This window comes from Mytilus trossulus, unplaced genomic scaffold, assembly GCF_036588685.1.
Source record: "Mytilus trossulus isolate FHL-02 unplaced genomic scaffold, PNRI_Mtr1.1.1.hap1 h1tg000062l___fragment_2___debris__unscaffolded, whole genome shotgun sequence".
Lineage (NCBI taxonomy): Eukaryota > Metazoa > Mollusca > Bivalvia > Mytilida > Mytilidae > Mytilus > Mytilus trossulus.
Genome location: NW_026963293.1, coordinates 185,001 through 249,108, shown reverse-complemented (window position 1 = coordinate 249,108; position 64,108 = coordinate 185,001). Strand labels below are relative to the sequence as shown.

Below are 64,108 nucleotides of genomic sequence, written 5' to 3'. Positions count from 1 at the left end.
AAACATTGCATTGGAAAGATATGATAAAAAAATGATAGTGTATTTCTATTGTCAAATGCCGATACGAACCTTTTTGATAGTGATAACATTTAAATGTTCCAAATATATACTCTACAGATATCACCGGTATGACAATTAAAGTCCAGTGACTTTGACTAATAGCTTACTTCTTATAGCATTCTAAGGCATGTGTGCAAAATATTTAATGGCAATGGGAATGTGCCTACTATTTGGAGTGTCTTGAAACTATAAACCAGTTGTGTTGTACAAAACGTGCGTACCAATTACCTTTAACAATACTTCCAAAAGGTCATTATTTATTCTAAAGTTGGAAAATAGAAGATATTGTATAATTGCAAATGAGACAGCTCTCACACAATCACGTAGAATTTACTAATTGATGACCAATTTGTACCCTTCAATAATGAACAAACCCCATAACACATAAAAACCTTTCAAAAGACAAAACCAAAACAATTCAAATGATTGTATGATTAATGTGCAAAATGATAACCGACATATTTTTACCTAGTATGATAAACAGTAACAAACCACTGCATAACAGACTTCTGACAATGAACATACACGCATACTGTGGCAGAGTTCCCGATACTAAGTATTTTTTGGCGTGAAACCCTTTCCTAACCTGGGACAGGGTTAAAAGTTATGTTACAGTGAGCAAAACATGAAAGAAATACCTGTAAAAGTCAGTTGAAATGGGGTAAACTTGTCAGATCGATACACAAAAAAAAAGAACAATAATACAGACTGTTTCATGCATCATAATATAACCTAGCCTCTTTTGTTTTTGCTTCGTAGAAAAACAAACAAGAAGGCGCTAGGACAACCATTTAACAATACAAATGATAATTCTTTAGTTTTTCAAAGATATTGGACAGTAGAACAGACCTCACCAGTCGTTAATCCGCAACAACTAATAACACGTGGTTAAGAAAGCCGTTAAAAAAAACTTGATACAAACAGACTTTTTCGATATCAGCTTCTTTTTCAAGTTAAGGTTTAAATTTTGTACAGCTCATTTAGATCGAACCATCTGAAAACCTTGAGTTTGATTTTGTTTGATCAAACGATATATAAGTGTTTTACAAATGATAACCAGTGTTTTAACAAGTTCCTTAAGTACTATCAAATAACTTGTCAATTTTGGTGGAAAAAAGGATTGTAAAAAAAGTGAAATAAACTATTTCTTTAGTGTATGTATTTTTGTGTGTGAATGTGCGTATACTTCAATGGACAGTTTTAACTTCTAAGCACTTCCACTTCCACACAATCGTTTCAAGAATGTTTTCCTTTTTATTTAAATATTTATTTTCAGTGGTTGCCATCTCTTTATGTTGTTCATAAGTGTTTTTCATTTTTCGTTTTTATATAGATTAGACCGTTGGTTTTGCCGTTTGAATGGTTTTACACTAGTAATTTTTGGGTCCTTCTAAGCTTGCTCTTCGGTGTGATCCAAAGCTTGAAGGCCGTACGTTGACCTTTAATGCATCGGTTTTATTCATAAAAATCCTTCTTCATAATTGAAAAAAGGTGAAAATATGCTAGGTATCCTTCCTGGAAAACTGATTGGATGATTAAAACAAACATTCTAGCAAAATATAACAAGGAATAATCAATCTCATTAGTCATGAAGGAGCTTACAATATATAGCAGGAAAAAAACCTTAATTATCAGCATACAAACGTAGCACGCAAAACTAATACTGAGCAACACGAAACCCATAAAAAACATTATTGATCTGAGGGGCTCCGGCAGATAAGCAGATTAAAGCTGGTAATTTTGTCCTTGTCCTTATTTACTAACAATTCGGCAAAACATATCGACGATTATAGATATTCATATGGGCATCAATTGCACCCCATTAATACCAGAATCGCTTTTTTGAATCACAGTTTAAGACTAAATTTAGTCAATTTATATAGACCCATCTAATGTTTTTGATTTTAAAAATATATTGGAAAAAGAACTTTTTTGGGTTATGTGTATTTCAATTTGTATTCATCTGATGAGAAAAGCATTTTTCAACTGATTTTTATAGTTCGTTCTAACTTTGTACTTTAATACACCACTGTCCAATGTAAGAAGGAGGGTTGAGATCACGCTGACATGGTTAACCCCGTCACTATCTGTATGTATGTGGCTGTCTCAAGTCAGGAGCTTGTAGTTCAGTTGTTATTTTTCGTTCATTTTTTGTAAATTAATTGGGCCGTTAATTTTCTTGTTTGAATATTTATACATTTGTGATTTTGGGGCCTTTTATAACTGACTATGCAGTATAAGCTTTGTTTCCCCGTGTGTGACTTACCGACTTAGACTCATCATGGGTGTGTACTTACCTAGGCAACACGACTGGTGCCACAGGTTTGGCAAAACCCTTCCGGATATAACTTACAAAATGCATTGACTCCAACATGAAAAATAAAATGACAAAATTACCAAACTCCGAGAAAAATTCAAAACGTAAAGTTCCTAAACAAATGGAAAAATGAAAAGTTCAAACACATCAAACGAATTGACAATCCTTGTATATTCATTACAGGCATTTTCCTATATAGAAACTAGCATGACAGTTGCATATTTTTTTTTAATATTGGCCCAAGAATATGATATTTATAGTCATAGTTCGTATGTATCATGCATAAACCAAGAAAAAAATGTTTATTTGAAAAAAAATATTATTATGAATTATTTTCTGAAGATTTATAGATATGATAGAAGTCAAACGGACTATACGACCTTATGTTGTTTATATAACACAGCTCGCTTTTGCCGTGTCGTTTGTGACATTTTAGTGTTTTTATAAACTGTATGTATTGCTGGCAATTTATAAAAATCATTAAGTCAAGGATACTGTTATAACAAAACACTTAAAACCTTTACTTTTTTATATTTACAAAATAATATTGATTTTGTACCTTTAGAAAACTTATTAAAAATCGTAAATGCCATCATCATTCTACGTGATGTTGTTTACCGATTCCGTTTATTGACGATAGACGTGGACTGATTGATATTTTAGTCTTAGATACTTGATATTTTTATTAGTTTATTTTATTTTGACTTTGAACGAAATTACTGCAACTGCGAGTACCTTCCGATCTGTATTTTTTTGTGTACTGTTGCTTTGTTATATATCGATATGTTCAGTTAGGCTCTATTCAATCTTGTTTATGCAGTATTTTTATGTTGTGTTATACTTGTTTCTCAGGATAAGGGAAGGTGTGGCGCCCGCCAACATGTCAGACCGCAACACCTTCTGTTTGTGCCTGTTTTAAGTCAGAAGCCATTTAATTCTGTAATCAGTGGTTGTTGTTAGACGCTATTTATCATGTTTTTCGTTTATTGATTTTTTTACATGAATGAGGTTATATTTAGTTTATCGTTTGTCACTTAAGGAGCTTTTGTAGCTTACTTTCCGTTAGGGGTTTTGCAAATAGTTGAAAGCCGTACGTCGACATATTGTTTTTAACCTTTTAATTTATTTCGTTTCTGATAGAGATTTGTCCCATTGGCAGTATAATACCACATCTTTTCATTTCATAAGATATTGTAAATACAGATTTTTATACTTTTCTAACAACTTGCAAATGAGAAATTTCTTCAGAGGTAACAAAAAAATATTCTAATTGAATGTTGCCTTACTAAATTAGATATTACACATAATAGCTTTAATACATATCTAAATGTATGTAACTACTTTTTTTTCATTCAAAATTTGCCTTAGAAAAATTTGGTTATTTTTATGCCCTGTTTGGTCATATTGTTCTTCAACTGTTTTAGGTATTGGCTTTCAAATATTTAGCTTTGAGCGTTCCGGATGAAGATAAATAAAAAAGGGTTTCTGACAAATGCCATTCATTACAAAATGAAAAAAAGATAAGTATCTTTTAAAACATTTTTTTTTATATATTACGCATTGCCAAATTAATATGTTTTTTTTATAATTATCTATATAATATAAGATATTGCGTAGATATTTTTTTTATAATCATAATGTTGTATGTCCTTTATATGTTAATATTATTTATCAAAATACAAAATGTTATTAAGTTCTTGCAGGTGGATTTATTCTTTCGTTAGATTTAATAAACTTTTGTATTTCACACAAATCTATTTACGATTACAGAAAAACCGTTATGTGTAGAATTATATGACACACTATGGAAATAGAATTCCACCAGCAGGCTACTAAACTATGAATTGAAATAAAGGATGGACACATAACAAATTGTCCTGGATAAAAACAAATTGCCCCACCTATTAATTAATTTTAAACTGGCAACTCCGTTGGTTGATGTCATCAAACATTAAACATTAAACAAGTTAATTTAGTATGAAATGAAATGAAATCCTGTATATAGAAATCTCCCGCGAAACAACATAATGTTAATCTAATGTAAAAAGATCAGGTCAGTTTCACTTGTATTAGTATATTTCATTGAGACACAAGTAAAAAACTACCGGATTCAAAATATATTATTAAAGTGTTCTTTAAAGTAATTCATCCGAAAAGATAAGTACACATTTAACATGTGACTGTGTAAAATTTTGCAACGAAGGACATTAAGGATTTGGCATACAAATACCTTGTTATGTCTAACATATGTTCCTTTTATTCAATATTTTGATTGAAAATGCCCCTTTTATATCTGGTTTGATAAAATGCTCTTAATTTAGCCCAAATTGTACTACTTCTTAAAGTAAATCAAGAATAGCGCATCGGACGCATTGATCCTATAACGTTTTGTATTCATTGCGTTTGGTCGATATAACTGCTGGTGAACTATAAGTTCCGGACGGTATTACTAGCAGGTCAGTAGTCTGTACTTCAGTACTGAAATGAATAATAACGGATCATTCTTAGATTGTCCATTAATGAATGTTTGATTTGTTGGGAAACTAGCATAGGGTTTCAACTCCTCCCTCGGGTGTAGCTGACTCTTATGCCAGATACATATTTTAATTAATTTTGTACATCCTTGTCTTTCAAATCATTTTAGTCGTCACTGACGGAGGAAAATACAGATAAGAGCTTTTAATTAATCTGTAGTTAGCACTTCTAAGTTGTCCTGACATATCATTGATATGGTCATAATTATAAATAAGCTGTTTACAAAATTTGGAATTTTTAAAATACTAAGACTTTTCTAACTCAGGGATTGATTACCTCATCTATATTTGGAAAAACTTTAATGAATTTGTGTCGACTATTCTCTGCAACTTCGCACTTTGTTAAGCCTTTAACTTTTTGATTCGAGCGTCACTGATGAGTCTTTTGTAGACAAAACGCGCGTCTGGCACATATACAAAATTTCGATCCTGGTCACTATGGTGAGTTTATCCGGACGCATGACATTTGTGTATATTATTTTCGTTTGTTTACCTGCAATAATCAGAATGAGAATTTTGTATAACTATAATGAGTTTATTAAAACACATATTGTATTCACCACTAAAATGTAATCGAAAAAGCAAAAATTGATTCTTTTGACCTATAAAAAGTATACAGATTTTCACAAATAATAGTCTTAATCTTGTAACATCAAACCGAATAATTGATGTAATTCAACATGCAATAATTATATACTAATAGTCTCTCTTTAAGTTTTTCCTGGCGCTGCTTATGATGTGTAGTTCAGAGAGATGATTTTACAGTAGACATGAAATACTGTAAGATAAGGTTATAATACAAAATATTCTAAAAAGTTTGCGGCCATTAAACGTTTACTCAATTGTAGCATTGATGTACGCGCAATGTTAACCTAATGAAAACGAGTATACAAAATGTTTTACTCAACTTTGAGAAATATGCATTGAACGAACTTTAATACGGTTGTTTGATGTTATCACATCGATATAGAGTAATCATCAAACTTTCTGCCAGGTTCCCACGTAAAATCCTATGTAAACAAACACAAAGCGATTTGTCTAACGGTCTGGTATTTAAAAAGAAATTCAGCTTTTCCCCTATATAGTACTGCTAGAGGACATAATGACATGATACACATTTTATACAATTAACCTTTTTCATATATTTAAATAAGCGCGTTTAATAGATATAAGAAGAGGTGGTATGAGTGCCAATAAGACAGTTCTCCATCCAAGTCACAATTTGTGTAAATAAAACATGTATAGGTCAAAGTACAGTTTAAACATTTTTAAGCACAACAATTTGACTAAACTTCGTTCCTTATTATAATATAGCGTGTCGATTAAAATTTTATAACTCTGTTATTTGGTCCTCAATGCTCTTCAACTATGTACTCGTTGGGCTTTATAACTATTTTGATCTGAGCGTCACTGGTGAGTCTTATGTAGACGAAACGCGAGTCTGTCGTATTAAATTATAATCCTGGTACCTTTGATAACTATTTAAACCTGCCTTTGTTGTATCTATGCATTGGAGAACCCTATATGATGCGGTCGATCTATTGATTCAACTGAATAAAGATGATTCTCTGTCCAAATTCAAATCCGTTAAGCAATCATCGAAATGATTTTTTTCTCACATTGTATTCATTTGTCTTATTACATAGTAAAGCTCAAACCGAAAACACGCATGGTAAGTGTCATTTTTTAGAATAGACCAAATATTGGTTCAATGTTTCTGAAATAATTTAGTTGAATGTCAAATGTAATTAAAACAAATATCTAAGATGCAAATACCTCGTCATGTAGAGATTATCGCTTTCAGTTCATAAATCCCTTTAAAATAAGTATTTAAAAAAACTATTGTAATAAAAAGCGCTTAGACAAAAACAATTCTTAATGTAATAAAGTATGGACGAACAGTTGTTTCGTATCAATTTTCGTTGTCATTGAATATGTGATAGGATAAATTTCTTTAATAAAAAGCAACTATTGAATATTAAACTACTGTTTACAATATTGATGCGTACTTTTTTACTACAACATATCGATAATTTGTGGGAAATTCCCAACAGTCGCTATCAGTCAATACCTCGTTGATTGATCAGAAACTTTTCATAATCCCGACCTGTTACATTGGATGAACAAGTTTACTTGCATATTTTGTTAAATGGGGCATTGAAGAATTTATAAGTGTTAAAATTCTATATTTTGGATTAAAAAACACAATGGCAGAAAAGTTAAAAGAGAGCTCCAAGGGTAAAAAAGTAGTTATTGGAATAGACGGAAGTGATAATTCTATGTTTGCAATTGAATGTAAGTTAAGATATTTATTAATAGACACATGTAGACAAAGTTTAAAGATAGTTTTAACGATTGTAGAAATTAGTTCAACTCATAGTAAAATTCCAACTTTTATGTGTTACAAGAAGTGTTCATCATATACATGCATAATCTTTACTTCTTATATGAATCTCGTTCATTCCTAAAGGAGTTTCATTATTCATGTTATTCATTCATTTAAATTAGTCCAAATACGTAATATAATTGATGCAAATAGGCTTGCAACGTAAACTATACTTAAACAAGTGTAGTATCAGCATCAACAAATTATTAGAATAAATAAGCGTTGTTATACATACTTTTTTGTATTGATGGAATATTTATAATAATTGATTTTCTGTTTTTTCTTGTTTATACATGTTCAGTGTTATATGGATCAAATAATGACATATTTATGTTTTTACATATCAGATTGATTCAATCATTTCAATACAGATCAATGACACATTACCATTCTGTACAAACTAACTTGTTTACTTTGTTAAAGCGGAAATAGCGAACGTATTTCAAACAAAAATATAACAGGACAGATAAAAGTTTAAAACTTGGGGATATTTTTTCTTAGGATAAAAGAAAACAAAACTCTTTTGAGTGGACTACATAATAGATCATAGAAGGTAAATTTCATAACTGATCGATGAAATGTTGTCATTCTGTTAAAACCTTTAGAATTGCTATGTTCAAACAAAAAACTCGTCAGATAAATATATAGTAAGACTGATAAATAAAATAAAGCGCGGGAAAAGTGTACAAAGGAAACACACGTCTTAACATAAGATAATCATCGTTCAAACCAATTTGTGTATCGGAATAAGTCAAAGTTAATATCTCGAATTTATCTCTCGAAGTTGAGTTAAAAATCAAGTCAATTTTCTATTTTGAGACTGTTTGGTTGCAGTCTCATCGACGTTGAAAATGTCTTATTGTTGGCGCGAAAAAATTAAATAAAAATGTAATCAAGACAGAATACCATTGTTCAAGAGGCAGCTGACATATCGATACACATCCATAAAGTTTATAAAGAAAATAAAAAAAATCGTATTTTGTTACGTAATTATGAACAATGAACCCTGTAGAAAGAAATGAACGAATTGAAGTCAAAAGTTGCGAGAAGGAATCGTTCCTAACACAATATTTTGTTGAGCAACAATGAGTGAATTTTACAATCAAAAATATAATATGTACATGTACAATAAATATGCTACGAATTTGAGATCGTTAATCGTTAGACTATTGAAATTGTAAATAAGAAGAGATAAAAGAAAATGAGACAAATATCCACTACAGAACAAATGACAAGTATGAAAACCAATATATATCTATCTATCTATAATATATATATATATATATAAGTATAAAATAAGTCGATGTGATATGATTGTCATTGAGACAATCCTCCATTAGCTTTTTTTAGAGACTCGGATGTTTTATGCATATCTCACTACTCATAAAAGTATAAAAGGAGGGACGATGATAATTTCTTCTTCATCACAAAATTATTAGGCTTACAGATTTGTGAAATTTACAATAATAAAACTATATTTAGTTTAATGATGACATCTTTATACAAATAATGATTTGTGTTAGGATTACAAATGAAGCAATTATCAACCAAAGATCAAAAGAGGAGAATACTAAATGGCGCTGTGCGGAAATCTTGGATGGTTTGAACAAAAACTTTAAACTGTAAATTAATCAATATTAGCAACCTTACTTATTGTTTATAATTTTTGAAAAGTCCTTTACGAATTTAACCTGGTGTGTACTAAATTATAATCCTGGTCCCTTTGATAAGTATTTACACCACTGGGTCGATGCCACTGCTGGTGGACGTTTCGTCCCCGAGGGTATCACCAGCCCAGTAGTCAACATTTCGGTGTTGACATGAATATCAATAATGTGGTCACTTTTAATGAATTTCCTGTTAACAAAACTTTGAATTTTCGAAAAACTAAGGATTTTCTTATCCCAGACATAGATTACCTTAGCCGTATTTGGCACAACTTTTTTGAATTTTGGATCCTCGATGCTCTTCAACTTTGTACTTGTTTGGCTTTATACATATTTTGATATGAGCGTCACTGTTGAGTCTTATGTAGACGAAACGCGCGTCTGGCGTACTAAATTATAATCCAGGTACCTTTGATAACTATTGAAGATCAGATTTTAGTACAAATCAAGATCGTTTAAATATTTAATTTACGTTTGGTTCACTTGTTTATGCCTCAGGCACTATGAATAGAAAACTGATATGATATTACGTCAACGATACAGCAACCTAACAACACATAAACATAAAACCAAACAATGCAACATGTAGAGGTCATCAATATTAATCGACACACTGGTTTTGATAGTTCCTGTATTAATTAGTTCAGAACATCAAAAATCAAGGAAATTTGGACTTTTCAAAAGTCTATATGTCACAATTAAGCGTGTTGACAAATATGCGTGTATTGTAATGAAGCTTTTAATGTTCCATCTATTAGTTCAACCAATTGAAACTCATTTTATATTGTATTGCAATGCAATCACCAGTTTGCGTAAAGAAAATCAATTGCAGTTATTTACAGTGTTTAAAATAGAGCCAATGAAATTTGAAAGTACTTCCAAAAATACTTCGACATCAAAGATTAAATAGATAAAGTTGAGATGTTAGGGTTAATCATCAACACAATGAACATTATGAACCAAATGGTGTTATACTTACAAGAATGTAGACACATGTACTATTATTTACATGCATGATTCTAAAAAATGATCAATCAAAATCAAGAGATTAAGGCTCACTAGAGCCTATTCAATATGGCTATCGGACCTGCCCTTTTTTATAAAACTTTTTTTATACTCAGCATAAAAACGTTTTTAAAATATTAGTCTGTATTCAGTGTTAACGCAATTATATGTATATGTAAAATGCCTCTTTTTGCCACTTAATGTCAATTCTGTAATCCCAATTCATACCCTCATGTATCACAAATTGTTATATAGATAATTTCATACTCTATAAAGAATGTTATTTTATGAAACAATACCGTTGTCTTATATGCATAACAACGCCCTTTTAATATAACGTTTTATCATATCTTTGCTTTATTCAGTAGTGTTATTTCTGACTGTTTTACGTATTCAAAACACAGTCAAAATGGTCTAATAGTGATACATCAACATTACGCTCGATCACTATTTCATTATGTGTCAATGATGCTTCAAAACCAAATTTGAAGAAACCAATTTTGTAATCCTGTTAATAACTTATCTATTTGTACAATCACTGAAAGATTGGAACAGGCCAAAAATCTATTTGATTCAGATTTCCCTTACGCTCTATTCATGATCAAATCAAAACAGCTATGGCTTCTGCAGCTATATTTTGTACTTCGAAATTTGTGACTCTGATATTGATTATCATTTAACTATTAAACTTAATATTTCAGTAAATAGAATTTAATCTGACATGCTATAGCTCAGCACGAAAAAGGGATTCAGTAAAAAACAAACATTGCTAATAATGTGGGAATAATTGAAATAAAAAAAAACAAATATTTGAATCGATACATAAGAATTGTCGTCCCCCAAGTTATTTTTAAATTTGATGTGTTTTTAAATTTTAAGATGGAATCGTTTCTGCTACAAGAGCTTGTTTGCAAATGATTGTTTTATAACAAAAGCTATACATGTACATGTGCAAAACAACAAATTGCAGATTTTAAAACATTTGTAACTATATCAAGATAAAAAAGGAAGAGAAATGTGTTATGATTGGCAATGATACAACAACCTATCAGAGACCAACAGATATGTTTGTTTATACTAGTAACTAAAGATAAGATTTACTTTTGAAAACTTTGATTTTGAAATGTAGCTTATATATATATATATCTTTGTAGTGATAAAAAGTAAAATGACGATAATTATCGCTTCTTCATCACGAAATATTTCGGAAGCGATTATAATGAGTAATAAGTATTATACAGTCACATATTTAGTTGTATGATTGCAATATATTGAAACAAATGAGGATCTGTGGTATAATTTCCAATGAGAAAGACATGCATCGGTATCCGAAGGACGCGGATGTATTGTCTTATAATGTAATTGTACGGAGACGAGGAATGGTTTGTACTTTTGAAGTGTGAATAAATTTCAAACATGACAACCAACTTTGCCGAAATTGTTTTTAATTTTGGAAAGACCTTCGAAATATTGTATATTAAAGATCAAGTTTTAGTAGAATTAAAGATCGCGTTTTTTATTGATTTTTATGTTATCTCCTAACTAAATTTGCATTAAAAGATATATGCGAACGATACTAAAGTGACATTCAATTTCAAAGGTCAAGGATAAACTGAAAACGTCACGGCAAATAAAGAAAAAGACAACAGCGTACAAAACACAACATTGAAAACTGAACACAGAGCAACACGAATCACACCTACAACCGGGGCATACCTCAGATCTCGTTCAACGTCGCTGCGAGGGAAACCCGCAAAGTTTTAAAAAAAGACATTTACATCATTGGCATTGCTTTAAAAGTATAATATAACAAGAATTAAGGCGATACAAGCGATACGTTTGCTTTGCGATGAATGTGTTATTTCCACGTTCATTCGGTTCCACATGTAGTAATAGTAGATCAGCGGAAAATAACGACTAATTTATTCGTATTACCGTTTTCTGATATCTTGTTGTAAATATGTATATATATGAGTCAAAGCTGTACCTTTTAAATTTTCTGCCTTAAGATGTATTTTATAAAGGTGTTAATGTTGTGTTAAATATTGTTTTTATTTCGCCCTTATGTTTATCTTTTTTTCGTCATATACTAAGTGTTAAATGGCCATTTATTTTTATATTTATTACATTATTGTAACAATACACGAGACCTTTCTGCACTTAATTGATCATCTTAACCTGTCCATTGCTAGACAAAATTAAGATTAATGAAAAAGGATTAAGGCCGTACGGTGACCTATAGTTGTGAATGTTTGTGTTATTTTGGTCTTTTGTGGATAGTTGTCTCATTGGCAATCATACCACATCTTCTTTTTTATATTATTTACTTATATTTAAGGGCCAGATAATAATTTTTTTCATACAAATGAATGTACATCCGCTTCTGTCGTTATATCTGAAGTTACGTGCGTTATGGTCGTATGTGTTGGCATTCAAATATCTTTCAATATGTTTGTAACAGGGCAAGTGTGTGCATTGATAAATCAAGAAAATATTTGTCAAATTAACTTATATATACTAGGCAAAAAAATAAACGTTACATGCTTTTAAGATTATTTTTTTTTATAACAAAATATTGATAACAATAAGTAAATGGAATAGTTAGCTAACATAATTTTGAAGAGAATAATGACTAGTTTTCTCTATTGAAAACAATATTGCACGTTTTCGGACATTTTTAACAGGACGTGTACAGAATTCAGATTAGCATGTCAATACCTTGAATGACCACCTCTTGCATTTATGACCGCCTGACACCTCCGTCGCATGGAATCAACAAGACGTCGAATAAAGTCTTGAGGGATGTTGTTCCATTCCATGAAAAGTGCTGTTCGGAGCTGGGCGAGCGTTTCCGGTGGATTTTGGCTATTTCTGATACGTCGGCCAAGTTCGTCCCAAATATGTTCAAATGGCGATAAATCTGGAGACATTGCTGGCCAAGGCAATACACGAATATGGTTATTCTCCAAAAAGGTCATCGAAATGTGTGCCACGTGACAACGGGTGTTTTCCTGCTGAAAAACGTGGTTAAAACGATGTCTTCGGGGAACGGGAGAACAACTGGAGCAAGAATTTCGTCCCTAAACCTTGTTGCATTAAGGTTACCAACGATGATTTTCAGCTCGGTGCGTTCCTGGTAGGTTATTCCGCTCCTAACTATGATTCCGCCGCCACCAAACCGATCTGTTTCCTGCCCGCAGAAAATCAGAAAATCGTGTATTGCGCTTCCGGTACACCCTGGCTCTGCCGTCGCTAAATTGCAAGTTGAATTTAGATTCACCGGTAAAAAGAACCTGTCTCCATGTTTGCCTATTCCATCGAATCCGTACCCGAGTCCATGGAAGTCGCACCATCTTGTGACGCTGCGTAAGGATAGGTCCCTTCAATGGACGACGAGCTCTTAGACCAACTTGACGCAATCGGTTACGAACTGTTTGAGCAGATATTCTGTTGTTATGTCTCCCGTGGGTTTGTCGTGCAGTTTGTGACGCGTTTAAAAATCGAATCCGGAGATGAATGATGCGGATGTGCCTGTCTTGACGTAACGTCGTTTTACGTGGCCTGCCACTACGGGGGCGATCATTTGTTGTGCTAGTATCTCGAAGGCGAGTCTTAAGTCTTGCAATAGTCATTCTAGAGACATTAAAATGATTTGCAACCTGCACTTGAGTCATTCCTGCTGCCAACATCCCAATAGCTCTTTCTCTCTCATTTTGACGTAGACGGGGCACTGACTTACGTTTAACGTTACGTGTAACGTTTTCAATTTTTTAATACGACCTTTTGTGAACAATCGTGTTCGACACAAATAATGACCAAAAGTACAACTCGATTCTATCTCTATACAGGTAAATTTTTGAAAACATGGTTATTTGTTTGAAATCAGAAAATGACGTCACGTCATTTCCGATATTTTTATTAATTAGTAAATTTGATAGATAAATCATTCAGGTAATACTAGTTTTAATCATGAAAATATTTGAAATTAATATATGTGATATTTTCAAATTAAAACCAATATAACGTTTCTTTTTTTGACTAGTATATGATTATTTCAAAATCAAAAACACGTTCTTGTAAAGTCAACATCACCAAACAACAGTTTGATATGGAATACCGTACAATTATTCAAACGGGTAAATAAAATGAACCGCGTAGAAAAAAAGGATATAAGCATTATTTGAAATTCTTAAAATCATACAATGTTTATGGGGGCAATAGACAATCTTGAAAACTCTCATTTATTTGTACGATCAATTTTGAGTAAGCTACTATCTTTGGTCTACTCTCCAATTTCATCTAGATCTGTTCCACAATTGAACTTGTTGACAAATATGCATATAGTGTAATAGAGATTTGAGTTCTTTATCTGTTATTTCATCCAATTGAAATTACACTTTTATTGTATTGAGCTGCAATTACTAGTTTGCTTTAAAAAAAAATCAATTACAGTCAAATACAATGTTTATGTAGGAGTCAATGAAATTCTAAAGTAATTTCAAAAATTCTTTGTTATCAAGAATCAAGTAAATAAAAAAGAAATGCTAGGGTTGGTCATTAACACCTTGTCTATAGTGAACCCAATAATTGTATCCTTCAAATTGTTGACACATATCCTTGAATTCACACTATTCATTCATTAATATTAATAAGTGATGCCCCATTCGAGTCTTAACGGATCTTCCCTATTTACAAACATATCCCCTACTTTGCGTTTAAAAACAAAGGTCATATAGCATGTATAGAGTAAACAGGAATGTATTTCTTTTTCAGTCCTGTTATATGATGAGTTAATGTATTATGAATTGACCGAGGGCTTATTTCATTCGACATGGACATTAATTAAACTAAATAGAATTAATTTGATTATAATTTGAAGGTTTTATTTGAGACCACATTTTATTTATTAATACTGTATTTATTTTTCCTTTATCTGAACACAAAAAACACAATTAGAGAACGAAGCCGACCAAAACACAATTATACACAATTTTAAAAAGCGGTTTGTTTTAAATGCTTTGTATTGAGTCAGCTCTGGTATTTGGTAAATATTTCATAATACTTTGAATACAATCAACATAACTTCACAAAGAATGCAGTTTTTATGCATAAGGTTAGTATTTACTTGCGTATTTATAAATAAGTAAATTTGATAGATAAATCATTCAGGTTACTAGTTTTAATCATGAAAATATTTGAAATTAATATATGTGATATTTTCAAATCAAAAACAATATAACGTTTCTTTTTTTGACTAGTATATGATTAGTTCAAAATCAAAAACACGTCCTTGCAAAGTCAACATCACCAAACCACAGTTTGATTTGGAATACCGTACAATTATTCAAACGGGTAAATAAAATAAATCGCGTAGAAAAATAGGATATAAGCATTATTTGAAATCCTTAAAATCATACAATGTGTATGGGGGCAATAGACAATCTTTAAAACTCTCATTTATTCGTACGATCAATTTTGAGTTAGCTACTATCTTTGGTCTACTCTCCAATTTCATCTAGATCTGTTCCACAATTGAACTTGTTGACAAATATGCATATAGTGTAATAGAGACTTTAGTTCTTTATCTGTTATTTCATCCAATTGAAATGTCAGTTTTATTGTATTGAGCTGCAATTACTAGTTTGCTTTTAAAAAAAATCAATTACAGTCAATTACAATGTTTATGTAGGAGTCAATGAAATTCTAAAGTAATTTCAAAAATACTTTGCTATCAAGAAGCAAGTAAATAAAGAAGAAATGCTAGGGTTGGTCATTAACACCTTGTCTATAGTGAACCCAATAATTGTATCCTTCAAATTGTTGACACATATCCTTGAATTCACACTATTAATTCATTAATATCAATAAGTGATGCCCCATTCGAGTCTAAACGGATCTTCCATATTTACAAACATATCCCCTACTTTGCGTTTAAAAACAAAGGTCATATAGCATGTATAGTGTAAACAGGAATGTATTTCTTTTTCTGTCCTGTTATATGATGAGTTTATGTATCATGAATTCACCGAGGGCTTATTTCATACGACATGGACATTAATTAAACTAAATAGAATTAATTTGATTATAATTTGAAGGTTTTATTTGAGACCACATTTTATTTATCAATACTGTATTATTTTTCATTTATCTGAACACAAAAAAACACAATTAGAGAACGAAGCCGACCAATACACAAGTATACACAATTTTAAAAAGCGGTTTTTATTAAATGCTTTGTATTGAGTCAGCTCTGGTATTTGGTAAAACGTTTCATAATATTTTGAATGCAATCAACATTACTTCACAAAGAATGTAGTTTTTATGCATAAGGTTAGTATTTACTTGCGTTTTTGTAAATCAGTAAATTTGAAAGATAAATCATTCAGGTTACTAGTTTTAATCATGAAAATATTTGAACTTAAAATATGTGATATTTTCAAATCAAAAACAATATAACGTTTCTTTTTTTGACTAGTATATGAATATTTCAAAATCAAAAACACGTCCTTGCAAAGTCAACATCACCAAACCACAGTTTGATTTAGAATACCGTACAATTATTCAAACGGGTAAATAAAATAAACCGCGTAGAAAAAATAGGATATAAGCATTTTTTGAAATCCTTAAAATCATACAATGTGTATGAGGGCAATAGACAATCTTTAAAACTCTCATTTATTTGTCAATTTTGAGTTAGCTACTATCTTTGGTCTACTCTCCAATTTCATCTAGATCTGTTCCACAATTGAACTTGTTGACAAATATGCATATAGTGTAATAGAGATTTTAGTTCTTTATCTGTTATTTCATCCAATTGAAATTTCAGTGTTATTGCATTGAGCAGCAATTACTAGTTTGCTTTTAAAAAAATCAATTACAATCAATTACAATGTTTATGTCAATGAAATTCTTAAGTAATTTCAAAAATACTTTGTTATCAAGAATCAAGTTAATAAAGAAGAAATAATAGGATTGGTCATTCACACCTTGTCTATAGTGAACCCAATAATTGTATTCGTACACAATTGTTGACACATATCCTTGAATCCACACTATTAATTCATTAATATCAATAAGTGATGCCACATTTGAGTCTTGACGGATCTTCCCTATTTACAAACATATCCCCTGCTTTGCGTTTAAAACCAAAGGTCATATAGTGTAAACAGGAATGTATTTCTTTTTCAGTCCTGTTATATGATGAGTTTATTTATCATGAATTCACACATTTCAACTTTTCGTCTTCATAAAATAAAATACAGACTTAAAAAAAAAGGCAACAGTAGTATACCATGTATACCGCTGTTCGAAACTAATAAATCGATTGAGAAATATACAAATCCGGGTTACAAACTAAATACTGAGGGGAGCGCATCAAATACAAGAGGAGAACAACGACACCCACAAAAACGAACTATAATATAACAATGGCCATTTTTCCTGACTTGGTACAGGACATTTTAAGAAAAAAAATGGTGGGTTGAACCTGGTTTTGTGGCATGCCAAACCTCCTGCTCTTATGGTAATATTAAATATAACATTAAAATGACAACATTACATGACAGGACTACAATACAAATAAATGGGAGAACATATAGGACAGAGAAACACACGAATAATAGCTAACAAAAGGTAACAGGTTTACAATTTAATACGCCAGACGTGCGCTTCGTCCACACAAGACTTACCAGCGACGCTCAGATGAAAAAAGTTGGAAAGCCAAAACAAGTACAAAGTTGAATAACACCGAAGACAAGACCAACAGTTCATAAAAGGTTGTGCCCAATACGGCTAGGTTTTTTTTACCTGGGATGATAACATCCTTATTATTTAGAATAATTCATACTTTTTGCAAACAGTAAATTTTTTTAAATGACTATATTATAGATATACATGATAAAACCGAAGTGGTGACTAACTACGGAATATAAACGGATACATTACATAAAACAACCTAATCCAACACAAAAAAATACACAGCCGAGTTAGCCAAAGCCTCTACGCACAAAGTGACGTCACATTTGAAATTCGAAAAAAACCCACACAAAGTGACGTTACATTTGAATTTCTAAAAATATTCCCCCAAAAAAAGATAGAATTAGGATATCCAGAGGAGGGACGACACTTTGCACACGACACGCAAATTTGATTTATATTATCACACGGTCGCGGTCCGTGGGTGGAACATCACCTGTACATTAAATATTTGTGGACTGAGCTTTCAATTACCATCAGTGATATACAGAAGTAATTGTTATACAATATATATCCATGTACACAAATAAACGAATTTGTAATTGTCATTTTTTTGTCTGGAATATATTTACATGTCATACCCGTTGTAAACTGCTTATCTCCTACGGCTTATTTCATACCGCATGGACATTAATTAAACTAAATAGAATTAATTTGATTAATTTGAAGGTTTTATTTTAGACCAGTATTTGACAAATATATCTAAACATTTTGTTTAAAGGCAGCCGACCAATACACAAAGTATACACATTTTTTAAAAGCTTTTTATTACGTGGTTTTTATTAGGTGATATATTTTCATTATATCTTGAATATTATCAAAATGCACCAAAAATGTAGTTTTATGCAAACGGTTAATATTAACTCACGTATTTGACAAATATATTTAGAAATTTTATTTGAAGGTTCTCAACCATTAAATAAAGTAATTGGAAATAATAATCAGGAATAACACGATGTTTTGATTTATATCAATAATATAAATCAAAATATAAAGGTTATTCCTGATTAATTTTTCGAATTATTTTACTATTAAAGGCGTAACGAACCTTTGATGACCCCACGGTTTAAATTCTATAATAAGTAAGTAGTGAGCAATTTTTGTTACAGACAAATGTTCACCTAATCTGTCCCAGTCAATGGGATAATTTAGGTCGTCAGTCAATGGCCACAGCCACATTGTTTTGAAAATGATTCTATCATGTTTATCTTTTCCTTCAGCAGTCTTCTTCAAAATATTCTATTACCGATATTAAAAAAAATACCATGATGTCATTATTTGAAAATGATCCTTGAAGATTTCCAGATTCCTTTTTTCTTTTAAAACAAAGTAATTGATATACAGAAATATATTGTCACATATTAACATTCATAATTGAAGAAACCAATTTAGTAGTCCTCTTCTCAACTTCTTTTGGTGATACTACCAAGAAAAATTGAAAATACGAACGATTTATTTGGATCAGATACAAAACATATATCACTTATGCACTTGTCATTGTGAATTATATCCTAATTAAATATTTATGTCTTGAGCAGTTAAATTGTTTTATTATGATTTGACTTATATTAGTCATTTTATATAAAGTAAACTTGATATTTCAGAAAAAAAATGGAATGGCATCTTACTTAAAAGTCTTTGTTGTCAATACACATATTTTTGTCATATGCAAGCTTCTACGTTCTTTTTGTAAAAATAAACACGAGTTTTAACGAAAAGATGCTGTACATTTTGCATTATTCATACTAAAGAATTAAAAACAACACGTTTAATAATTTCTTGCGTCCGAATCGCTTTTCTGGATTTACCTTCATCAGGAACGCTCAAAGACAAACATTTGAAAGATAGATAAGTACAGAAAATCGTTGAAGAGCTATATGTCAAAAATACCTAAAATAAATAGCCAAATTCATTTAAAGCCAACTTTGCCCGAGAAAGTTGAAACCTTAGGTCATAATCATGATAATAATTTCAAAAAATGAACAAATTTCCATTACAAATCTATAGAGGCTAAGTGTGAAACTAGTTTAATTCAGGCTTAATCCAAGATGTATCATAATACGCAAGTTTATCTTTTCAGTTTTATAATCGGGACCCTGTATCTTTACTGAAACTGTAAAATCTTTTTGCACATCTAAATATTAAGCTCATACAAAAACATGTGTTTTCCGCCTTATAATGTTCGAGTATTATCAGCAGGATTAAAACAATAGATGAACGTTTTTCTTTCTTTAGGGTTCTATGTTGATCTTTGGTCATAGGTGCCGAATAAACATCCAAATCCAAATTCACAATGCCAAGCTATTCATTAGAAATTCATTGCAAATAAAGGCCATTCTAGTTATCTTAGCAGCCATTCTAATTTTCGTACAAATATCTTAAACATTGCAAGTATCTTCAAACGCAGGTTCCTTCAAAACCAGGTTTGCTCATATTGACAAAATCTGTGCTGCTGAATAGGTTGTATATAAAATCTGAAATGTGTACTGAAAAAGAGATGAAAATACCTCTTACGATACTCGAGTCTTGTGTCATTTTAGTTCATACTTCGAAGTTTTGTTCTTCCTAGACCCACAAAGTATGGTTAGCCATATTTACAAAGATTGTTATCAATTTAAAATTGGATTCAAGTAGAATTGTTAATCCCTTATAAATGTTCAGATTATTTTAATTTCTAGAATCAAACTAGATAAATTGTGTTAAGTAAAAGAAAACATAAATTTTATGATATTTTAATCAAAATGGAGTGCAGTATTGTTGTAGTTAATTGAATAACAAAACTGGTCCATTTTTATGCAGGAAAAAAAAAACACTTACTGTTTTTTGTTTATTCACACTTTCATTCAAGATGAGTGTTATATATTCATGTACTATTAATGAAAAAGTGTTGAATGAATGTGTTGAATTAAAGTGTTAAATAATGGTAAGATAGTATCTTGATTAAGTTTTGTTTATTTTTGAATATTTGCGCAAGTTACTGTACTAAGTGCACATTATACATACATTTGTATGAATCAATATTCTTTAAATTGTGTTACAATTTGTAAGCGTTAAATTAAATTTCATTCAACTACATTGATTTAAAGTAGATCAATTTCAGCTGTGCTTTAAGACCAAAACATAGCAGCATGCATCTAGCAAAATACAAAACCCACTTATATCATTGTGTTTGGTTTATAATCGTATAATCATATCTGATAGTAAAGCATAAAGATAATTGTCGTCAGAGACAAGTGCCTTTGTTACATGTACCAGGCCATCATACAAATATCAATTTACAAATAGTAATTGTCAAAATCTTCCAAGGAGCTAAACTGAACAAAATCAAATGATTGATCAATGCTGATACCACATGTCATTGACCCGAGCCATACCAACCCAAATTGATGACGAATGATGATTACTGTCCAATTGCTCAAATCAGATTGTGCATGTGTAGCTGACCAATAAGTGACTGTGAAATGTTTCTAAAGATATATCATTTATTGAATGCTCTAAAAAGTATATGCTTGTACGATACAACTGTGCTGCACCAGTTAGAATGCTTTATACAACTACCTTCAACACCATGTGTTCATGGTGAAGATGTAACATAAAAAACCCAATAAATAAGCAAACATTTAATCCTCACTTTTATCATGATGACCCCAAATGACCTACTTTCACTTGGACGTGTTTGTCTGAATACCGCTTTAGAATTGTAAAAAACACATTCACCAACTTTTTATTCCATTGTACACACCATTTTGGAGTTACATGGTTCTTGTTTGTTTTTGTTTTAAGGCGGATATACTATGCTTGGGATTTATCATTCATTGAACCGTACTTTCTGGAGGCTTGAATTCGTCATTGTAAAGTAATTGTTTTGAAAGTTTAAGGAACGCCACCAGGACTTCGGTTACCATTAGGAAATATCTCTGTCACAAATCCCAACACTTAAAAATTGCCAGAAAAAAAGAGAATAACAACAATATAAGAAATGGAGGAAAATTCAAAGAGCAAAACCTAAAGCTTACACACAACAAACGAATGGATATCAGATTTTATAATCGTCAATTGGCTGAGTCAATTTTTTATGTGACAAATGGGGAATTAATCCTGGTTTTATTGCTATTTAAACCTTTCACTTGGACGCCAGTCGCATTAAACCTATTCTCCTTTTCTCGTTTACGACTTTTCATTGACAGTGAACTGTACTTGACGTGAACAACATGACTGGTGGCATAAATGGATTAAGAACTGTTTATCCATTCCAAGTTTCATAACCATGGTATACCGTTAGCCTCAGTTTTGTGCGAGTCACGCATTGTTTGGGTGTATGTGTTTGTAAGTGTTTTGTGAACTGCTATTTGTATTATCCTCCTGTATCCTGTGTAAATTGATATAAACATTAAAAATAGTTTACTTAATTAATATTTGAAAATATGATGAATGTTTCGATGCACGTTGTAATGTAAATTATTATCAAATATTTAACTAAACTCGAGATGAAGGTAAACCTAGACATGTAATCTTTTTCATAGTGTTTCAGCCTTCCATTCGTCTTCGTTTCAGTGACATTAAAAAACGAAATACGCATCTGGCGTTTTATAATGATAGACTTTGAATGTTTATAGGTTTTCGAAACAAGTGAAGGGTTGAATAGCAATATTGTAACTATGAAGAGGGGGCCCTATGAACATGGCTACACAAAAAATATTCATCTATTGAATTGGATTGGAATTAAACTATGTGATGATTTTGTTTTATATAAAATGTCAGTTTCTTGATGTTTTCTTTAGACTTATATAGAGGTATTTTAAGATTCTATTACTAGGATTAGAGAATAGAGGGAATGATTATCAGTCATGTATAAACAACGATTTATCGGTAGTCACAAATGAAGTATGTTGACTTGTTTTCATTATTTCAAAGTGATCCAGCAGTATTTACTAATAAACTGAGTTCAAATACTTGTAGTGTTCATTTTGAAATCCAAAATTATAATGCTCGTTATGTTTCTTGATAAGGCACAGTGTACTGTAGTAATTCGGAAAAAAATGACTTGTTAGTCGCAACATTCGCCCGTTATTTTTCTTTTTCGTTAACATTTCCTTTTATTGAATGAATATTCAAATAATAAATAGAATAGAAATATTCTGATATTTCAAGATTAACGGAGGTTAACATTGCTGAACTAAAACCTACCTGAAGTGACTCATACCAAATTAACCTGAAATACTAGTGCCATTGCTGTTTATTACATCATATATTAGAACGTCTTAGTTCTTAGGCTTGCTGCCCGTATTAATCATTTCCAGGAGCGCAATATTTTTATAATCCTGTCACTATTTGATTTTTTGGTTTTTAGTGAAACTCCTGTCTGTTTAGAGTTAGATTGGGGGGGGGGGGGGGCGCTCTTAGATTACAGGGTTTTTCAGTTAAGTTTAGTTAATTGAATAAATGGGAAAACGAAACTGATTTCCTTGTTCATTTGCCAAAATATTATCTCAAAAGCAACTTATTTAACATTGTTTAATCAGATACAGTTTGTGTATCTGTTTCTGCTGTTTGTCTTGTATTACAAATTGCGACATTGTTTCTACTTAGTAACAGCAATATAAAGTTATGATGTGTTTGCTTTCAATGAAACTTTTTTTGTATGAAAGAATTGAAAACGAATTTACATCTTGACTGAAACTGATATTCGAATTCAGTATGAATTGTTTTTGTTGGGTATCCTTCTAGCATGTTCAACTAGCGATGTATTATTGGTGGTCATGTGAGATTCTTTTGGGCGTACTGATTATCATTAGCTGATTGTTGAGTTTTTGTAATACTACTATGCGGGCCTTAAAGGTAAAATTAACCAAAACGTAATATAATCTAAATCGACAATGATTGTAATAAATATGAGATTTTCTGTATTTCAAATCAAGAACAATGTACAAAATCAATTGCGGAATAAAGAAAACAAATGATTAATATCAGCTGTTTTTGTACTCAGCTTGAAACAAGAGTAAAAGCCCATAGTTTCTTAGCCTCGTACACATACAGCTGATATTAAAAGACACTTAACAGGTATTGTCTATATAAGAGTTAAATTTAATTTACAAGAAAATATTTCAAAATGTGAAAAACGTGCAATTTAAAATTGTACGTTGCTTTGCTATAATTTTCATTAACATATTTTACTTCGGCAATATCTGCTGAAGGTCAATATGAAAAAGCCCTTCAGGCGTGTTCAGGACTGTGTTCATTAGACGTTCGCGGTACCGCTATGTATGTATTGTAACGTCATGCTACTTATGACGTTGAGATTTATGTGCAAATGAAGTTTAGAATCAATACAAGTAAAACCAGCTAGTATTTCTTATTTGTGCCTAAAAAGTCTGATTATACCACTCTAAGATATTGGTGCCGTAGGACCAAGATGAGTTCCAAACTACGTTCTATACGTGCAGGACACAGAAGTTATTTCCCGACTTTTGAAGAAATTTGAGGACATCCGAGACGACGGAGACGAGCCCGTGAACACTGAAGAGTTAACTAAAATTGTGAACAATCTGTTGAAGAAACAAGAGACACTACAAAAACTTAATGAGGACATTCTAGAAAATCTTGATGAAGGAGAAGTAGAAGCCGAGATCGTCGATTCAGATGAGTATGCTTACACATTAGATGGAAAAATAACGCAAATACAAAAGCTCATTCTTGTCAATACATCCACACTCAGTACAAATGCAAAATATTTTGTCAGTTATAGCGACCCTTCACATTCCGCCTCTGCTCAACCCGCCTCTGCTCAGCCCGCTCATGCTCAACCCGCTCATGATCAACCAAGTTATGCTCAACCTGCTCATGATCAACAAAGTTATGCTCAACCCGAGATATACAATAAACAGAATACATGTAATTCAAACTTCCGTGTACCGGAAACTCAGTTTTCACGTAGTAACACTAGATTAAATGAGTACAACAAGTTGCCCAAATTGAATCTTCTTACCTTTGATGGTAATATTATGCAGTGGCAGTCATTTTGGGATTCATACGAGACATCCATTCACGAAAACACTACTCTTGGAAACGTTCAGAAATTTAATTATTTGAAGTCACTACTCCATAATGAAGCATTGAAAACCGTCACAGGGTTTGCGCTTACACATGCAATTTATGAGAAAGCTATTTCTTTACTGCAAGAAAGATATGGACAATCGCATGTAATAAGACAGAAGTATATGCAAGCACTAGTTGATATACCAGCCCCTAAATACACGATATTTAGCATGAAAAACTTCTACGATGAAATTGAGATACACATTAGAGGATTGGAGTCATTAGGTCAAAGTGAAGACACATATGGAGCGTTTTTAGTGCCCATTATTATGAACAAACTACCCGGTGAAATCCGCAGAAATCTTGCCAGACAATATAGATCTACAGATTTACAACTGAATGAATTACGCCGTGAAATTTTCGATGAATTTTATATTATGGATGCAGGCAAAACTTCAGAACAGTTAGAACACCCTACAGCTACCGCCGCCTTTCTGACAAATACAAATTATAGTAATCGAAATAGAGGTAACAAGAATACAAACGCAACTATCACTAAACCCAAGCCACTCTGTGCGTACTGTAAGGAGCCACACTCGTCTGTTAATTGCACTAAAGTATCTGATTACAATGGCCGGATGTCAATCGTGAAAAAAGATCGTTTATGCTTTAACTGTCTAGGACACCATAGCTTGTCCGCATGTAAATCTACAAAAACTTGCAACAAGTGTCACAAACGTCATCACACCAGCATTTGCAAAGATAATGTTAAAACAAATGAAGACAACAAACCAACAGGGGATATAACCGTAGGCACAATTCAACACAACGCGGAGGAACCAGACACTGTTTTACACTCGCAATCGACAGATCGTGTACTTTTGAAGACAGCAATTAACCCAGTAAGTGCAGAACATGAAATACTTGATGCAAAAATATTGTTTGACGAAGGCGCACAGCGCTCATTTATCACAGAGGAATTAGCCGAAAAATTGAAACTCAAACCTACTGGAACTGAAAGCGTTAACCTATCCGGATTTGGAGACAATTTGAGTACAGGATTGGTATATCTCATAACTACAGAGGGTAAACTTCCGATTCGAGTCTTGATCGTTCCAGAGATCGCAGTACCGATGAGAACCTATGTACGCCAAGCAGCAAAACTTACATATTTGTCAGGAATCAAATTAGCTCACCCAGTAACAGCAGATGAAAACTTTGAAATTTCTATTCTAATTGGAGCTGATTACTTCTGGTCAATTGTTCAGAATGATATTATCCGAGGCGAATGACCGACAGCTGTTCAATCAAAAATCGGATACCTGTTGTCTGAAACGCTACATTCACACAACTCTGACATAGATGGATACAAGAGAGCTTCAATGATGACCGTGATGATCGCAACAAAAACCGATGAGTACGACTTGGAGAAATTTTGGAAAATAGAGTCACTGGCTACCGAGATAATTGACACTACAAAGTTAGAAGAACAGATGGATATTCAAAAGACTTATGAAGAGAAACAAATTCGTTACCATGACTGACAACAGATATTTTGTAACGTTACCATGGAAAGAGGATCACCCTACGTTACCGACAAATAAAGCCATTGCACAACGAAGGACGGAAAGTGTAGTAAGAAGACTTAGCAAGGAACCCAAACTACTGGAAAAATATGGAGAAATAATGGCTGAGCAGGAGAAAAGCGGCTTCATAGAGAAAGTGGATACTACTAATGAGGCCGATGAAAAGAGCAAAATACACTATATTCCGCATCATGCTGTGAGAAAAGATTCAACAACAACACCAATCAGGGTCGTATTCGACTGCAGTTGTAAAGCAACACCAGAATCGTCTAGTCTTAATGATTGTTTGATGACCACTCCACCCAATTTAAATGACTTCGTCGGCATACTTTTAAGATTTCGTTTTTTTTTGTTTTTTTTTACACCAATTTGCCGTTACTACTGATATAGAGAAGGCGTTCTTGAACGTGGGACTAGAGACACAGGATAGAGATGTCACACGTTTCTTTTGGTTCGATACACCAACAGACCCATCAACTCCACTATCAACTTACCGATTTAAGTCTGTATTATTTGGAGCCACTTCATCGCCATTCATACTGAATTCCGTTCTGCAAAAACACTTGAGAGAGAACCGTTGTGAATATACTGACACTTTAAAGAACGATTTGTATGTTGATAATATACTGTCGAGTTTTCCTACAGAGAGTGCATTACTGAAATATTTTGATACATCAAGAGACTTATTCACTAGAGCAGGATTTAACTTGCGCTCATGGGCTTCAAATTCTCAACTTTTGCGAGACCGCGCAAATTCACACAGCGTATTAGACAAAGATGAACTCATAAAAGTGCTTGGATTGAGATGGAACACTTGTAACGACACACTTACTTTCGCCAACCGGAATACACCGATATTGAAGAAACACGCATGACAAAACGAGAGATTTTAAGACAATCGTCTAAAATCTATGATCCACTCGGACTTATTGGTCCAGTTACTGTGCGTAGTAAGATGCTTATGCAGACTTTGTGGGAGAAAGGATTAAATTGGGATGAACCTCTTACATCTGAAATTACAACAGAATGGAAGTGTGTACTAAAAGATATTAATGAATGTTCACATTTGAAAATTAATAGACCGTATTTCAAAGAAAAATCAGACAATGTAGAATTACATGTGTTTACGGATGCAAGCTTGAAAGCCTATGGAGCATGCGCATATTTAGTCAGTGGAAAAGAAACCGTACTTATCATGTCAAAGAATCGAGTGACACCTCTGAAACAGTTAACAATTCCGAAGTTAGAACTCAGTGCAGCTTTGATAGGCGCAAGACTCGTCAAGCATTTGAAATCGCACTTGGATGTTACAAGCGTCACATTATGGAGTGACAGTCAGATAACTTTAAGTTGGCTTACTACTGAGAAACAATTACCCGTTTTCGTTAGTAATCGAGTGAAGGAAATTAACGAAATTACTCAAGAATACACATGGAAGTACTGTCCGACAGATTCAAATCCGGCAGATATGCTATCGAGAGGAGTAACTGCAACCAAATTCCTAGAATTGGATCTTTGGATGAAAGGACCCGAATGGCTCACTGACAAATCAAACTGGCCACAGTGGAAGAATAAAGAATCGCACATTCTTAGCACTACAATTGAGCAAGGACAATCAACTAGTGAACCGCAACAGAAAATCAGATTTTATGAAGGAATAAGTAAAATTATGGATATACAACGCTACAGCTCATACCAAAAACTTTTGCGTTTAACAGCATACATGTACCGATTCATAAACAACTGTAGAAATAATGACAAACTAACAGGAAATCTTAGTGTCAATGAAATTCAGACTGCTTCGACTTCATGGATTCGAGATTCGCAACTGCGTAAATACCCGGATGTTATTGAGAGTTTAAACAACAAATCAGTGAAAAATGCGCTAGTGAAGCAACTTAGATTGTACATGGATAAAATGAACATTATCCGTTGTGGTGGGAGAATTAACAATGCACCTATTGATGAATCAGCTAAATTTCCAGTACTAATACCGAACAAAGACAGATTTTGTAAATTAATTGTGATGGATGCACACGCAAAGAATTTACACTCTGGATTAGAAAGTACAGTGACATTTATTCGCCAGTCTTACTGGATTCCGTCGATTCGACAATGTGTTAAATCAATACTCCGTAATTGCGTTACTGGCCGTAAAATTACAGGAAGACCCTATCATACACCCGACCCACCACCACTGCCGTCCGACAGACTTAATGATTCACCACCGTTTACCGTAACCGGGGTCGACTTCACAGGAGCATTGAATGTGAGAACAAAAAGAAACAGTATTAGTAAAGCATATATTTGTCTATTCACCTGCGCTAACACTAGAGCTGTGCATTTAGAAATCGTTGAAGACCTTACAGAACAAACATTCATTCTAGCGTTTAGGAGATTCACAAGCCGCAAATCGTTACCAAAAATCATGATGTCTGACAATTGTACAACATATATCGCAGCAGCGAAGGAAATTGAAATGCTTACAAAATCTACTACTATTCAGGAACAACTCAACATATATGGAACTCAGTGGAAATTTATTCCGAAGCGTGCACCATGGTATGGTGGTTGGTGGGAACGATTGATCGGCTTGACCAAGAATTGCATAAAGAAAGTGTTAGGACGAGCACTAGTTACTTTTAGAGTGCTAGAGACAATTGTGATCGAGATAGAGGCTATATTAAATGATCGTCCGTTAACCCACGTATCAACGGACCTTACCGATGATGAACCGCTTACACCGTCTCATCTTCTCTATGAAAGACGGGTTAAAACTTTACCGTATTCAGGAACAATTCATTTCAGCAGTGAGGAGAACGTACAAAACTTAACACATTACACAGCAAATAGACAATCTAGTGTTCAAAAACGCATTATTCACGACTTCTGGAACAGATGGCGACGAGAATATCTCACTTCACTTAGGGAACAACATAGAAACACCGGAAATAACACTCAAATCATTAAAGTGGGCGACATTGTACAGATTCATGATGATACCCCAAGGACAGTGTGGAATATAGCGATTATCGTTAAGTTAGTTTATGGGAGAGATGGACTTTGTAGGTCTGCCATTTCACGCACTAAAAATGGCACGACATCTAGACCAATAAGTAAGCTATATCCACTCTTATCAACAGATAGTCCGTGTGATTCCAGTGACAATACTATTACTTCAACTAGAAAAGCAAAAACTGATGCCAAGGAGAAAATCAAAAGTTGGATTCAACCGTTCCGTAAAACATAAAGACTGTTTAAGTGTAAAAAGTTAAAGTTTTATTTCATTTGAGAGACAATAGTTATTTCATTTTAAAGTTTTTTTCTTTATTTATTGCTTAAATTATCATTCGCGGGCCCCCAGGATGTTCAGGACTGTGTTCATTAGACGTTCGCGGTACCGCTATGTATGTATTGTAACGTCATGCTACTTATGACGTTGAGATTTATGTGCAAATGGAGTTTAGAATCAATACAAGTAAAACCAGCTAGTATTTCTTATTTGTGCCTAAAAAGTCTGATTATACCACTCTAAGATAAGGCGCATACAATTAAATTGTTATCTTATGTTTTTAATCGTATTGCAAGTTATTCGACTTTGTAGTTAATTCGGCATTCATCGTTTTCATTCAATTGACACTGATATGTCTCGTGCAAAAGAATTCATCTCATGCATTTATTAATGATAAGCCTATTTCATGTTATGGATGTCTTATTAAAAGAAAGGTCGACATTCAGATTTCAAACAATGAACATGTCAACAGGAAAACTATTCGATTTGAACAGGAATCAGCTTTGTTTATGATGTATTTGTCTTGAAACAAATAGCTAGTTTCGTGAGTTTTGATGTCGATTACCAGAGTTGTATTAAGATTCCATTACTTTGATTAGAGTAGGCAATGGAAAGGTTAGATTACTAGTTGTCATGCATTAACAAAGATTTACCGAAAGTCTCTAATGAAGTCTATTCAGTTGTTTTCCTCATTGTAAAGTAGAAGTGATGGAAACAATATTAACATATGAAATACATAGAGTGTGATAAATCTGACTTAAATAAATACTTGGTTAAAAAGCTATATTATTTGTAAATATGTCAATATTTTACGACTTATCATTTTAATTTGAAGTCTTCATTTTGCAAATCCACTATTGTGCTTGACCTGTTAATGTGAAAAGTGCGGTGTCATTTTATTAGTAATTCGTAAAACTTTCTTGTTTTTCAAACATTCACCCTTTTTTCGTCGTACCTAAATATAAGTATATTTAGAATTCCGTTTTCAGCATTTCAAGGAGCGCAATATTTTGATTATCATCTATTAGTAAATCATTTTTACTTTTGAGTTAGATTCAATGTTCGTTAAGTAAAAATTAATGACCTGAATAATTGGAAAACACAACTGATGTTTCTTGTTCGATTTGCTATCATATTTTATGAAAAGAAACTTATTTAATCAGATCAAATTTATTGATGTTCCGCGTGCTATACTTTATATATTGCAAATTGATACCTTTTTTTTCCTGATCAGTTATAACGTAAAAGGTTATGATGCATTTGCTTTAAATCAAAAACAAATTTTTATGAAATAATTGAAAACAAGATTACGTTTGGACTTGAACTGTAATATAAATACATTAGGTGAACAAGCTGATCGATAAATTAGGTATTCTTTTTATCTTTGCCAGAGTAAAACACCATCTACTTAATACCATTTTGTATAGCCAAATGAATCTAAGGATTGCATATATGAGCAAGACAGAATAAAAATGAAACAAAATTATTATATATGCATGTATGTCACACTGCACTGATTTATTGTTTCATTCTGTATATAAACTATACAAGTTGTTTGTTAACTTAGAATCATGATAGTGTCCGTCAGTTGCTTGTTTGTCATTATAAAAATCTGACAATGAATTTTATTACAAACCATCTTTTCTCGGGTTTTAATATTACTTTAACATATCAATTATCAAATTATTTCTTAAGGTTTTTTCATCATGAGGGACTCATTGATCAGAAAAGGGAAGTTCGAGTTGAAGTCTTATGGTCGAACTGAAGTACCATTGCCTGCGTCGAAGTGCAATGATCAAATCGGTGATGTGCGATGATCTATATAACGATTGCTAACATACTAACTAAAAAGCTACAGATGTACAGACTAAATGAGAGATCTTCCTTTTTAAATGTATGCATGTATATATTCTGCCTTAACATTTATCCTTACATTCTCATTATCCTCCTTTACCATGTTTCCCGTATTAATTAGGAGACTCTCGGACCCTATGTTTTCAGCTAATGTCATGCTCCATTGTACGTAAAAAAACATTTTTTAGATTTGGAAAAAATATCGCCACAGAACGTAAACTTTGCCCTCTCCCCATATTACCCACCGTTTATAGTAGTCTTTAAAGTGGATAAGCCCTTTTTAACTTCGAAACCCGAAAAACTGCTTCTAACAAACAATCTAAATTGAAGTATACGTCGACATGAAAAGCATTGTATCCTTTTCATAAATGGTTTTTGCCTAGACGCACGAGGCTAGATTTAAAATTTAATTTTTGGTAAAATTGTAAATCAATTACATGTATAAGTATTCATTATATCTTAATTGGTGTAGTCAAATAAGATAGACTGTTTGAGCCAAATAAAATGCATATATGAGTTATAAAATGTTGTTGTTGTAGTTAATCAAATTTCAACACTGATCTATTTTGATGCAGATAATCAACGCCTACTCTTGTTTTTCATTCACACTTTCTTTTCAGCAATTGTGTTTAACAAATAACAAAAGTGACGAAAGAAGTTGTTAAATACTGAAAAGAGAGAATCTTGATTGTCTATTTTTAAATATTTGAGTGCACATGATTCATACATTTGTATTTGATCAATATCCTTTAAATGATGTAGCAATTTGTACAGTCCAATTTTAATTTCCACTAGATTAATTCAAACCACTTAAATTTCAATTGGTTTTTAGGATCGAAAAAAATCCTGCATGCATCTAGCAAATAGAATACCCACTAATATCATGTTTGTTATATTTGAGTTAAACATTATATCACTATATGCCCGTCCTTTGAGCCTTGGTGGAAAGTTTTCTCATTGGCAATCATATCGATCACATGTCCTCAGTTTTATATAAATCTGCATGGTTTGAATGTATATTAACTTTGATCGTGCCTTAGAGAAGACAATTGCGTTAAGCTCTTGGAAAGTCATTTCCACGATTTTGTATTCAAAAGTTTCTTGCAAAACATTCTTACATCATTTTTTAATATATTGTTTTATTTCTATTCAGTGTTGGGGAAAGTAATATTAGCAAACACAGGTACTTGTCTCTGGAAAAACAACAAACACTTTTATTTTTTTTATTACAGCATACACAGATAAGGATAATTGTCTTCAGAGACCAGTGCCTGTGTTACTAGTTCATCATACAAATATCAATAAATAAATAATAAGGAACCTCACTAACTGCAATCAGTTGATTGATCATCGCCGAAACAAGCCACCTCATCCCTTAATGGGGTAAAATGTTGAATGGTTGTTCAATTGCTAAAATGAGATGTTGCATGTTCTTGTCTTTTTTGTTTTAAGGTGGCTACACACTTTGTGTGAAATCTGGCCTTCATTATTCTGAATGTCTGATATGTTACAAAGGAACAACAAGAACACTGAAGTGCAACAAAAACAAACACCTAAATGACTTTGGTTACCTTTACGAAATATCTGTGTCACAAAGGACCTCGGTTAAAAATTATAACAAACCTATTCTCCTCGTTTCTGACTTTTCATAGAATGAGACATATCTATTCTTGACGTGAACAACATGACTGGTGGAATGAAGGGATTAGGAACTGTTTATCCATTCAAAGCATCGTAACTATGGTATATTATCAGTATATGGATTTGTTCGCGTCACTCATTATTTAGTCTTCTGTGTTACTAAGTTCTCTGAAAACTACTGGTTTTATCTTCCTATTTACCCCTGTGTAAATAGATATAAAAGCGTTAACAATAATTTACCATACAAATAGTTGAATATAATAAAAGTTTTACGTCGTTCGGGTTAATCAGGGTCACACCAGCTGTGCAGATTAAATCCAATATACCGACTTGCTTGGTCAATAACTATAACTTATTTGACATGCAGGAAAAAGACCAATGCAGTTGGTTTCCGCGTCATAATACTGATACAATCAATTTTTAGTACTCTTTACATGTTTGTGTTTAACTTAGCACAAATTACCATGTTCATGACTTATCCCTGTCTATATAAGTTTTCCATTTCCGACTTTGTGAAGTAACTTGTACTTCTATCTGTCCTATCATCACAGTATATTCTTTACTGTTAAAGGCAACTAGTAACTAAAGGTAACACTAGTAAACCGGTGTTAAAAAGACGTAACTCGATTAAGAGAAAACAAACTATTTGATAACAAATGCCATATTCCTGACTTGTTTCTTGACATTTTATAAAAAAAATGTGGTTTGAACATGGCTTAATGACAAACAAAAACTCCCACTTTACGACAATGTTAAAATAAATATCGTTAAATAGCAACATAATTGACATAAATACAGCACAAACCCACACAAGACCATTCATCGCAAAGGAAACAGATAAACAAATAATGTTTTAGTGGACACAACATGCAAATCGCAGAACAACAACGAACATATTCAGTCAATGACATATACCACTGAATGTCACAAAACAGGGACGCGCTTACGTTACTAACATTCAATTTCAAACTTTATACCAGTATACCAATTTAAATGACAATGATGTTATGGAAAGACAATTTTATAATTATGTTGACTTCAAACGATAAGACATAACATATTATCCTGGAAAATACCACATAAATCCTCAGTTTATAAAACAAAAGTTCAACAGTATCTGGAGACATTTCTAAAATATATTATCACTTCATAATTGCAAGACATTAAGCTATCTGAACCAACTCATACTAAATAAAACCAACAAATTAATCGATAATTTTTTTATTTTACCTAGATGTCAGACATACTTGAAATCGCTTGTGCTGTCCCTTTTCAGCATGTTCCAGGAGCGTAGCGCAATATTTTCATTATCCCATAAATACTTCCAGTTTTTAAGGGAGATTATGTTTGCTTTAGTGTTATATTCGTGGGTCGATTAGTCAAGTTTAGTGATTTAATTAATTGGAAAATACTGATTGTTCTTGTTCCATTTGCCATCATATTTTGTAAAAAGAAACTAACTTAATCACATTTATAAATATTATTTGTGCAGTTTGTTATTTATTGCAAATTAATAGACTGTTCTGATAAGTTATAACTATAAGGGTTATGGTGCATTTTCTTTAAATTTAAAAGTATTTTTTTTCTTTTTTCAAAACATTTAAAACTAGGTTACTCGAAGACTGGAATGGTAATATAAATTCAGAAGGCAAACATTTGATCAATCAATGAGGTATTCTTTGTATCTTTAAAGTAAAACACCATCCATCATTTTGTAAAACCAAAACGAATCTATGGATAACATCTACGAGCAAGACGGAAAAAAATGAAACATAAATATCATATATGTCAAACTGTATTGATGTATTGTTGCATTCTGTATATAAACTATAAAAGTTGTTAACTAATAATCAAGATAGTGTCCGTCAGTTGCGTGTTTTGTCATTATATAAAACTGACAGTGCATGTTATTACGGTCTTTCCTTTCACTATAAGGAAAGACCTTACTGTATATCTTCTGATTATTAATATTCTGTCCGCCTAACTTTAACGACATTTTCCAAAATAAGTACGCGACATGTTAAAATCATATTAGGTATCTAGTATCGGTTGACCAAAAGCTATTTTGTGGTAAGGGCACGACCTCGTAACCTTTCTTTTATAGTGGTTATCTCCCCTAACACCGAAAACCTTGTAATCATTCTAACTCTTTAACAATAATAGGTAGAAAAAAAACCGAAGGATAGATTTTGTGTAGAAGCTGACCTTGGTTCTTCATTACATTTGGTTTGAAAAGATTCAACGACTCATCAAAATTAACCAATGTCGGTTGGCAACTAAAACTTAGAAACTGTAAGCTGTAACCACCTTGAATCTTCATTAATGATCATCAATTCACGTGACCATGAAAATTAACCTAAGGTCAAACGTCAAGGTAATGACCTAGATTTTGACCTTAGCTTGTTATCGAATTTACTCAATAACCGTAAAGGATGACTGATAAAATGTAATTAGAAAATGCGTGTCTTGGCAAAATCTACATTTGTTATGCTGGGTCCAAAATTATTGGACCAACTATTATGGACCTATGGCACCAATCATTTTTTGGGCTCGGAAATGATGATTTTTTGCTTATTACTCAAAAGAGGTTAGAGATAGAAAGAAACTTTGAATTGCAAAAATGTTCAGCATAATAAGATCTATAAAATTAGGTCAAGGTTGGAGGTCCAGATCCTTAGCAACGATATAAAACACCTAAGCAACCAATTATTTTTGAAGGCTATGAATAATATAAATATGAATGTCTTTATACTGGAAATGAAATTTTTGTCCCAAGCAACTACATAGAAGTCCTTAGCAATCACTTATTTTTTAACTTCAAAGACTATGAATAGTTTTTAATTAACATTTTCAACACTGGGAGAATATTTTTATCCTTAGGAATGATTTTTGTCCATAATAACTAATTGTTAGGAACATAAATGTCCTTAGCAACCATATATTTTTTTACCTAAGAAGGCTATCAATAAAAGAAAAAGGAAAGACCTTTCAAATGAACAATTGACTTTTTTATTTCAGACTATCTTTTTTCTCGGTTATTTATGTTACTTTTATATATCAATTATGAAATTATGTCAAAGTTTGTTTTTCACTTAGGACTCAGAAGTGGGATAAGAACACAGAAATGCAATGGTCACGCTGATGTGCAATGGTCCGTTCGTTGATATGCGATGGTTTATATGACGCGTGATAGTTTAAAATCTACAGACGTGCAATTGATATTAGCGGTGTATTTGTTTCCTAGTTAGTATACACATTTGCATTGTCTATGTATGTCATAAGTTATAGTTGCATACTAGACGAGAGATCGCCCTCTTTAAATATCTGAATATGAATATAATTCTGCGTTAGCACTTTTCTTTATTTTGTTACACTCATGATTTTCTCGTTTACCGTTATATTATATTTCGGAGAGTCTGCGGGTACATATTTATTCAAAGAAGGCCACGCTGCTTCATACATCTAAAACACATTTTAATAAAAAGTACATCGAAGAAGGTAATATTTACCCTCTTTCCCTTGTAGTTTTCATCCATTTCCCATAGTATTGAAAGTAAATCCCCCTTATGAACAATTAAAAGTGACGTCTACATTGATATCAAAATCATTGAAAAAATAGTTTATGTAATCCACCACACTTCAGCGTTGCCATCATCGCACTTTGGCGTATCAAACACCAAGATAACGTCCCAATGTCGTCATCGTTCTTCAACGTGACAAAAATGCTCTTCAACGTCAAACCGTCGTATTTCAACTTCAATATCGCGGTTGGGAGTACTATCTTGGTCCAGGGTCCTACACACATAAACATCATATTAATTTTCTTCCCATCATGCACTTAATTTTTTAGCAAGGCATGCGTATTAACCTTGATTCATCTGGATTTGATACACAACATATGCTTATTTGTACCATTAGATTTATGTAGAATATTGTTGACTTCATTTGATAAAAACTGTAAAATGGCTTATCAAAGATAAGAACTGTTAAATGTCGCAGTTGTATATTATTATAAGAGGTGTGACAATTCCAGATAAAGATGCAATAACAAGAGTTCATTTTAGGAAATTTTGATCCTCAATGATCTTCAACTTCGTACTCTATAGCTATTTGGTCTCTTAAACATTTTTTAATTCGAACGTCACTGATGAGTCTTTTGTAGACGAAACGCGCGTCTGGCGTAAATATAAAATTTTAATCCTAATATCTATAATGAGTTTATTTGCAACCACTGGCTCGATGCCACTGCTGGTGGAGATTTATTTCCCCGAGAGTAATTATCACCAGCCCAGTAGTCAGCACTTCTGTGTTGACTTGAGTTATCATTGATATGTTCATAATTATAAATTAACTGTTACAAAAACTTTGAATTTTTGAAAAACTAAGGCTTTTCTACCACACGAATATATTGCCTTAGCTGTATTTGGCAAAACTTTTAGGAATTTTTGGTCCTCAATGCTCTTCAACTTCGTACTCTATAGCTATTTGGCCTTTTAAACATTTTTTAATTCGAGCGTCACTGATGAGTGTCTTGTAGACGAAACGCGCGTCTGGCGTAAATATAAAATTTAAATCCTGGTATCTATGATGAGTTTATTTCAGTGTATAATAATGATTATCAGTTTGCAACACATAAGTGAAATAAAAATATTGATGGTCATCTGTGTTTGTTTGTGATTAATTACAACTATTAGAAAAGAATCGAAATAAAATTGAGAATGGAAATGGAGAATGTGTCAAAGAGACAACAACCCTACCAAATAACAAACAACAGCAGAAGGTCACCAACAGGTCTTCAATGTAGCGAGAAATTCCTGCACCCGGAGGCGTCCTTCAGCTGGCCCCTAAACACATATATACTAGTCCAGTGAAAATAAACGCCATACTAATATCCAAATTGTACACAAGAAACTAAAATTAAAATAATACAAGACTAACAAAGGCCAGAGGCTCCTGACTTGGGACAGGCGCAAAAATGCGGCGGGGTTAAGCATGTTTGTGAGATCTCAACCCTCTAACCAATGTAGAAAAGTAAACGCATAACAATACGTAAACATGTTTCGCGTTCATGTGTTAGTGTTAAACATTAGTACAGCAATGAATAAGAATTAATAGAATTTTTATCAATATGGGTTCTGCAAATGTTTGACATATCTACGTTTCGCACACACATAAGAATGGGGTTTATTCAATATTGTTTACATTTTTGTAGTCTATCATATCATTTATAGTTTTAAGTTAAGTACTTGATCTTCTTCTTATTTTTAGTGTATTTCCTTTAATCTACGTTGTTGCTAATCCACAAACCGGGACATACAGGGGAAGGATGTGATCTTAAGAAACAGTTTAACCAATTCACTAATGTTGCCCAATAGATATATGTTGGTTATTGTTTTTGTTTGGTTAATGTCTGGTTAGTGTATACCCCACATCTCCCCAAAATAACAGACGCAATGATTGTACAACACGATTCTGTTTATTATACATGTTATATAAACATATGCAGTTTAAAATAACTCTGTCAAGAGAACGTTGGTTACAGATTAATATATAACTTCTGACTTACGGAATACTACAGAGTGCTATATTCTTAGATAATAATGGTCAGAATGGGATATGTGTCTGATAAAAAATCTTAAAAAAACAACATCACTGAAATATCGTTCATGACATATTGACATAAATAGATACACGAGTTATCTACAGGAGCGTATTGATACAACAGACACTTGGTTTTTTTTTATTGTCAATTGACACTCAAGCAATACCTGATTAGCAAAAGATATTCAAGGGACGTCAAAGAATGTAATGTTTGTTTAAGTGTACTTTTGATAATAATATCTACAGCAAAGAATATTCGTTCCTTATTGTTCACTGTTATTGATCCAAATACAATGCAAATTTACTTTTAATCATATTTGCCATAAGTTCCATGTAATAAGGATTACATTTTGTACATAGGCTAAAGTTCGGGAATTTAATTTCAAGAGAATTAATTGGAAAGGATCAAATAGGTAAACGTTTCTATTCTACGTATGATACTTATTGCACATGAAAGAAATAATTATTGCATGTGACCTTGCGGGATTTTCTTCGTGTCTTTTTCATCAACTAAACAGTTTTAGTATAAATAAAAATATCACAGCAATGTCTGATAATATCAAATATTGATACATAATTATTCTGATTAAAAGCCTTTTTATTACGTTCTTGTGCCGACGTTCCTCCTTCGCTGCACAAATCAAGGTTTACTGTGTGAATTTAATACTGATGTGTTCTATCTTATATATCATATGAGATGGGTTATCTTTGGTGCATTATCAGCCGACAGTTTGCACATGGACTGTCATTTTTTATTTTAAAATCTCTTTAAAGAATAACAAACTATTTCATAATTTCTATGAAAACTTACAACAACATTTGGTCAAACTTTTGTCATGATGTTTTGAAATAAACAGATTTCTAAAAGCCAAAATTTTAAAGAAGACTTTTTTTCTTTTTTCCAGCTGCTAGTTATAATTGTCTGACAATAATGGTTTTTGTTTAGTTTAACTCATGATTATACACAAGAGCATGCTAAATTTTATTTTGTCTTCAAGAAATCGATGCTGAAAGCAAAAACACCCATGTTTTAACTTTATATTTAACAAATATAATATTGACATGAATTTTAACTTTATATTTAACAAATATAATATTGACATGAATTTTAACTTGATATTTAACAAATATAATATTGACATGAATGAATTATTCTCCATACTAAAGTATAAGATACAGACACAATTTTTATTGTACATTGTTGCTTATATAACTAGTCTTAATAGTCTCATGCCAGATTCTTGTAACGTGTGAATTTTTTTTCCATTATTCTTAATTTTAACTAATACAAAAACAAAATACATTAGACGTATGATAATTAGCATGCATTTGTTTTCAGTTTTATTGGTTAAACATTACATTACATGCAAATAAACTCATCATAGATACCAGGACTAAATTTTGTATATACGCCAGACGCGCGTTTCGTCTACAAAAGACTCATCAGTGATGCTCGAATCCAAAAAGGTTAAAAAGGCCAAATAAAGTACGAAGTTGAAGAGCATTGATGACCAAAATTCCTAAAAGTTTTGCCAAATACAGCTAAGGTAATTTATGCCTGACAACAAATTTATTGTCAATTAGCAATGTTTTTTTTTATAAGCCTTTACTCTGTAGCACCCTCTCGTTTCATCAGAGATATTAAAATTCATTAAACATTAATGTTTTGTAAACTTAGAAACTTATAACCATCGAGTTTTACACTTCGCAAATATTAAAAAGAATTGACGAGGAAACTGCTTTTTCGTTATCGACGATTGAGTTTATATATGTATTTATGACCCCATTCAACTATAAGGTTTTTGACGTGGAGAATAGTTTCTAATCTAGTTTAATATGCAGTGCAAATTAGTTTATACATTATCAATATGTATGAGATATTCTACAATTTCCTTTGTTGTCTCCTCTGTATGTTTTCTTTGAAAAATGACTTCCTGACATGAATTATAAATTACATATGAAGCATTTATGAATATCATTTTGTGTCATATTGATTGTAAGTAAATAAAATTAGTCGGTCCAGCACAATAGTCAATAGAATCTGATGATAGAACTTACCACTTGTTTCAGCTACGGTTTTCAAACAAACAAAAACAAGAAGCACGAAAGCAACTCATTTTATTTTACTCTCTATTTTATGTTCACAATTATCATGTTATATACTAAACTTACTTAAATGGAATATGTAATTCAACACTTCCAATATTGGACTGACCACGCATAAAAACATAGAAAATATGACTATGTTATATTACTATAGTTGCTCAGTAAGATATCAAATAATCCGTCAGGGCAGGCCTATTAATATTCATTCGTAAAAACTGGTCTAACAGGACTTTTAATCTTGCAATTTGAAACAAAAACAGAAGTCTTAGAGATGTTACAATGTTTAATGTACGTGTGCTTATTTGTGTGCTTCAATGTTATACTGTATTAGTGTTAAGTGCTTTTGTCGATTACTACTGTATTTGGCAAAACGTTTAGGTCACCAATGCTCTTCAACTTCGTACTTTATTTGGCCTATTTTGGGTTCGAGCGTCACTGATGACTCTTTTGTAAACAGAACGCGCGTCTGGCGTAAGTACAAAATTTAATCCTGGTATATATGATGAGTTTCTTTGCATGTTCACTAGTAGGATTGAAAAATTGTACTCAATTCCATATGTTACAGTATTAAAAAGTGTAAGACTTTGTTTAAGAGCGCATAAAAACAAGTTATTGATTCAGATTTCCCCTTTGAAAGTGGTCTTATTTCTTCCTATTTGGTAAAAAGCAAATGTACGTTTAATAAGAGTAACTCACCATTTCTTACATTGTACTTCATGCATAGCACGAACCACATTTATAATGATGAGTCTAAAAAATGCGGAGAATCATTTTGCTGTTCATAACAGGCCCTTTCTTTGCTTTTTTACAAACCATGTACTGTTCTGAATTGCATTTTTTTAAATTATTTTGTGACCTATGATTTGTTTTTTATTTTTATTTTTATTTGTTTTTAATTCCCTGTACTACATTACTACTTTTGGATAGTACATTTTTAATTTCGAGTTTTATCAAAAGGTATGACAGAAGGAAGGGAAGAAATATACAAATAAAAGAACGAATAGCATTACAAATCATTTAACTGTAAATAGCACGTAAAATGTCACCTATGATTTAAGGAACCAAGCATTCTTCGTATGTAAGGCGGCATGGGTGGGTACTTTTTGTTTTAGAAATTGTTTGATTTTGAAATTTCGAAAAATCGTTTAAAATTTAAAACAACATTGTTTAAAAAAAAATTGTCCCTATAAAAAAAATATCGGTTTTTGTATGTTAAAACAATAATAATGACAAAGCCCTTCTGATGTTTTTTTTTTTTAATTTGAAGCTTCTGAATGACAATAACCCTCAATCGTTTGATTTTGTTTGCTCTATTTCTACAATAGTACAGATCAAAAACCAATTTCCTGTCCGAAAACAACACTTTATCAAAAGATATCAACGTCAATGCCTGTTATGAATAATTGACATGAATAGATATGCCAATTATCTCTGGACGTATAAACATACGACACGCATGGTAATAATGCATCACTATTGATAAAACATCATTGCAAAACTAAAACTGTTCTCAGCGATGTAGTATAGAATTTGTGTAGATAAAACCGATGTAATCACGAGATAAACATTCTTCGTTAACACGGTTTGCATGCTAAATTATCATTATGCTACATTTTCTCATTTTAGTTTGCTAGTTTATACAATGGTTAAATTCTAGTTTGACTGTTTTCAATAATGGTTAAATTGAAGCCATAACATGTAATGATTGTTATTTTAGGGTATGCCAAGAACGTTCACAAAACAGATGACTACGTAATATTGGTATATTGTGTAGAGATGAACGAATTGCTTTCCTCTTCTGAACTATATCATTGTAAGTTAAAATCATGAATCTTTAAAACAGCGTGTACCCCGTCAGCCACATTTTTAGAGGTTGTTCTGGTTCATTAAAAAATGTGTATGAAAAAATGATATAGCTGATATTTTTTGGAAAGACTTCTAAAATAAAATTCATTAACAACTTTTCTTGTCTCTGGTTTGTTCAGATATTAGGACCTTGAAATATAGTATTCACACCTTTGACCGCATATTACCTCGGGATGTGTTATTTGGGTCGGATGATGGTCGTTAGGATATTGTCTCAATGTAGTATCCGCTTTCGGTCATATCTATATTTGACACGTGTTAATAAAAAAAAATGGAGAATATACCATATATCTTAGATTATATTAGATAAAGTTTATGTCATCAACAGTCAGTTCGGCTATCCTGTGGTTGCTGTTATTATTCTTTCAGTATCAAAAAGCAGTGTAGGAAAACCTCCCCATTTACATGTAATTAAGACCGTACAATTTGCGAAACTATTAAATAAAGGATGATGTGGTTTGATTGCGAATGTGACATTTCTCTACAAGAGACCCAGTGACACAGAAATTGTGAACTATATGTCATCGTATGGTTTCAAATAACGAACCAAGCTCATATCGCAAAAGTCGGCTATAAAATGAATGCCCTGAAATGATAAATGTACAACAATTCAAAGAAGAAAACAATCGATATAATTTAATTAAAAGGAAAAGTAAAGTTTGACATTGTAGAGAATAATTTATTTGTTTTTGTTTGCTTAATATCGTATAATGATGAAAAATATCAATCTGAGAACAATCTGAACATTCTCACGGACAAACTGCTAATGTGTGTCGCGGGAAAAACATGTAACATTTCACCAAGACTTGATTTATTCAGAGACATGTAGTATATTAATATTAATAAAACGATATATATATTTTTTTATTTTCATTGATTATTTTCTCTTTTTTTAATCAATTGATTCATATATTATGAAAATTGTCTTTGATATGTAATAATTAATATATACATGTATGAATTGATATCTGAATACAATTATTGATGAACAAAATCTATATTCAATTTTTTTTTATATTTGGAAAATATTTTCGTGTTTGATTTATAAGATGGTAGGGAAAATGCTGAAAAAACTATGGATATAACTTCAACAATTATAATGATTATATATCCTTCACTGATGACATGTATACTTTTAGATATATTCATTTAATAAATTAAAAGCCAGGGAGGTTATAAATTCAATTGAATATATAATATTTTCGTGTTATTTTTATTTTTATCTTTTCTTATAGCACCAAACCCTGAAGACGTAGACGCATTCAAAACCATATTAGATCACGAAATTCATAAGGTGGAAGCTAGACTCGAAGAGTTTGGGGCTTGTCTACAAAGATTGAAAGTAATGTCTCTATAAAGTTGTAATTGTTGAAATTAATACAACTTTTTAATTACCTTCATGGTAGTTATGGTTGATTTGTGGCTCTAACTGATCAGTTATACCAGAATTTAGCATTTTGCATTTTGTCGATATCTTTTTTCAAATATCTATCAATGAACAAATATGTCTTATATGATAAGATGATTAGATTGACTATATAGTACATATGTCATATTATGAGAAGACAAACAAAATGTCGCAAATTAAAAGAACATCAACAAAGCTAAGTCATGAACAAACCAACAAACATGGATTCAATATACAAGGAAACGTGTATTTGATAATCACAATCTTGTGAAATGTCACTTTAATCAATGCAAATGACATGTTTGACTACACGAGTTTGTGTGTAACATGAAATTACCATCTTCTTCTTGAATACCTAAAATAACAAATTCACTTTTTAGCTTTGAATAATTAATAAGCACGCTAGGGTCTCGTAAATACTATATAAAACGTTTTGACAATGTTAAACAAAAACTAACAAAAGTATTGTTTATGGTCGTTTTACTTCCATTTTATTTAAAGGTTAAACGTCGTGATGTTTACGGCGAACAACAGATCGGGTATGAACGACAATAAAGGACTGTTCTATGAAACATGGGAGTAATTGTTAATTCTCATGAGGTTGCCTAATTGAATAACATGAACGATTTAACACTCTATTACAGTTTAAGGTCGTACATCATTCCATTAGCTTTTAAAGTAAGGGAAACAATAACTCTCAATCAAATAAAAGTGATGACAAATATTTCGCACAATAACTTTATTCAAAGTATAGAAGCGTCTCTATATTCCTCTTTCTCTGTTTTTGTTCTTCTGGCGTCTTCCAGTGTACAACGTTCGTTTTTTCAACGACATCGAAGACGAAAGAAAAATTGGTATACATGTTAATCATTAGGCATCAACCAAAATCAAAAATAATTAGCAAAAAATCATTAGTGTGTTACTGCAAGTTGGAAATGAAACACAAATAAGTTTCACTTACATACTAATGAACAATTTTCGAAAAGAGATATTTTTGATTTAAGAATATTCAAACATATAATCTAGAACCGTACATGAAGGTAACAAATAAATGAGCATTGAAGAATATACGTTATAACAAAGAATGTGTGCTTAAAGTGGTGTTAGTAAAGGACAGGGTACATTCGATTTAAAGGCATGGTTGAACAGATAACAATACACTCAGGGTTAGCCCCATTTATCACAGTCATACAATCGATAAAAATACCATGAATTGCAAAGGATGTATTAAGAGTGTCAATTTGCCAGAGTATAGAAAATAACAGGCTACTATTTTAAATCATCTTAAGTATCTTTTCGGGAAATACAGTAACTGTGGATCCCGGAATTGTCAATATTTAAATGTGAATATGTATATGCTGACTGTAAACATATATCATGTGACATGCATCAAACCAAATTTCCTTAAGAGATCGTCAGTGATTCTCTTAAAAATGATAATTAATATTTATTCACAATAACAAAACAAAATATTATTATTATCCTGATAGCTGTACTTCTTTTTTTCCTTTCAGTTAAAAGGCGTCGCTAAAAGTACCCAAGCATCAAAACCCGCCGAAGGAATTTTAAGAGTTGCAAAAGAAGAAAACGCCGCTTTGATCATTACTGGAACTAGAGCTCTTGGTAAATTACGGAGGACACTGTTAGGGAGTGTTAGTGATTATCTTGTTCATCATTCTAATGTTCCTGTATTAGTTTGCAGAACAAAGGAAGAGAAAAAGAAATGAACAAATGCATTCAATGTTTGTCTTTACTTGTATTGATCAAACTAGTATTAAATGTTATAAGAATTAGTATATTGTATAAAATGTAAATAATAAAGCTTTGCATGTTTGAAAGTCATTCTAATTTAGAGTTACTTTAAAATTTTAAATTCATGAAAATTACGAAGACCTTCAAATTGCCAACAAAGACATTATATTATCGCTATTTAGTGCATTTTTCCTTTGATCTTTTTTTGTGATAATTTTTCATATCATGACACTCGCTTGAGATGGAAAATTATCGCTATAAATTAAGGCGCCACGTTGGCTAATGAAATTGACAACGTCGTCATAGGTAAAATAGCAATAAACAGATTATCATTGGTCATCTCAACTCGATTGCTTTTCTCGTTTTCGCCGTGACCGGTGAGAAAATCAATCTCCTTGAGATAACCAACGATAATCTATAAATAATACCGTTTTATGTATACATGTATTTAACTAAGACGTGTATTTAAACATGTAAACTGAAATGTAATGAAATAGTTAAGCACATTTTAAATCGTAGTCAAATGTTTTTTTTTTATAGACGTCATGTGTTTTGAAAGTGCGAAAAATTCCAAAATAACCAGCAGAGATGGAGAACTATTGTGTCATGTCTGATGATTATAACGACAAAATTTCCTCATAATTGTATCTTTAATTTACTGCACTCATTTTTCAATATTTTCAAGAACTTAATCAATGTCTGTCATGGCTGTTGTAAGTTTTTGCATTCAAACACATGCAATTGTATTCACTTCTGCTCGTATCGTAATGTTTTTACTGTTTGTCGTTTAAAAAGATAACGTATTCTAAACGTTCTATTCTATCAATTATATATTAACAATTTATTAACAACAAACCGAAAGAAATATCGTTGAATAAATTGACATCAGCTGCAAACGAAAAAAGTTTCATAGTCAAAGGGAATTAAGTCATTTGTATCTATCCGTGAATTGTATTAACAGTTAGAATTCATATATAGTATATTCTTTTCAAATCTGTTCAATTTAGATTTCACTATTCCTGAAAACAAAATCAAAACTCGTATTCAAACTCTGTCTATTTTATCTTTATAAATTATCTAATGATTTCGCAGGCAAAGGGAATTAAGTCGTTTGCATTTATCCTGCAATTGAACAGATATATATATTAACAATTTATTAACAACAAACCGAAAGAAATATCGTTGAATAAATTGACATCAGCTGCAAACGAAAAAAGTTTCATAGTCAAAGGGAATTAAGTCATTTGTATCTATCCGTGAATTGTATTAACAGTTAGAATTCATATATAGTATATTCTTTTCAAATCTGTTCAATTTAGATTTCACTATTCCTGAAAACAAAATCAAAACTCGTATTCAAACTCTGTCTATTTTATCTTTATAAATTATCTAATGATTTCGCAGGCAAAGGGAATTAAGTCGTTTGCATTTATCCTGCAATTGAACAGATATATATATTAACAATTTATTAACAACAAACCGAAAGAAATATCGTTGAATAAATTGACATCAGCTGCAAACAAAAAAAGTTTCATAGTCAAAGGGAATTAAGTCATTTGTATCTATCCGTGAATTGTATTAACAGTTAGAATTCATATATAGTATATTCTTTTCAAATCTGTTCAATTTAGATTTCACTATTCCTGAAAACAAAATCAAAACTCGTATTCAAACTCTGTCTATTTTATCTTTATAAATTATCTAATGATTTCGCAGGCAAAGGGAATTAAGTCGTTTGCATTTATCCTGCAATTGAACAGATATATATATTTTTTTAAAGTTATAGTTTTATTTAAAATGGAGCTGTTGAATGTTCACTAGTCTTCTAATCAAAATAGCATCTTCCTTTGTATGCCAGGTACATTTGAATTGGTAAAAGGTCCGAGACTTTTCAACAAAGCCGTTAAAAGCAAGCTAAAACCATAAGGACGATACTAGCCACAAAAACATGAACATACAAAATCACAAAACACACAAAGTACTAACCTAATAGTACTCATAGTAACAGTAAGTTACTGAAAGCATTTTTTTTTTTTCAAATTCCAATGTGTGATCACTTTAGTACATACTTACAACTTCTCGTCCAATCAAATTGCTTGAATTTCCTTCTAATTTTCATAGTTCATACTTTTTCCGTTTACTAAGTAACTGAGCATGAATGACCACAAGGGTAAGATTTCATTGTATCGTTATCAAGATTTTAGAACAAAAATTGCTACTGGCTATTTTGAAATAAATTCTGTGTTCCAAATTTAACTAAATAGTTTGTAATTAGTTTTCAAAGAGATTTTTAGCATCCTACTAATCAATCTTTTGATCTAAAACTTTTTTTGACAATTAAAAGTTTCTTTCATTAAAATAAAGAGTAACAATACATTGGTTCTTTATACATTGATTTAAGTACAACTCCATCTAAAATTTGTAATCCTTTATCTTCCATGCAATTACTTTGTATACAAAAAGAGTCAACCATGAATCTTTTGAAGGGAAATTATTAATAAAGCAATTTGATATATTTCGTCATAAATTGGTCGATTTTTGATTGCCTAATGTCCAATGACAAATATTTCATGCATGTAAACTATCCACAAGACTACCTATGGGTACATACCAGGGGCAGATCCAGCCATTTTAAAAAGTGTTTCAATCAATCATATGAGAGGGGGAACCAACTGTTTGTACTCATTCAAAAACATTTTCAATATGATTTGTAGTTTATATGTGAAATCAAAAAATATTTTCAAGAATGTAAAGCTTCTATTGAAATTTGAGAATTGTCTGCTTTTGGTCAACTTATTTTGTCATCTTACCATTTAAATAAGTACATGTATAGTAAAACACCGATTTATATCAATAAACATACTTACACCAGCAGCTACCATCTTTTCATTCTAAAGTCAAGGGTTTTTGAAATCCAATTTTTACAATGATATAAGTAGGTAGATTTACCAAACTACGTAAATGAGCAACATCTAGTCAGCAAAAGCATGTCAATATACTAATTACAGGATTTATTATAAAGTTGTAAATATGTGCTAAATTGGATAGTGTATAGAAAGGTATATACCTCGCTCAAAGTTTCATATTATACAACTTTCTATACACTAACCGACACGTAATCAAGTTAATTCTGTAAACACTAAATATGGATTGAAATGTGGTCACCATGATATGATGTTTAGTTCGTATTTGTGTTCCAGTAGGCATTGCGCTAACTACTAATTTTACCATCACAAAATAAACCTTTACAGGATGTACACAATAAGAAGATTAAATGGTCATACCAAAGTTTCATTATTCTAAAACTAAAGTTCCTTTGAGAGCACCTTTTAAGTCTCAGATGTGTCTTTATATTGGAAATATATAATCATTGAATACATCTCAAACATTTCAATATTGGTTGAGTAAAATTGACAGTGTGTTGTTGTTTTTTTAACAAATAAAACAAATAACGTTTTATTCTTCAAGATGAATTATATAACTTAAGTATTTTTTTCAAAAACAACATTCTTATATTATCTTTAAAAAAACTGCAATCTACATGTGCTTATGATTAAACAAAAACCTTTCAACCTTCCTAAGTACATGATTTGACTCTCTGCATTATTTGATTGGGGCTGTATTTCTCAAACATTGATGTTTTGTATTGTTCTCTATAGAAGATGACTTTTTCGCTATAAATTAGTCATAGTTATATGTCTTTCGACAACCAACACATTGTTTCTATTGCACGATTTGCATTTCCCTCTTGATAATAGCAGCAACAAAATTATGTTGTATTGTTAGAATTGATATACAAACTGAGTTGTGTAATAGATTAAATTCATCTGATGGTGTACTGGTAAGTTTTTTTATTAAAATGTATAGTTGTGTAACATGTATTTCTTAGTACAAAACAAGATCCTAGATACCTGATACCCCTATTCTTTGAATAACATATAAATTGATGACTAATAGTATGCAGTGCACTGTATTTGATTATATCAATGTCAATATTAAACAATAGTAAATTTTCTATAAAGCTCGTTTATTAACCAACACATATTTTACAACTGTAATAACAAATGTGTATACTAAATTGTTCGTATTTGAGTTGTCTTTCCTTTAACACATTGTGATTTAAAGCTGATTCTTCGTTTTATAACTTTGTAAAAGGCCACTCAAAAGAGAAAACTATCTATTTGGCATATTTAAACGAAAATGATTATTACTGATGATAAATCACTACAACCACCTTAAAAGTGTTGGGTTCATCAGATGGGTTATAAGCACGAAAACAAGATTTCAGGTCAAGTACAAAAGGCATGAACAACAAAGTTTATTACAATTGATTTAACTTTTTATGTGGACCCATACAAAAGTAAAATCACAAAAATACTGAACTCCAAGGAAAAATTCAAAAAGGAAATTCCTTTATCAAATGGCAAACCAAAACCTTAAACACATATATAAATTATTATGTTGAAGTGATTATATCATTATTCTCGGGAGCTTCAATTATTTGCATACGTTTTAACATGAATAAATTACAGTTTGCGAATCATCAAACAAAGAGTGTTGTAGAATATTTGGTTTCACGGATATGATTCTTTTGTTTTATTTACATCCCCTGCTTCTGCTTTCAAAGCTTTACTACTTCTTGTATGATTTGTTTTTTTACAACTTTCATTCAATGAATTAATATAGACAAAACGTTCACCATGATATAAGATTTACAGCGGCGTTTTGCGTTTGCGCCAATGTCTACATGTTATTTACAGGTGAATGATTTTTATTTGTATTTGTCGTTATAAACTCTTCCGCTATCAAGTTGTACATATATTATGAATTTTCAATAATGACAAGCATATAATAAATGGTATCCATTGGTCACCAAGAGAAGGCTGAAGTATAATTTCGAGCAGTATAAGTCAATTTAAAAGATATAATCACGGAGTAAAAATCTATTTTCAGCATTCAAAAGCAAAACATTTAAATCCGTAAAAACGGAATACAATATTATCAATCTGTTCTTCCTGAGTATGTATAGACTACACATCTGATGTATTCCTTCCTTTCTCGTCTATTCTATAAATGTTAGAATGATCCGACTGCAAATGCAACGATTCGTGATTCGCTACTTATAGTTTTGAAAGGTCAGAGCTGCTAAGAACTAGTGTGAATAACGTAAAGTTGGACTGTTTTCTGCTCTCTTTGACACATTCCTCATTTTTGTGCTCAATTTTATGTTATAATTGACAATTCATTACATATGTACAACAGCCTTACGGAATGGTTGGTTTATATTGATTATATAAAACTCGCCTGAAACATTTTTAAATCGGCGCAAATGTCATACTAAGGAATCATTATTATTCGTTTTTGTGGGTTTCGTGGGTACAGGTAAACCACGACTTCAAATGTTCAGCGAATAAGATAGTTTCAAAAGGCTTTATATGCAGTGATTGGTAATACCTCGAAATCAAATATTCACGAATATGCATGTTTTCAGCCAGAAAATTGATACCCACGAAAAAAGTGAATCCCCAGTACGCCAATTTCAAGCCTGTTACATTATCCAAATATTAACCCTTACCGTATTGAAACATAATGTCGGGAATGTTCACTTGATATTCCTCTTTTTTTTGTTCGAGGTCCAACTGTGATTCTTATGAAGTCTGGCATACCAAATTTGAATAATAGGTTTCTAATTTATATTCAAGAAATAAAAAACTGAAAATAAAATTGATAATGGAAATGCGGAATGTTTCAAAGAGACAACAACCCGACCATAGAGCAGACAACAGCCGCAGGCCACCAATGGATCTGAAACGCAGACAGAAACTCTCGCACCCGGAGGCGCCTCTAAACGAATACTGTAAATTCAGAAATTATTGCGTGCATTTATTATTGCGATTTTGTTATTTAAGACTTAAATGCGATTTTAATTTTTACGATTTTTGAGAAAAATCCTGTTTAATTCAGATAAAATATTTCAAAACGCTAGTTTAAATAATTGGGTTTAGAACTCAGTCGTACTTTTTTTCGCAATAATAAAGACATCGCATGAATTTCTGAATTTACAGCATGTATACCAGTTCAGTGTTAATGGACGTCATACTAAACTCCGCATTATACACAAGAAGATAAAATTAAAAATTATACAAGATTTACAAAGGCCAAAGGCTCCTGACTTGGGACAGGCGCAAAAGGCGGCGGGGTTAAACCTGTTTTTTTTTTATATATATCAACCCTCCCCCTTTACCTCTAGCCAATGTAGAAAAAACAAACGCACACTAATACGCACAGTAAAACTCAGTTGAAGAGAATTCCGAGTCCGATGTCAGAAGAGGCAACAAAAGAAAATAAACAAAATGACAATAACACATAAATAACAAAAGACTACTAGCAGTTGCTCATATGTCAGGTCCAGACCTCAATTAAACTAATTGAAAGATTATGTCTTCTTCATATGAATATCAGGCACAATCCCTCCCGTTAGTGGTTTAGTATTATATCATCATAAAATATAAGAGAGGAACATAACCATGAAAAGAACATCTATTGACATTTCAGTTTTATTAAGGTCTTTCCTTTTTTCTATAAGGAAAGACCATACTGTATTTCTTCTGATTATTATTATTTTTTCCGCCAAACTTTAACGAAATTTCCCCAAAAAAGTACGTGACAGGTTGAAATAATATTAGGTATCTAGTATCGGTTGACCAAAAGCTATATTGTGGTGAGGGCACGACCCTGTAACATTTCCTTTATAGCGGTTATCTCTCCTAACACCGAAAACCTTGTTATCATTCTAACTCCATAACCATAATAGGTAGAAAAAAAAGGGTGGAATTTGTTCAGGGACAGACCTTAGTTCTTCGTTAGATTTAGATCGAAAAGATTCAACGACTCATTGGTAGGGTTACATGTATGCCCCTTTGAAAATTAATCAATGTCGGTTGGCCACTAAAACTCAGAAACCGTAAGTTGTAGCCATCTAGGATCATCACTTATGATCATCAATTCACGTGACCATGAAAATTGACCTAAGGTCAAAGGTCAAGGCCATGACCTAGATTTTGACCTTAGCTTGTTATCGGATTTACTCAATAACCGTAAAAGATGGCTGATAAAATGTAACGGAGAAAATGTGTGTCTTGTCGAGATCTACATTTGTTATGTGGGTTCAAAATTATTGGACTGAATGTTATGGAACTAGGTCACCAAAACTGTTTTTGGGGTCCGAAATGATGATTGTTTGCTTATTACTCAAAAGTGGTTAGAGATAGAAAGAAACTTTGAATTGCAAAAATGTTCAGCATAATAAGATCTACAAAGTTAGATGAAGGTCAGAGGTCAAGTCCCTAGCAACGACATAAAACACCTTAGCAACCAAATATTTTTGAAATTAAAAGGCTATGAATAATATAAATATGAAATTTTTAATACTGGAAATGACATTTTTGTCCCTAGCAACGACATATAAGTCCTTAGCAATCACTTATTTTTTTAACTTTAAATACTATAAATAGTACATATGACATTTTTAATACTGGTAGTAATATTTTTATCCTTAGGAATGATTTTTGTCCTTAGAAACCACTTGTTATGAACATAAAAGTCCTTAGAAACCATATATTTTTGAACTAAGAAGGCAATTAATAAAAGAAAAAAAGAAAGACCTTTCAATTGTTCATAAACAATTGACTTTTTAATTACACCTGGGTTTTTTATGAGCAGTATAATGTATGGCACAAGTGGAAAACGGACTGCTCAATTTTATGGCGTTTTTGGTTTGAAACTTGCTGTGTTTTTGTTGCTCAAACTTAAAATGATTGTAAAAATCGAATTTCATGCCAATATTGTTACCACAAACCTAAGTTTGAGATCAATATGATAAAATTGATATATGATTGTGTCAAATCATCATTACATTGTACAATGTTACAGTTTCAATGTGTTTTTATTACAGCAATAAAAAACCAATAATTAATATATCGTCTTGCTATTATCGTATTCATATAATCTAATGCTACAAAATATTCATATCATTTCTAACTGTTGTGAATGATTGGCATTCATGTTGTTTTTCATTGATGAAGGCAACGCTGATTAGATTATTTACGAAGTTGCTACGTAGAGTTCACTACCGTATTTTGTCATGGCCAAAGTAAATAAACACTGTAGTAGTATTGTAAATTCGACTACAAAGAAAGATGGGAAAACAGTTATTATTGCTTTTGACGGAAGTGACTATGCAAAGTACGCGATGAAATGTGAGTAATTTATTTGATTCTATAACATTTCTTTTATGAAAAATTACATTAGACACCATTTACGCAATACATTTGCAATAAAAATGATGCTATTTTATCATGATCGACAACCAATTGCCTGTTTTATATTGTCGAGTTGTTTTTGTAACTTAACTGATTATAGCTGAATACAATTGATTTGTATAGTTTAAATCTGCATCTTATTTTATAGAACATCATTGTTATCCAGCTCATTAAGTAAGTCAGTTTTCTTCGTTTTGATGAAAAAAATAAACCTGAAATCTTGTTTTTAAGATATTCTAATTCTTTAAATCTTTTGTTTAACGTGGCCGTAAATGCCTCTTCAGCTTGTTACATTGAAGAATAAAAATCTACATAAACTCAACAGGACATGTCTTTGAACTGAACAATAAAATCGATTTCTGTTGTGCTACTGGTGATGATAAATGTCAGTTAATCGTAATTGGTATGCTTTCCACTGCCTACTTTACTTGTATGTATTCAACACAAACATCTAAAAGTTTGTAAGGAATCATTTAGAATATTAAGTAACTGAGTTATAAATGAATCAATGTGTTTTCAATTCTTTGATATACGTCATCGTCTTTCTTTATTCTTAACTACAGAGATGGTTGTATACTTTATTTTGAACTATAGACAAATTTATATGATCTTTTGCAAGTTAAGTTAGAACATAATTTTTCACACAACATTGTATAATTTTACTATTTCTGTAATCATGTATACGTAACATAGGCCGTGTTCACATTGACCTAAATTCGGTGTTGTGTTAGTGTAACTCACACGTAAACTAAACACAATTGCGTTTCCATTGATAAAACTCAATGTTTACATGTAGTTTAAATCATGTTTTACCTACACACAGTCGATAGTCAATGTAGGCCTTGTGTAGGTTAAGTAAACAAAACTAGGCATTTAGGACATTAGTCTTATCGTGTATATATTTAAGGAGAAAACTATTTTTGAGTAAAATTGATATTTTTGATAATTATTAGATTTTCCGGGGGGGGGGGGGGGGGGGGGGGCTATTGTAGTTGAGTTTAAAACATAAAGGCAAGGGGACGGGGGTGGTGAGCTATGGATTTTGTTTTGGAAAAAAAAAAAGTTTCCAGTTTTTGGCCCTGAAAAAAAAATTGTTTCACCCTCAGCTGCCACTATATATAATGCTAAAATTGATTTCAATTTGTCACCAAAATTTATCCTGAAAAAAAATCAATAGCTCACGCCCCCCTCCCCCTCCACAAAAAGTGAAGTAAACAGTTGCTGCCTAATTCATTTGAAAAGGTCTTCCCGAATCGACTTGACGTACACAGAAATATTCGCCACTGGTCTTTACTCAAAAAACGATTCACGCATAAATGCATGACTAAAAAATGTGTGAGGTAAATGATATGTTTGTCTAGTATCTCAGATCCGTTAAATAACACGTAAAATGAATTAAAAAAAACGTTACCCTATTCCTTTACCAAATACTCCTTGGAGAAGAAATACCATTTAAAACGAACAGAAAAGAAAATAATGTAGTGGTCCCTAATATCTCAATTCTTTTTTTTTTCGGCTGTAAGCACGCTGTTGCCAAAATCTTTCTTTCTTTTGTGTTATCGAGACATCTATAGTATATTCAAACTACTGCAAATTATAAAAATGGCTTTCATAAAGTAGCAACCACTTAACTTAAAAAAAGGGGGAGGGTTATTTTTTTTTTATCTGAGTCAGATTTTTTTTCGCGCGTACGTTTTTATTCCTTTTTTTTCGACGCTGGTGATCACATACTTTTTTTTCAATGTTTAACACTATACGGTATGGGGAAACTCTTGATTCAAAATAATTTTTTTTATCATCTGTATTACCATTTTTTTTTTTTTTATCAAATTGGGGATCGGAATATTTCCATTCCCCCCCCCCCTTTTGAAGTCAAATGGTTGTTCCCTAACCGCTAGAATTATTTTTTTGAACTCAGTTCTACGTAATGAACATTTAAATGACATATAGTTTACAAGTGGGAACAAATCTTATGTACAGGTAGCTAAACAAGGTGTATAGATGTGAACAAATGTAATGTGAAACCAGTGTACACTACACTAATTTAAAGTAATTGTAAACATGTTTACTCTACACGGCGTTTGGTGTGAACACGGCCATACACTTTTTTATTTCGTCTACACAAAATGTCAAGATAAGAACGAAATTAATATATATAGTTTACTTTGAATCACAAAACAAAGTGTGTTTTGGACAATTAAGCTTTAATCAACCAAGTATAGAACATGTGAAGTGACGCTGTTAAATATTTATGTATACATGTTTACATATAGTATGATTGCTGCTAATTACTTATAGTGTATATTTATATGTTTCCTGTGGTCCCATCTGCATTTGCTACCAATAGGCAACAATCAATTACATATATTGCCATGTAATATTAATACTATAACATTTATTTAATGAACTCAATAGTTTCGCAAAGTATAGTATTCATATGAATGTCTCATTCTTGTAATAACAAATGCTGTCGGCTCAACAGATTAAAATCAGCCAGTGGCTTTACAAGTCTTTACTTGCAACTCTACCATCTACCATATTGTATCATTAAAAACATGTACAGGGCATATAATTAGTCATGATCAATAATTTGTTCATTGGCTTTTTTTGTCGGCGTTTTTCTTTAGTGTTTTTCTTTTTTTTTTCTCTTGTCGGTTTGTTGTATTTTTGGAAATCTGTCTTGACATATTCATCTTTTGTTTGTCATGGATTATCTGTAGATCCAATCTATTGATTACTTTATAAAATTATCCAGTGGCTTTTATATTCATTCTTGTAATTAAAATGCTGCCTTAATAGATTAAAACCACCCAGTGGCTTTCAGTTTCTTTTCTTTTAACTTTATATCAACCATAGTATATCATTTTAAAACAAAGGGCATATAAGTCATGATCCATAATTTATTCAGTATTTGTCTTTTTGACGTTTTTCTTTTTTTCTCTTATCGGATTGTTGTATTTCGGAAATCTGTCTAGATATCTTCATCTTTTATTTGTTATAGATTTCTCTAGATCCAACATATTGATAACTTATTTAAATTATCCCGTGGCTTTTATATTCATTATAGTTATTTAAAGAGCTGTCTTGATAGATTGAAATCATCTAGTGGGTTTTTCTTTTCTTTCAACTTTATATCGACCCTATAATATCATTCAAAAACACAGAGCATAGAAGTCATGATCACTTATTTGTTTATATTTATCTTTTTGATGTTTTTCTTTGTTTTTTTCTTTTTCTCTCTCTCCGGTTTGTTGTATTTTGGAAACCTGTCTTGACATCTTTGTCTTTGTTTGTCCTTGATTTTCTGTAGATTCATTCCATTGATTACTTGTAAAAAAAGGTATTACTATCAATAACATTTTTAAAGATAAAAATCACTTAGATGCAATTAACGAGCCATTTGCCCTCTATTGTTATAAAGTGTAATAAACACAGAATTGTCCAATATGTTGAATTAAATGACCTTCATCTTAGATCTGTTTTCCAATTGCAATTCCTTGGTTTTCCATATATCAATCTTCGGTAACTATACCCTGTTCGATAATTGTCTTTTTGATCATGATGATTTATTTTATATTTTCTTTTCGCTTGATATCTTCAGCTGTCTGATGTTATGTTTGGAATATCATCTGCGAAACCCTAGAGTGAATCTAATTAAAATACAGATCATGTGTCCAAGCTCCGTTTTTTGTTTCTGTTGTGATTATTATTACATCATCCAATTAAACTTTAGCCTTTAGATTGTGGAATATTGATGCAAATCCGACAAAACAAATCGATCCCGAACGGGTTTTTTTAACAGAAATTCGAAAGTAGCGTTTTCAGATCTATGTGAGCGGTTTTTCCTATTAAATGCTGGCGACAGTATGATTTTTTCCCTCTTAAATGAATAAGTTATTAAGCGCTTACATTACGTAAAAATAAATCAGCAAAATAAAAGTTTTATAAAATTAAAATGGTTTCAATAGGACCTATATATAGGTATATAAATATTTCTTTACAAAAAAAACCCAGTTTATTCCTAACTTAAAGTTCACCAAATGAGTTTTGCTTTACGAAAAGCTACAAGGCTAGATACACGTAAATCAATATAAATAAAATGTTGTACCTCTCTTCACCTTGTATTCAATAATGATCTCGTTTCTATACATATTCATGTAATTTTCCTTTCAGTTTATGCTGATTGGTGCTACAAGCCAACTGATCAGATAATAGTTGTTTACTGTGTCGAACTGAGTGATATTGTAGCTACAGGTAATACATTAATACTGTATATTATATTTGCAATGTGGTTATAAGCTGACAGTTCTAGCTTGAACCAGATTTGTATTCTATCAATGTTTTTGTAAATACATATTTAGAAAAAAGCATGTGTTTCTAAAGTATATAATCGTTTTCAAAATAAAACGAAATATGATCATTAATAAGGCAGATAACTACACAATACAAATCTATAAGACATCTACTGGTAAATTACTGGTAAATAATAATGCATTTTCTCTCTTGTTTTAGCACAAAATGATGATGAAAACTTAAATAACGAAAATACGCAAAACTTTTTTTTTTTATCAAGATACGATTGTAAATACTCATAGTGAACAAATGAATAGACATAAATTTAGTAAGCGATTTTTTGTCATTCCGATCTTTACATCCTCTAAAAGACGGAACATAATGTAGTGTTTTCAGATGATGTTAATGTCAAACTGAGCAATGGAATGCAGTTAATTTGTTACTGTTCCGATAATTCGCTTGTAGCCAATTCAGTACTGTTCAGTAGTGTTTCAGACACTTCGGTATGGTGATGGTATATACAGGGAAATAACAACTATTGAACAGAAGATTTGCTTAATATTTTATTGTTAAACCTTATTAAAGATGTTGTCCAATAACAGTTTTGTACTAAAATCCATTTACTAGTGGATGTACATATGTAGTGAATATGTGTATCAATATACAAACAAAACAGTTAACTGCTAGTATAGAATTATCAATTTACTTTACACAGTATTTTTATTTTAGAGAAAACAATAAGTGGTTTAAATGAGGCCAGTGGTAAGAAATTCCAAACAAATAGAAGTTCGATTGTGTTCATTTGTGCATGTAAACTACTAAACCACTCTCTTGCATGCATCTCTTTCGAACTTGTATTCAAACATAGACAAGTTACTTATTTTATTATATCTAGTAGCTGGTATAGAGTTTTTATCTATTTCATGACAAGACAAAAAGATATCGTTTGATCAATATTAAAGTGTGTTGGTTTCAATACTCTTATAATTATTACCACTAGACAATCCGTTCCATTGAATAGTTTTTATAGGACAAATGAAGCCAGCTAAATGATTTTTAACCCCAATTTTAATATACTGTAAGATAATTTAATGTTCAATTTTCACTTAAGTACCTATGCACATTTAATAATGATAATAATCTAAAAGAAAAGCAAACCGTTTTTAAACCTGAAGTGACTTTGAATAAAGTTGAAATTATGTTGTTTCCTTTGTCACTCTAGAACAGCTCCATTTATCATTTCCTATACTAAAATCTATTTCTTCTTAAAATTATCAACAGATCAGAAGATGATAGCGGAGGCCAAACGCACGTTTTTAAATGTGTTCACTCGCATTAGTTACGCTCTAACAGTCTACCAGAAATCAGTCGAATCATAAACCTAATGTAATTGTTAGATTTGGCTGGTATTATATTAGACTTAGATTAATCTATACAATTATTACTTGATAAACTAACAAGGGTATATATGATTATTCATGTAAATCAGAATTATCAACATGTTGTTCTCAAAACGTATAAACGTTTTCTTTATTGAAATTCATAACTACAGTCTTGGCGTTTGGATTCAATGCCAAGAATGTATATTTCAAACCAATAACTTCTCTTCAATTGCAGTAATTTTTTTAATTTCCACTTTTCTGGCAAAAAATATACAATTTTCTATAGAATGGAAAAGGTATGCAAATTTGATGAACAATATAATGCAATTACTTTAGTGAAATGTGTATCCTTTGCATGGCAATATGTGCAAAAAATTTGTTAATTACAACGAAAACATACTGGAGCGATTGAGAAAACGGTATCTTAACTCTGCTACTACACCAGTGGTTCTACCCTCACACGATTACAATTGCTTTCTTCACAACATTTATTGTGTTAGATTTGTATAAATAGGCCCCTTGTAGTTTAGTAGACAAAACTGAAACAATACAACAATGATTGTACATATTTACTTTTAAATAATTTTCAATTTCTTTTTTAACAGCAAATTTTTCGATTGATCGTGAGGTTTTGAAGCAACTAATTGACCAGGAAATTGAAAGAATAAAAACCAGATTAATAGAATTTGCTGTATACATGAGGGAAATAAAGGTGAAGATGGTAGCAAATTATATTTGTCAAGTCGATATACAGAGTATTTGTATATCAATATCAGTTGCCTTGAGATGAATAAAAAAACAAGCGTTGCAATGAGAAAGCTTCAGAATGTTTAACTTGTATATAAATCAGTTCAAACAATCAAAATAACCCAATATAAATCATATGGATCTGCATGGATCTCCCGGGTATACTTTCATCAATAACCATTTAAATCAAGTATTTATAACTACCAAAAACATGCGACATGCTACATGACACATATTGCACCTGTCGTGTTGCTATCTACAAAATACTAATATATATTGGATAAGAACCTTAGCTGCTGCGTAACACTGCTTATTTAATAATATATTTCACCCCAAATGCTTCAATGGAACTTTTAAAAATAGTTATCACTCTCAACCTTATTAATTTATGATACATTTTACAAAAACGGTCATAATAAATGCATTATGTAGATAGACTGTCAGTGGCATAGGGATTTTATTCCCAGTTCCCAAAAAATACATGATCACCAGTTGACTGTAGACGTATTGGTATTTCTTTTACATTTCCCTTTTTTGTATCAACTAACCATAGATACTAGGTGTATCAATTTATATGTCAGACTCATGTTAATAGAAATAGGTAGATGTTGTATAAGTGCCAATGGCACAACATTCTACGTAAAGCGCAAGTGTAAAATGTATTTAATCATACGTCAAAGTATGGACTTCAACACGGAGCCTGGGCTCACACCGAAAAGCAAGCTATGAAGGGTCCCAAAATTACTAGTGTAAAAATATTCAAACAGGGAAATCAACGGTCTATGTCAAGGTAGCGAAATACATAACGTTGTATCAGGTTTTTAAGGTGGACGAAGGTGCTAGATCGTTGTAATCTTTTGTATATTTGTATATTATGTTATCATATTATCTTTATATATAAATAAGAAGAAATTATCAATGCTCTGTGCAACGGATAATTTTTAAAATGATGTATCTTTCAGTTAAATGGTGTAGTTAAAAGCACGCAGGCAAGTTCCCCTGGCGAAGGAATATTAAATATAGCCAAGGAATTAAACGCAGACATGATTGTAACTGGATGTAGAGGACATGGTACATTTCGCAGAACATTTCTTGGAAGTGTTAGTGGTTTCATACTACACCACGCTCACATACCAGTCATGACCATTCCACATCCACATCACAAAGAAGGCCACCATCATAAACCTTAGTATTTAACATAACTTGTTTGTGAACATTGCACTGTCAACGACCACGATGCTGCAGCTGGAAACAACAATTTTGTATAGTTTATTTAATCTATTTACCAACACTGCGGTGGATAGTAGTCTCATTGGCAATCATACCACATATAATCATTTTTAAGATACATTGGAAGGCACAAGCTATGATATAAATACAAAAACCAGAGATACAGATGAGTGTGTGTGTGCGTGTGCGTGTAAGTACGTGTTTGATTGGTTTGATTAATAGTCAATTCCATGCATCTTCTTTATATATATCAGTTGCTTATTTGTAATGAATGTGACTGTTTTTGGATTAATGTATGCAGTTAACAGTAATTATCTTGATGTGATATAGACATTCAAGTATTCTACCCCTAAAATCAATACCTCTTTACCGACGTATATCATACTGAAGTGAAATATACTTTCGTGCAATTTGAGGATAATCTTAACAGGGAGTATTAGTTCAAATCATTTGAAAATTAAAAAAAAAAAGGAAGAGCAGACTGGTGATAATAATCATACACTACAATGGAATACAATTTGTATTTGGGCCTCACAAGGAATATGGACTCATATTCCCTGTTAATGATGTGTACCCAATTGAAGATATAAAAAACATGTAATATTTGTAAATATATATGTATATATGTATGTAAATAAATGTTGATGATTAGTGTTACTTACTTGAAAAAAGTAAAACCATAATTATTTGTGAAGGTTGTATAACCACTGTTGAGATTTTGTAAGGCCTGGTGAAACGTTGGTCTCGTTTACTTGTTTACTACTTGCTTAATTATGACTGGGTCAGTTCCATAGTTAGTTGAAGTTCAGAAGGTACACTTGTTTACATGAATTATCACTGAAACTTTTATTTTCGGTACATCTGCTGTTCGTTAAATGCAGAGGCTTATGTAGATAGATGGCTTAACTGCTGGTGGACGTTTCGTTCCCGTGGGTATCACCAGCCCAGTAGTCAACACTACGGTGTTGACATGAATATTAATAATGTGGTCAGTTTTATAAATTTCATGTTTTCAAAACTTTGAATTTACCGAAAATCTAAGACTTTTCTTATCACAGTCATGGATTACTACCTAAGCCGTATTTGGCACAACTTTTTGGAATATTGAATCCTCAATGCTCTTCAACTGTGTACTTGTTTGGCTTTATAAATATTTTGATATGAGCGTCACTGATGAGTCTTATGTAGACGAAACGCGCATCTGGCGTACTAAATTATAATCCTGGTACCTTTGATAACTATTTAAGCCTGATTTGAACAACTTTTTAGAAATTTAGTTTTTGAATGTTTTCATATTAATTATGCAAACAATTTGAAACTTTTTATTTTATTTTAGCGCCACTGTTGAGTTTTATATGAAAAGAAATGCGTTTGACGTACTAAATACAACTGCTGCTCGATTTATCCATGAGTGCATAACAGCCGTGAAATCCTTTGACCTGAAATGATCTGTCATTGATTTCTTCAATTTATGTAAAGCTTCTGTTCATAAAATTTTAAAATCGTTCCAAACATCTGTTTTACTCCTCGGCATAGATTACACATTTTGCATATCTTTGTTGAACTTTAATATTCAAGCTTTTCTACTTCATAGATTTAGTGTTAAAGTTCGGCTTACAACTGTTATTCATTCGATGACCCTCTCCCGGAAAGTGCAGGGTATATTGTATAAACTGTACGTTTACTGAAAATGAAAATATTTGATTAAATGAAATTTTTTGTCAACACAACATTTCTTACTTCCAACAAGACTTTCATTTCAACCGGTATTATTCGCAAGATCTGGCTTAGAAGTGATTCAAAGCTGTTAAAGGTGAGACAAGATAATATTGTTCTAACACGACATATCAATAAAATTGATAAGAGTGCAGTTATTTCTTTTTAGGATTATTACAAGTACTGTATTACAAGTATGTGTATATATAGAAACATATGCAACTCGTCTAAACATCAACCCAACAATGTTAGATATGTATACTTTAACAAAAGTGTTCTGCTTCAGATAATATTCCAAGTTGTTTTGGTTCAATAAACAGTTTTTATCGATACTGCTATTCTCCACATTTTGAAACCTGGCATTCATATAGGCTTTGTCATTTCCAGGAATTTTAAAATTAGAAATTACAATGGTTTTGGTGTCGAATTACATGTACCATACGATATTGATAGAAGGAGCTGAATAGCTACTGAGGATTAAAATACAATGTAATTCCCCAGCTGTTTGGTATAAAATTTGTTTTCACTTTTCTGTTCACCTGTTGGAACCACCC

General features: G+C 31.7%; 2 protein-coding genes across 3 annotated transcripts; both read left to right on the top strand.

Annotated features, from left to right (window-relative positions):
• Nucleotides 1-6,980: 6,980 nt before the first annotated feature.
• Nucleotides 6,981-45,951, top strand: LOC134699410 (universal stress protein YxiE-like). The gene is made up of 4 exons (XM_063561012.1): nt 6,981-7,206; nt 42,557-42,652; nt 43,941-44,047; nt 45,628-45,951. Exons 1-4 carry the CDS (start codon nt 7,119-7,121, stop codon nt 45,838-45,840), a joined length of 504 nt encoding a protein of 167 aa, XP_063417082.1. The 5' UTR covers nt 6,981-7,118; the 3' UTR covers nt 45,841-45,951.
• A 7,942-nt stretch (nt 45,952-53,893) lies between these two features.
• LOC134699402 (universal stress protein Sll1388-like) lies at nt 53,894-62,437 on the top strand. 2 transcript variants are annotated; one of them, XM_063561002.1, is made up of 5 exons: nt 53,894-54,123; nt 58,360-58,440; nt 59,209-59,241; nt 60,467-60,573; nt 61,571-62,436. In XM_063561002.1, exons 1-5 carry the CDS (start codon nt 54,009-54,011, stop codon nt 61,796-61,798), a joined length of 564 nt encoding a protein of 187 aa, XP_063417072.1. In that variant the 5' UTR covers nt 53,894-54,008; the 3' UTR covers nt 61,799-62,436. The 2 variants fall into 2 exon arrangements, with proteins under 2 accessions (XP_063417072.1, XP_063417073.1); XM_063561003.1 differs by lacking the exon at nt 59,209-59,241 and having other exon boundaries at nt 61,571-62,437.
• Nucleotides 62,438-64,108: the final 1,671 nt, after the last annotated feature.

What these genes read in the sequence shown, in the direction of transcription:
- LOC134699410 (XM_063561012.1), top strand. Translation starts at nt 7,119, where the DNA reads ATGGCAGAAAAGTTAAAAGAGAGCTCCAAGGGTAAAAAAGTAGTTATT. An exon ending in TTCTATGTTTGCAATTGAAT is followed by an intron (nt 7,207 to 42,556) that starts GTAAGTTAAGAT and finishes TTGTTATTTTAG; the next exon opens with GGTATGCCAAGAACGTTCAC. An exon ending in CTCTTCTGAACTATATCATT is followed by an intron (nt 42,653 to 43,940) that starts GTAAGTTAAAAT and finishes CTTTTCTTATAG; the next exon opens with CACCAAACCCTGAAGACGTA.
- LOC134699402 (XM_063561002.1), top strand. Translation starts at nt 54,009, where the DNA reads ATGGCCAAAGTAAATAAACACTGTAGTAGTATTGTAAATTCGACTACA. An exon ending in TGCAAAGTACGCGATGAAAT is followed by an intron (nt 54,124 to 58,359) that starts GTGAGTAATTTA and finishes TTTTCCTTTCAG; the next exon opens with TTTATGCTGATTGGTGCTAC. An exon ending in TGGTTTAAATGAGGCCAGTG is followed by an intron (nt 59,242 to 60,466) that starts GTAAGAAATTCC and finishes CTTTTTTAACAG; the next exon opens with CAAATTTTTCGATTGATCGT.